The 53844-nt window shown below is 50.5% G+C and overlaps 1 protein-coding gene across 1 annotated transcript; it reads right to left on the bottom strand.

Annotated features, from left to right (window-relative positions):
- Positions 1 to 504: 504 nt before the first annotated feature.
- FRMPD3 (FERM and PDZ domain containing 3) lies at positions 505 to 28510 on the bottom strand. The gene is made up of 14 exons (XM_008501710.2): positions 28357 to 28510; positions 28012 to 28114; positions 27602 to 27647; positions 26380 to 26484; positions 25206 to 25313; positions 24529 to 24660; positions 23941 to 24060; positions 23659 to 23795; positions 22721 to 22844; positions 21977 to 22066; positions 20184 to 20363; positions 11198 to 11342; positions 4137 to 4958; positions 505 to 3362 (listed from the first exon to the last, which is right to left on the bottom strand). The coding sequence occupies exons 1-14, from the start codon at positions 28505 to 28507 to the stop codon at positions 505 to 507; spliced, it is 5121 nt and encodes a 1706-aa protein (XP_008499932.2). The 5' UTR covers positions 28508 to 28510.
- Between the last annotated feature and the right edge of the window lie 25334 nt (positions 28511 to 53844).

Genomic DNA, 53844 nt, shown 5'->3' with positions numbered 1-53844 from the left:
GAAGACCCTGTTGCTGGGTCCTCAGGGTCCTCAGAAGCTGTTTATGTGGCAAGACACTGTCCAAGTGAAACCAGGAAAGCTCAGCTCAGTTCCTTCAGTTCCTGATAACGCACTGGCCTTCCTGCCAACTGACTCGCCTACCATACACCATGGTAAAGGTCTTGGCACAAGTGAGGCCCAGGGCCACATGAAACCAAACTAGTGTGGAGACAGGCTGACTGTGCCCCCTGGGTACCATCACCAACAAGCCAGCATGGAAGAGCAAGCAGCAGCTACTTAAGACCCCTGAAGAGCCAGCTGCACAGCTTGTGACAGGGCATGAATTTACCCTTCAAAAACACCACCCACACAACCATCCACTATGCAGATGATAGAGCATCTTGGTTACTGAAAACCCCAGTAGATGTGAGCCTGTAGACACACATCCTAACCAGACCTTATGTGATCTGAGAACTGCTAGCACGTGGCCTAGTACACACTGGTTTGTTGGTTTTTATAGCTGGCTTACTTATTAATCAGTGTCTTTAGGGAGCGTGTGAGTGTGCTCATGACATTGGCAACTGTGGCTGACTGGTGGGCAAGCTGCTCCACTGTCTGCTGATGGCTCTGCATTCTGGTTGTTGACTCCTCCGCAGCCTTCAGAAGGAAAGTGTAGTTTCTCACCACTTCCTCCACCTTTGTCAGCAGCTCTTGGCGCTGGGAATCTGAGCGTATGACGTACACCAGCCTCACAAAGGTCTCAATGAGGTTGCTTAGCACCTGGAAGCTGCTTGTGATGGCTGCGAGCATGTGTGTAGGACTCTTGTCAGCAGATGCCATGCGACGGCAGGATGCTCGAAACTCCTTGAACTTGAGAGTGAGTTCTTGCTTGTATTCAGCCAGCTGGGAGATGTAAAGTTTGCAGTCCTGGATGTCAGGGCTCACCACACACTGCCTCAGGATAGTCAGGAGTTCATTGGTGTCCAGCTGCACTTGAAGAAACCCATTGGGAAAGCTGTAGGCATGGCCTCGAAGGGTGTTGATCTTTGCCAGGCTCCCTTCCAAACTGGAGGTCCTTAAATCTATTTCCTGCATCTGACCATCATTGGGATTGCTGCAAGCTGTTGCATCTAGGACCTGAAGAGTCCTGCTCATGACTGGGACCATCTGATTGTCCAGCTTCATTCCTGGAACTATCTGCATGGGAATGGAATAGGACAGCTCATCCTTCTCACTCCCATCATCTGCAACATCGCATTTCCTGTAGTAGAAGCAGTACCGGATAGAGCAGCACTTCTCATCCTCCATGTCTTCATCCTGCAGATCAGCAGGACTTTCATATACCTCCTCCTGGACAGAGAACACTGCTGAACCCTTCTGGTTCTTTTTCTCCTGTGCTATCTGGACATAGGAGGGGTCAGCCACTCCAGAAGCTTCCTGGATGCTACTCTTCAGAACAGGACAAAGGATGCTGGGTTCAGGCTCTTTCTGGGGCTCGTTCTCCTTGGTTGTATATATATTCTGGTAGATGTCAGAGGACAGGGATGTCCTATCAGTCTTATCTATTTCACTGACACTGTAGCGCCGCAGGAGCTTCCTGTAGTGTGGGGCACCCATGCACTCACCCTGGGAAGTGCACGTTGCCAAACAGGACACGCTGTTCTCTGGATCTGACCGGTAATCTCTGAACTCTAAACTTGTGGATCGTAGCCTCTTGCCTTTGGAAGGGTTGCTCACACTTGTCAACCTAATGGCTTCTGCCTGCTTCTGATCATCTGTAACTTTATCTCTTTCTTGCCTTTCCAGATCTGACATCACCAACTGGTTAGGGGGTGGCCTTACCCCTCTGCAGAGCCGCTTGCAGTCACAGCTGCGCCTTTGCTCCCTGGACATCCCAGGGACTTTTTGCACAGGACTGCTCCTTAGCTGGCAGCTGCATCGCCCAGGGGCAGGAGGGTGCAGATACTCCTGTGGTGGGAGGTCGCCTTTGCTCTTTGGCTTGAGAAGCTCTTCGAGGAATTCTAGCTCATACTGCTTCACTTTCTGCAGCTGGGCCTGCCTCTCATCTGTCTCCTTCTTCAGCCGGGTTGGAAATGTTGCAGAGAACAGGTTCCTTAACCTGAAGGGAGCTTTTGGAGCTTTGGCTTTAGCTAGGACATCAGCGTCTTGTTGGGCCATCTCCAGGACATTTTCTACTTTTTTGGAAGGCACAGTGCTGATCTGCAGGCTCTCAGACCTGGGCACCAGCTGGATTGGCCCTTTGGGTTCCTCACTGGTACTCCGGAAAATGCTAACAGGTGATGGAGACTGCAGATTGCTACTTTCAGCCTTTAAGCTTTTGGCTGAACTTTCGTGTTGTATTTTCTGTCCTTGGTTTGTAGGAGCTTTGTGTTTCTGAAAGACAAGGCTCATGGCTTCCCCACCTGCCTTCTGGCCTGGCTCTCCACCTGTGGCTTTTCCTGAACCCTCTTTACTCACTTTTTGCTGGTATCTTTTAGAGGCAAAAGTCTTACTGGGCATAATTTCCTCACCTGCTAAGACAAGGTGGAAAGCTTCAGCCTTACTGCCATGAGCTTCTTTAGGACTTGGAGAAACTTCACAGTGCTTCTGCGGAGAGAGTTGCTGCTGCTGCTGCTGACAGGTGCATATGGTCTCTGCATTTTGTGGATTTCCTTTAAGTTTCAAAGGCTTGCTGCTGACTGATGAACAGCTGCTGGTTCCACTAATTTGTTTGTTTTCTTTCAAGGCTTCTACAACTTGGGGAGCTGAACCTTTTGCATTTGCCACTTGCTGCAGAGCATCTGAAATGATGGCTGGAGTTACACGACTTTTTTGATCCAGGAGGAGCTTGGAGCTTGGCTGGACCTCTTTGGGCATCTTCTCTTGTGCCTGCTCCCTGCTTGGGGCTGCTGTGGCATGCAGAGGTACCTCACAGGCAGCTTTTGTGTGACCTGAACCTTTGCACTCAGAGCCTGGCACTGGAACCCCCTTGATCTGCTTATTAAGCTGAGGGGTCAGCACTGGCTGGACAGCCAAGGTGTAGCTCTGCTCAGTATGCTGTTGCTCCTGTTTGCTTTTACAATTGCTGAGGTTGGGGCTTTGGTGTGACACAGCTGGCTTCAATGAAGGGCTCGGCTCCTGGTGGCTGACTGGGTAGGGTGAGGTGAGAACAGACTGGGCAGCACAGCTCTGGATTCGGAAAGGTAAATCCTTTCTAGCCAGGAGGTTTTCTTTGTTGATGTGTTGAGCAAGGAAGTAGGCTGCGTTCTGATGCTGCTTCATAGCAGAGACCATCTCTGAGACATCAGTTAGCTCTGAAGAGTTGGTTTCATGGCCAGAATCCAAGGATGACTCAGGAGTGATGGCAGCCAGGACAATAAGACCTGAGGAGGGACACAAAGAAAACCCCACAACAGCACTGAAACCACACTGCTATGTGGACAAGAGGGGAGCTACATGCAGCTGGAGGGTCCCAGGAATGCAGGACACAGCATCCCATCAGAGAAACTTTAGTGACTTCCTGCAATCAGAGGTTAATGGCTTTAAGAGAGATCACTTGTCAGCACTAAGCTGGTTTGCTAGGTCAATTCAGCAAGAGCTCTCTGCCCAGGAACAGGTCCAGGGCAGCAGAGATGTAGGGGCTTGTCTGGAACAAGAAGGAAAAGTGGGCAACAGCTGCTATGCTCTAGTGAGTAGGGCAGCCAAGATGATGAGAGTGACAAAGGACTGGGCTGCCAGCAAGCTGGACCCATCGGAGAGCAGGTTTGCCCTGCGAAGGGCTCACACACTGCAAATCTGTGTGGGAACAGGTGAAGGCTGAAGGTACCAGCTGTGTGGTGTCACAGGAGGGAGGAACTCATGCTTGCAATATTGGTTTGTTACTGCCTCACCACAGTACTGTGTCCTGTGGACTGTGCCAGATATGGGAACACCAAGAGACTCCTTCAGCTACTGTCAGAAAGAGGAGTCCCACATCAGTTTCTTAGAAATCTGAGCAGCAGTTTGGCTGCTCCTGTTAGAGCCTGTTGCCACAACTTAGTTTTTACTGAAGCTACTCAACAATCACATACAGAATGGGAGGAGGCTAAAGGAAATGATGTACCATAGGAAAGAAAGGCTATAGGGATAAATCAGAAAAATCACCCTCATTGAAATACCTGCTGTCTGCTGTGGTGGGGGATGCGGACAATCTTCTGAAGCAGCCAGGGCTTCCAGTGCCTGCAGGGTAGACACCAGGGCATCATCCAGCTCTTGGGCATGATCCTGGACTGTCCATGTTTGCACATTGTCTATCAGTGTGACAGGGATCTCATCGTAGAGGATGCCACAGAGGTGCCGGCTCTGCTCCTGGCTCTGGGCAGCTGCCCGGCGCTTGGGGTCATCCTCGTCTGAGCTGTTGTCTCGGAAGCCAGGAGGGGGGGCAGCAATGGCAGGGAGCAGGGATGTTGTTTCATCTTCTTCCTCGTCGCTCCCAGGAGGGGGAAGTGACATCAAGTCCACCATATTGTCCCGGGTGCTGCTGGGCTTGCCCCCCTTGCAGGATGCCAGCTGGCTCTTAATTTTGGCCTGGCAGGACTCGCAGTAGAAGTGCAAAGTGTCACTCCGCAGGTGGGTGTCTATGGTGTGTGCCCTGCCCCTGCTCACCTGCTTGTCCTGGTCAAGGCCATCTGGGTCATATTTGTTGGTAGTCCCATTATAACCTTGGCCAGAGCTTTTGGAAGTGGGGTCGGATTTGGTCCTAGGACGAGTTTCTTCAAAAAAAATCAGATTTTCATTGATATCTATGCTGCTCTCTCTTTCCTTCCTCTGTTCTCGCATGTGCAGGTAGCAAAAGCTGATGAGTTCTGAGTCTGAAGTCCTGTTGGCCGGAGCCTTGGCTGCTCCAGCACTGGTGGCAGAGCCACCCCCCAACCCGCTCTCGTTCTTTCCCATGTTACCTGCCATGGCAGGATGGTGGAGGTTGTGTGAGTTGATGTAATCTAAACCAAAACCATAATTGGCACATTAGTAGCAGCACTCAAAAGAAGGAAAACAACATAAGAAAGTGTATGCTCACCCTGGAGGAGCAGCCATGTGCTCTATGCCCTCCAGACAGCGTCCTGGACTGCAGTAGGACACATGTGTTCTCTGAAGCACAACCAGGCCACCTGGCTGGGCTTTTGAAAAAAAATCTTCTGCAATCCACTGGGCCTATCTGCCAGTAATGAATGCAGAAAGAGATACCCTGCACATGCAAATCATAGAATGGTTTGGGTTTGAAGGCACCTTTAAAAGCCATCTGGTCCAAACACCCTGCAGTAAGCAGGGAGATCTTCAACTAGATCATGTTGCTCAGAGGTCCATCCAATCTAACCTTGAATGTTCCCAGAGATGGGGTGCCTACAACGTAGAGAGGGGAACTGTTTCAGTGTTCCACCACCCTCATTGTAAATATTTTCTTGTACCTAGTTCGAATCTACCTTCTCTGAGTCAAAATCATTACCCCTTGTCCTCTTGTTACAGATCCTACTAAAAATTCTGTCCCAATCTTTCTCATAAGCCCTCTTTAAGTGGCTGCAATAAGGTGTGCCTGGAGCCTTCTCTTTTTTAAGCTAAACAACACCAACTCTCTCAGCCTGTCTTCATAGGAGAGGTGTTCCACCCCCCTGATCATTTTTGTCCATGTCTTTCCTGTGCTGAGGACTACAGAGCTGGACACAGCACTTCAGGTGAGGTTTCACCAGAGCAGAGTAGAGGGGCAGAATCACCTCCCTCAATCTGCTGGTCATGCTTCTCTTTATGGAGCCCAGGATGTGGTTGGCTTTCTGGACTGTGAGTGCCCATCGCTGGCTCATGTCCAGGTTTTCATCCACCAGTATCCCCCAGTTCTTCTCCACAGGACTGCTTTCAGTCCCTTCATACCCCAACCTGTACTGATGCTGAGGGCTGCCCTGACCCAGGTGCAGGACCTTGTGCTTGGCTTTGTTGAACCTCATGAGGTTCACATTGGTCCACTTCTCAAGCTTGAGCAGGTCCCTCAGAATGGGATCCTTTCCCTCAGGCATGTCAACCACACCACTCAACTTGGTGTCATCTTCAAACCTGCTGAGTGTGCACTCAATCCTACTATCTACGTATTGATGAAGATATTAAACAACACTGGTCCCAATATGGTCCCCTGAGGGACACCATTTGTCACCCACCTCCATCTGGACAGCACACAGTTGGCCTCTACCCTCTAGATGCAACCATCCAACCAATTCCTCATCCACTGAACAGTCCATCCAGCAAAACCATTTCTTCAGTTTAGACAGAAGAATGTTATGGAGGACAGTGTCAAGGGCCTTACAGAAGTAAGACATATGGATGACATCAGTAGAGCTTTCCTTGTCCACTGATGAAGCTACTCCTTCCAAAGAAGGCCACCAGGTTGGCTAGGCAGGACTTACCCATGGTGAAACCATGCTGGCTGTCTCAAATCAGCTCCCTGTCCACCATGTGCCTTAGCATACCTTCCAGGAGGATCTGTTCCATGATCTTCCTAGGCAAAGAGGTGAGGCTGACAGGTCAGTAGTTCCCAGGGTCCTCCTTTCTACCCTTTTTAAATATGGGTGCAATGTTATCCTTTTTTCCAATCACTGGGAACTTCACCTGACTGCCAAGACTTTTCAAATATCATGGAGAGTGGCTTGGCAACTACATCAGCCAATTCCCTCAGGACTTCAGGATGCATTTGATCAGGTCCCATAGATTTATGTATGTTCAGGTTCTTCAGGTCATCACAAATCTTTATTTCTCTTATAGTGGGAGGGACTTTGCTCCCCCAGTCCCTGTCTTCTGGTGCATCCACTTGAGAGGTGTGGGAAGAGCAGCTGCCAGTAAAGACTGAGGCAAAAAAGCTGCTGAGTACCTCAGCCTTCTCCTCACCTGCTGTTACCAGTTGGCCAGTTGTGTTCATCAGGGTGAGAACCTTTCTCTTCTGTCTGACATATCTATAGAATCCTTTCTTATTCTTTGTGTCCCTTGCCAAATTCAGCCTCAGCCATGCCATGGCCTTCCTGAACCCATCTTTACACAACTGAGCAGTACTCCTATATTCTTCCCAGGATACCTGTCCCTGATTCCACAGCCAGTGCATTTCCTTCTTCCTGCTCTTCAGTTTCACCAGCAGATCTTGACTCCTGCATGTCAGTCTCTTGCCTCACTTTTCTGGTTTCTAACGCATGGAAATCAGGAGCTCTTACACTTTATGGAAAGTGTCCTTAAAGATTTGCCAGCTCTGTTCTGCTCCCTTGTCCCTGAGGGCAGTTTTCTGGGGGTCCAGCTGACTAACTCCTCAAACAGATCCTGGGCTGGAGGGGATTTCAGGTGATCAGCTTGTCTGTACTCCTCTAAGGCAGAAAAATGGTAACCAAAGCAACATTCATAAATGTGTGTGTTATGAGAGCACATTCCCATGGACAGCTCTGTATGTGCCACACTTGCCCTGGCCTCCTGACATGAATATGTGAGCTCTCTAGAGGAATGGGTTAGTTCTGAGGGATACCTGCTGACACTGAAGACAAGGGACCTTCTGGCTCTGAGACATCAACCCCTCTCTCCTCTAAGGAGAAAAGGAAAGACCTGGAGGAGGCAGAAGGGAGAGGCACATAGATGACATTTACATGACAGACATGGAAGATGGCCAGCTTGTGCAGTATCAAAGAAGCTGATGTGCCGTTTTCTCCTAAATCAATAAAATCTGGATTCCCAATAACAAGGAGCTGTTTGAGCTCACTAAACTAAACTGTGGGGCTCTTAGGTGTGGATGAGATATGGAATGATGGAGGCCAAAAGGGTCTAGAGGGTGGCTGGACAGGACTTAAAAGCACTTGAGCTCCAGTCAGCAAAAACCCAGTAGCAGACTGATGGAACAGGACACCTCCTTGTGTGGTTTGCTCCATTGTATGGATAATTATGTGGTAGAGAATTTAATCACATAAATTTCATAAATTTATATATCATGACATTTATGATAAGAAAGTATTGACCCTGAGGCTGTTTTTTTTTTGCAAGGAATTACATCAATGACACCATGAACCAGCAGCACAACTGAGCCAAACAAATCTCCATCTCCCCACCTGTCTCTTTTCTAGACAATATGCAATAAATCACAGAATTATAGACTCATAGAATGTTAGGTGTTGAAAGGGACCTCCAGAGATCCTCTAGTCCAATCCCCCTGCCAAAGCAGGATCACCTAGGGCAGGCCTCACAGGAACACATGCAGGGTTTTGAAGGAGACTCTACAACCTCTCTGGGCAGCCTGTGCCAGTGCTCAGTCACCCTCACAGGAAAGAAGTTTCTCCTCATGTTGAGGTAGAACTTGCTATGTTCTAGCTTATGCTCATTATTCCTTGTCCCATTACTGGGCACCACTGAAAAGAGACTGACCCCTTCCTCTTGACACACACCTCTCAGACAAGGGTGAGCACAATTCTATCCACCTTGGCTACTTGGGAAAATGTGTTGTTTCTGTGCTGTGTGACAGCAGCAGTGAGAGAAGCAAGATTCCAGGAGTTTGCTGGGAGGCAGAGCTGGGCAGAACCAGAGGAGGGCTGATAGCACAGTGGTCACTGAGACACGGGGATGTTGATGCTGTATCACTGAGCTACCACGCACGTTTGAAGGCAGCAGGAGCAGCCTGCATGCATGCACAAACAAGGACCTACAGCCTTAGTCAGCCAGTTTCTGTGAGGAAAGGACTGTCAAGAAGGACTTGTCATCTTTTTTTCATAACATTGGCCAGACCAAGCAGTTTTTCCACAGAAGATAGCTAAACACTGTGCAATATTGCCTCTTGGGGAGATGTCCAATGTAGCTTGGCTGATTTTTTGTGACAGACACCCCTCCCTTAGTCCCTTGCCCCTTGAGTCTGTGATCCATCCATTTTTTCTGTCTGGTTGACAGCTATTGGATCAGGCTGGATCCAAGAGAGCCCTCTGCTCCTGCTGTTAAGCATGTTCCTGCAATAGCCTCCCCTTGCTCCCTTGCATGAGGCAAGCTGCTGAAATATTCCTTGATCTTCTGGCCGCTGGTCCAGCCCTCAAGAGGGGAATCTATCTGCATTATAAGCTGAATTGTGCAGCTGTGCTGAGAATGGCTGCCAGGGGATGAAGGCTCTGTCTTACCAAGTATAAATTAAATAAAATAAATCCTAATTAAATCAATTAGCTCAAGAAATTAATTTGTCTCCCCAAACAAACATTTGTATTATACTGTTCATCATCTGCAATGATAAAATCCCAGACAAAACAATATCTCTCTTTTATGGACATACTGCTGCTCATAACTGAGAGTTGTGTTCTGCCACAGCTGGGGCTACGTGTCCAGCACTGGGCTGTGGTGGGGTGGCAGTGGCTGAAGCAGAGGATTTCCCAAAGCTGGACACCTCTGACAGGCCATACTAGCCTTGCAAGCCTTGCAAACTGCTCATGCTGAATGGGGTCAAACCCCTAGAATCTATAATCCAGCTGCTGGATGCTCCAGCAGAGAAAGTCCTGATGAATTGCTGAGAGAGCAATCAAGGACAAGAGCTGCTTGACTGGCAGTGGTTGCTGGTGAGAGCAGAGAGGAAATGGCAGGGGAGTGAATTGCCTGCACCACTCCAGCATGGCACAACCTTTTCTGTGGAGGGCAAGGATCTGGCATAAGGCTCAGCAGGAAAATGTGGAAAGATGGCTCTAACTGACAGCATTTAGACAGAGCATGCATTTCTAAAAATGTCTGCAGTTCAGCAGGAGGTTTTACTGTGCCTCAGGGAAGATGGATGTGCTCCTCTTCTAGACAAAAAGCAAAGGCAGGGCTTGATTTTACATTTAAGATTCTGCCTGCATCCTGGAAAGTCAAAGCCTGGGCTAACTTGATTCTTCTCTGTGAGGCTTTCTTATTGTTCCTGCAGAGATGTGCTGATGATCAGCAGCCCCTGCAGCTGTAGTGAGACCAGAACTGTGCACAGACTTTGTTTTCTCAATAAACACTAAATTCAGCTCTTCTGAAGGATGCTTAAACTGGGTCTGCAGTGTACTGGGTCTGCAGAGAAACCGTTCCACTCCTGTGAAAGTAGACCAGGCCATCCAGAGAGGGACTGGTTCTTTGTTATGAAGACTATGGATCCATTCCTCCATCGCTGTCCTACTCACACCATGACTTTCCCTCATACTCACTCCAGCCCCCTGCAGTGTGATACTGGTTTCTTGACACTGTCAAGAACAGGGCAATTTACTACTCCTTTAGGCACAAGTCTGGACTATGCCCGCAAAGCAAAATCTCCCTGAGGAAAAATCCTGTTATTGTCACTGATGCCACATTGAGGAAAAGCACCACTCACATGTGCTGTGACAATCCCTGAGTCATCAGTAACTCTGGGTGCCATCAGCCTCCCTCCAAGCCCTTGGGGATGTTTTGGGATGCTCTCCTCTTCCTACTGCATTCCTCTGACTCACCATGGTCACGTGTCTCTGTAACCCATTTGAGTGTGACATGACCCAGGGAAGGACTACCCTTGCCTGAAATCACTCTTAAGAATCCTCACTTTGAGGCTGACTCACACTTGCAATCCATTTTCAAAGAACAGAGCATTGATGCCTGTCTTTAGCTGTTCTGGTCTCCTTCTTTGCTCAGACTATCCTTCTGCTCCCTGCATCCGTCTGGATATTTGAAAAGCTGGGATGCCAAAGTTTCCTTCCTAATTTAAGAACTTAGCATAGCAGCCGTGCTTTCAGAGCTGATCAGAGCTGGTATCTCACCAGATACCCACTTGTGAGAACAGTAGTGTCCAGAGGCAGCAGGAGAGCAGCCCCTGGCTGAGTGTGTACATTCACCAAGCCTCTGGAGCTGTGCTGGTGGTCTCAGGGATACATGTGCTGCATCCCTGCAGCAATGCACAGCAATGTGAGGACCCAGCATTATTGGTCCTTTTGGATTGCACCTCCTAGATCTGCTGTAGGAGCTGCCAGAACATTTGCAATGAGTGTTTAGGGCCCAAGATGACACCAGAAGTCAGAGGTGACCCAAAATGAGGACTTCTCTCCCTGCTCCTTGTTGTCTGGTTAAAAGGGGGAAATGGTAGCTGGGGGGAATGGTAGCAGAGGGGATGTGCCAGCGAAATCCTTCTTTCTAATGCTGCAGAGCCTTGGGTGGAAGGAGGAGAAGGAGGCTGGGGAAGGTACTCACACAGAAAGCAGAGGCTGAAACATACCTGCCTTGATAATCTGAGGTGGGAGAGGGTGGCTTGGGGTCCTGGAGAATATCATCTTCTTGGAGTCCACCAGGAGACGGCAGTAGCCAGCGATCAGGCAAGCAAAGTTGATGGCTTCAGGCCACTCCATCAGCAACACCAGTGGCTGGAAGGCAAGAGAGGAAAAGAGCATGAGGGCCACGCAGCTCAGCTGACACAGGACCAGTGCTCCAAAGTGGTTTTGCCGCAGCCCTGCACTGGTATAACTGGTGAGGTGGCTGGCACCTTTAGCAGCCACACAGGAAAAAACAGCCAGGTGTTCCAGATCACCCAGCAAATGGCTGTGCACAGGAAAGCACCTCTGCTGTTGTAATTCCTGCTTGCTGACTCTCCTAAGGATGATGAAAGAGCTGGACCCCCCCCACAGGACACAGACAGTGCATGGCAGGGCCCCCATACAACTGGTCTCTGACTGACTGCATGTCAGTGCTCTAGGCCTACCAGCAATGACCAGTTTAACCATCAAGCCCTGGGGAGATCAGGGAATTTGTAGGGTCTCCAGCTGCCAGAACCCCTGTTTCACTATAGGCACCATGTTACCCTCCCAAAAATGAAGACATTTGCTTACAGCAAGATACAGAAGGGGAAAAAAACCATGATAGGCTCCCCTAACCACAGCTTTGAGCTTGTGGATAGTACTTAAATCTAACTCTTTGGGAAATTAAATTTGGGCTTAAGAGCAGATGGTGTCTTCTCATTTAGGAGAGCATTTATTTTCATGCTACAAAAAGTCTTTGCTTTGAAGAGAAGAAAAAAATCAGACATGATCTGTGTGCCACATATGATGTTACTGTACCATCTAGCAGCAGACACCACTACCTGACTCCTATCTTGTCCCAAGGAGGTTACTTAGCCTGGGGAAGCTGTCAGGGTGGAATCCACTCTTAGCCCATGCACTGTTGGGATCTGACTGTGCAGAGCATCCTGTGCCAGCACACATCATGAGATGGGAAAAAAACTGACAGTGCCTTCAATAAAATTATTGCATAGTAGCTAAAGCCATCATCTGCCCTTGCCCAAAGCACCCCTACATAAAGGGCCTTTGTACCCAGGTACAGGGCTTATCTGAGCCAACTGTGTAATGTTTAGCTACTGCTGTAGTTTGGACTGTCCATCCTGCCCTGGTCTCTTGCACACTGACAGCCCTTCAGGAGTCAGAAGTACTCATTTACCACATCCAGGGCAAACCAAACCCATTTTAGAAATCCCTTAAATCTATGCAGCGTGAAAACTGTTAAAGATATTTTAGATTTCTTGTTTCATAACCATAGGAGGTTGCTGGTACCCACTGGCCAGTTCTGTGTTCTTCTCAACACTCGTTGTTTTCTGAAGCCACTAAGCTAACTCTGCAAAGGAAGACTCAGCCTTACAGCTCATCATGCTCTGGACCACAGAACACAATAAACCTGGTTGTGAAGCCATGAGCCCTAGGCAGAGCCATACATGATCCCCAAGCCAAGGCAGTCCCTGGCCTGGTTCCTCTTAGGGACAGGGTAAAGAAGTTCCCTCCTTGGCTGCTGTGCAGAAAGAGAAAGGAAAAGATATAACCCAATGTGGAAGAGAAATAATCTGACAAGCAAACATGCTCTGCTGAGAGGCTCTGCCCCTTCCTGCCTGAAGAGGCTCTTTCTGCATCATGGAAAATAAATCTGAGGTGACACAGAAAAAAAGGAAATTGTAGATAGAGATAGAGAGAAAGGAGAGAAGAGATCCTCCACATAGCTTGAAGGAGGCAGGTGGGGTGATACCTCTTAGCCCAGCTCCTGTCTTGACATAAGTGATGAAAGGAAACCATATGTTCCAGATCTGCCATAAGAAGCATCCTTAAAACAAGTGCCTTCTACACAAGACTAAGCCTTCTTGGGTTTTTCAAGCCATCTGTTGAATAATGAGACATCTGCACATTTTTCCCCCTCTGTTATGCAGCAACGAGAGTTTGAGTGCTAGCAACAAGAAAGGAAGCAAATGCCAAGAGGAGGAAGGCAATGGCTGATGAGTTTCCACTACTGGGAGATTAAACGAAGAAGCCAAGGTGGGTTGAGAATTGCCTTTCAAAATTAAAACTAGGGGGTAGTTTCCACCACATATGAGTCACACACTAGAGATTTACAACTACCTCTTGGGGACACAAAAGCTGAATGGCACAAAGTCATGGACCTTCACTACCTCCCAGTCTTTACATGATATTCAGCCAGTGGTGCAGCACTGGTACACCAGCTGGCAACCAGTACTGGTTCAGAGTCCCAGCCCTATTTCCATATTTACTCAGGTACCTCTAATTCAAGATGTTCTCAGCCATCCAGAAATGGGACTGTAGGTTTTTGGTGAAGCAGCATCGTGGATCAGTCCTCATGAAGGGATACAGGACTGAGACACAACCACACTGGTGTGTCTTGTCTACAAATAAAACACATGCAATGTACCAAGATGCTGCAAGCTCCCTGCCAGGTCCCTAAGCAAGCCCAGCTTCAAGACTGGCTTCCAGGAACCAGTGCATGGCATGCTGGCACTGCTTGTACCACTCTGCTCTGAAAAAGAGGTATCTTCATAGTGATTAGCATTACTACTTAGCAAGGGGCCTTAGAAATTATTACTCTCACATCCTGGCAAGCAAGTGGAATGAGAGTTTTTCCATAATTGTCAAGCACTCAAATATTTTTATTAGGGACTAACCCACTTCAGGGGCAGCTCAAAGCCATTCATCCATGCTGCTGGCAGCACTCTGCTGAGCTCATCATGGCCTGGGAGCACGTGCTGCAGGGGCTGTGTCCTGGTGAGAGATTATTTGGCTGTTAAAAGAGATAGAAAATATGAACAAAGCTGCTGCTGTTGGGCTGTGCTTCTCCCCTGGCCTAGAAGGCTTTTCTACTGCTCACTATCTGAGGTCTGACTCTTTCCTACACTGGGTTACAAGACTGAATCCCTTCTTTTTCACCCACCTGGGCAATTCTGCTGAGACTGTAGCAGCTCAGCTGCTTTCAAGACTTCCAACCTGCTGACACATCTCCCTGAAAGTGGCCAACAGACATGAAAGTGATTTCTGGGGTCAAGAGGCAAAAAAGCAACACAACTACTGTAGCTTTGTTTCCTTGGGAAATCAGACTACAGAGAGGAACTGCCAGTGATGGCAGTTAATGGATATGTTAGACATTTGCAATCATGGTCACCCTGTTCCATGCAGGCAAGGCAAATGAGATCTCATGGTGACAGCCAGGCACTGGTGAACTTAGCAAACATTGACTTTCTGAACAGCTTCATGAAAAAACTCCAAGTAATGCTGCTGAGCGTTTTAAATGGTAAATCCAGGGCAGCTTTGCAGGGAGCTGCTTTAAATAATAACAACACAGGACTGTATTCTGTGCTTTGGGCTTCCATGTGATACCCATGTCTTGTGGTGAATGGGATTGACCTCCTTAGTTTTGAAACATACTGTAAGGAGCACTGAGAGCTTGTGCCTGTGGTCACCAAGGTCTGGTCTTCAAGGGGCTGGGACTCATGCAACAACCTTGCCTCCAGAGGTAATTTTTTTAACTCAGTGATTAATTTCAACCAGACCTGACAAAAAAGCAGCAATCTGGAAGGCAGTGAATCTTCTTAAGTTTTCTAAACTCATTTGTGCTTTAGAGCAGAGAGACTTCTGTGAGAAGCCAGAAGGCAGGGAGGATTCAGCAGCAGCAAAACAAGTGCCAATCCTGCAAGATCTGCTCCCTGCCTAATTGGCACTGATTTTTTTTGGAAGTAGTCACAAAATGCAGTACTTTTGTCCAAGCTCTTCATCGGGAGATTGTATTAATCACAGGTGGGAAACAAATCACTAACCAGGAAAATCCTCCAATTATCCCCCTGCCTTGCACTGATGGTGTGTCTAATGCCTACCAGCCCTTCCTCTTCCTCCTCCTCCTCACTGGCATGGTCTTGCTGCAAACAGTGCTGAGGGCCCATACCCCCATGGACCCAAGGGCTCTGTTTTCCTGGGATGACAGAGCAGAAATACCTGCCTGATTTTTGTCAGGGCAGCAGCACCTGTAGGATGGAAGCTGGTTTTACACAGAAACAAACTCATTGAGATGATACCACTGCTATAAAACAGCAAAACACCAGATTCCCAGCAGGATGCAGAGGTGAAGGTTAATTTCTGATATGTAACAAGCCAACATGAGAAGAAGCAAATTTTATAGATAATGCTCCTTCTACATCTAAATGCAAAAAATCATCCAGAAATTATTGATGTTTTGATCTTTTACTCATACTGGTTTCCTAGATTTTCTAGTTCTAATAAGAAAAGGAATCTTTTTCACTTCAAGTTTCCTGCTTGGCAACCAGTTTCCCTGGCAAGTAAGAAAATAGATTTATACTGGATATGAGATGAGTTTCCCATTAGCTTACTATGGATATAGTGCTTTTTCTATTAGGCCTTACCTTTGAATCAAACCTCAGTGTCTTTCTGGAGGATATTTTCTTGTTGAGGCAAAGGTGAACGAAGAACATTTGGTGGAATCTTTATGGGCAGGGTTATGCTATAGGATCTTAACAGTCCTCATCTTTAAATTAACTTACGAGCTGACCTATGTATGCTGTAACCCTTAAGTTCATGTGTATTTCCTTTTAATCACCTCACTTTTACTTTGGATCTTATCCAGCTTCCTTTGCTGTAATGAGGTAGAAAAGTGAAAGCTGAAATTAAGTAATTTATGTTCTCTGGTTGACTTGAGGTGCACTGCCAAGTTTATGTTTAATAATATAGGCAGCCAGGCCTAATGAGACAGCAGTCAATTTTTCACTTGTACATCGAATTTTACTTCCCTCCCTCGAAGTATTATTAACTCAGTTTTACCAATACCACGCTGCTTGTGATTAGTACCATTAATTACCATTTGTTGATCAATAAACCTGTCTCTAAATCTGTCCAACAGGTCTTTGTTGGCAGCAGTCTTTCAGGTTTCTGCAGCAGCGTTTCCTCCTGAAGGGCTTAAGCAGACACCTCCTGTCTGAGTGAATGCCCTCCTTGTTATCTGCACTGCCCCATGGGATGGACAGGTATCTCTACAGACTGAAAACATGGAGGTGTCTCTTCTCCATTTCACTGCTGGTGCTGTGTCCCCTTGTGCTGCTGTGTCCTGAGGAAGGTCCAAGTCTTGCCTACATCTTTGCATCAGGCTGTAACTGACACCCTGGTGAGTGTCCATCCCCTCTGCGAATACTTCATAGAATCACAGAACAGTTTGGGTTGGAAGGGATCCAGTTCCAAACCCCCAGTGCTACCATCCAGCCAATTCCTGAGCCAGCAAATAGTCCATCCATCGAATATCTTTCCAATTTAGAGACCAGGATATCATGTTGGACACTTGAACCTCTCTTGACCTACACACCTTCCTTCTAATGCACCCCAGGATGCCATTGGCCTTCCTGGCCACAAGGACACATTGCTGGCTCATGGTCATACTTCCATCCACCAGCACCCCCAGGGCCCTTTCCCCTTCACTATTCTTCAAGAACTCAGTCCCCAGCCTGTACTGGTCTCTGGGCTTGTTCCTACCCAGATATGACTCTACACTTGCCCTTGTTGTAATTCATTAGATTTCTCCCTGCCCAACTCTCCAGCCTGTCCAGGTCCCTCTGAATGGCAGCACAGCCATCTGGGGTGTCAGCCACTCCTCTCAGCTTTGTGTCATCAGCAAACTTGCTGAGCAGACACTCTGTTCCCTCATCCAGGTCACCAATAAATATATTGAGCAGTACTTGTCTCAGTACTGACCCTTGGGGGACTCCACTAGAAACAGACTTCCAGCTAGACTCCATCCCATTGATTACAACTCTCTGGCTTCTGTCCTTCAACCAGTTTCCAGTTTGTATATAGAGGACTGGAATAGGAATGGAATTACTAAATTAATTTGGGCAACCATGATCTTCACATGTGTATAAATGCAGGGCAGTCCTGCACTTTTCTTCTAATCTGCTTAAGAAATCCAATACTGAATCAGCATATTGCCTAGGTATGACAAACAACAACCTTTTTTTCCAAGGAACAGCCTTATTATATCTTCTTGGCAACCACAGGCAGTACAAACTGAGTCAGGAGGAATCATCCCAGGCTTTTCACACATTTATATTGTTCCCCTCCTCCACCACAGCTTTGTAGAGTAGGAATAACAGACATTCAGATACAATTTATGGAAACTTAAGAAACAGAGACTGGAGTAGCTGCTTAGTGTTGTCAGCATATCTGATAGCTTGTGATGTATGATAACTGAGAAACCAGCTTTCCAGTGCATTAACACTCAAGCAGAGGCTGGGTAGTGTTATTCTGACCCAAGCAATTGGTTTACTTTCAAGGGAAGTGGTTGAAATGTAGGTGTTCTGCTGGCCTGTCATCCATCTTCTGGACCAGAGCATCTGTTACTGGCACGGGTCTGAAAGTGGTGGCAGTGGGATGGATTGAGGATCCCTTCCCATCCCTTCCCCTGGCAATTCTAGTTTAAAGTCCTCTTTACTAAATTTGCAAGCCTATGGCCAAAGATGCTCTCCCCTTTCTCTGAGAGATGAAGCCAAACCAGGCCCCAGAAGTCCCACGGTCTAAGTAGACAAGACCCGAGGCTGTGACACCACTCTTGTAACCATTTAATATTCTCCCAATTCATCTGGCTGTTTAAAGCCTCACTTAAAGGGTATGTGCTTTTCTCTGTGGTATTTCTAAGAACCAGAGCCTTCTGGTGCTTTTGACATCCTTCACATTAGCAATTTGTTGGAGCAAATTTTCAGGATTCCCAACTCATGCCCACTGCACTGGACAACTGATGTCTGCTTTTTAGTTTGTTAAAATAAGCATTTTATATATTTCTCTTTGCTGGTTTGGATTCTGACTTTTGTGTTTCCAACTGGCTGCTGTCCTGGGTGCACACAGGCAATGCCTTGGTGGCATGAAGGCTGGCACCACACACTGGCAACATCCCAGATACTGAGCCAAAGGAAATCTCAATTCCTCCTTTTCTTCCAGGAGATGAGTGTTTCAGCATGGCTTAATTCAACTAAAGATGAATTCAGGTTAGGGAACCAGAGCCATTAGGTCCAGCATCACTCCAGGGCCTTGGTCTTCATGTGGGAGAAATCCAACGGTCTTCAGTCACTGCTTGCACGAGTGGGAGTAAAGCTGGTTGTGCCTGCTCTTGTCAGTTTCAGGGGGGATCCCCACCATTTCCAGACTACGGTTTGGCAAACACATGCATGACACTGGCCTCAGCACCACCAGCACATCCCTGCCATGCTTAGCTGGGGGAAGGGCTGGGACCCACTGCTGGTACACACTGCAGCGGTGAAGGCTCCGAGGGAGCGGGGTCAGCATCCCACACCAGAGAGGGGGGGAGTAGCTTGAAGGCAGGACTTTGGTTCCTTCCAGGGGCAGAGGAGAAGGCTGCACCTGGTCTGTGCATGGTGACTTTTTATTTCCATGGAAAGCTGGAAGCTTGCCAGGGCCTTGGAACACCGACATCCATAGTCAGATTCCATGGCAGGCTGGAAGCACGCCCGGGGCCTGCAAACACCAACATCAATGGCCAGATTTCAGGCACAGCAGCAGCTGGGGGCCTTTCTGATTTAATTTTTAATTTGTTTTCCTCTGTTGAGTCTTGATCTCAGTGAAAGAACTGGCTGGATGCAGGCCCTGTTGGGAGACATGAAGTCAATTACCCTGATGACTTTGGTCGACTTGTGCTTGGTGAGCAAGCAGCTGCTGTCAGCTCCTGAAGCCTGATGCAGGGACAAGGTGCAGTCTGGGACAGCTCCTCCATTTAATTGCAAATGCTTCTCCTGGCTCTGGCAATCCAGCTGCCCCTAGAGGATTCCTCTTTCATTCCCATTCAGAGGGCTTTGGCAGCTTCTGTTTGCCAATGTCAAGACTGTTAATAATAAAAAGTCCAGCAGTGTGTAGCTGTGTAAATCAGAAAGGACAAATGCTCAATTTGAAAAGCCATTTCAGTGGCTTTGCTTCTGCTGGACCTGCAAAGCCTTACAGCCAGTAGTGCAACCTGGTGTAGCCACCCAGCTCGATGTCCAGAGATGGCTGAATGTGCCCATGGAGCTGAGCAGCTCTCCCCACGCCTCCTGCCCTGGGGAGTTTGGGTCAGTGCAGTGAGGAGCAGCCTCTCTTCTTCCTTTGCACACTGTAAGTACTGCCAGACTTGCTCTGATGCCAGACTGGAGATGCTGACCATCTTTCCATGGATGCTGGGAAGTAGAAGAGGACTTTGCAGTCCTGTGCTGGGTAGGAGGTAAGATACATGCCTGGAGGCCTACATCTGAGCTGGCTATGAAGCATTAGCCACTCTCAAATGCTGGTCTCAGCACTGCCAGGCAGATGGAGGGGGAAGCCACTGGGAGATGCAGGTCTGTGGGGGCCCCAGACCACCAAAAGAAGCTGAATTTAATGCATAAAGATCACAGGAAACACCATGTGTCACCACCCTGTCCCCAGTGAATCTATGAGCTCCAGAATCAATGCTCAGACATGGGCAAGTCTAGAGTAAAGGAGGATCCAGCCCAGGCATGTCCATGGAATGCTCCTTTGCAGCCCTGAGCAGATGTGAGGCACTATCCTGCCTCCAAAGAGTCTGCCTGGCCTGTGTCGTCCCTGTCTGCCCCAAGGACCCTGCTAGAACCATTGGGTAGGTGCTTGGGTCATGGCCAGAATACCACCATGCCTGTACTGCATGCCTTCTGCCATCAGGACCTGCTTCTATAGCACAAGGAGCCAGACGAGTAGGGGAGATGCTGCAGCCTATGTGTCCTGTGACTGCAGTGTGAAAGAGGCTTTTGAATCCTGTGAGATCTCCAAGCAGATGCTCCAACACACACTTGTGTCCTGAGCCACCTCAAAGGTGAGCACTGAAACCCCAACACAGACTCCACACTGGCCCCTCTCCCCACTGTGTCTCTCTCTGGCACCCATGCTTACCTTGGCATCCAGGATGCTTGTCTCCACCCGGGCCACACCCTGGTTCTCCCTGAACAGTTGGATCTTGCTGACCTTGCTGAATTCTGACAGCACCGTGGTGAGATTTGTCTTCAGGTCGATGACGTGACTGATGCCATGCCGAGGTCCCACCAGAAGCATGGTGGCTGGCTGCTTGTCATCCTGGCAGCATGAACACATGGAGAAAGAGAGATGGACAGAGGTGAATAGCTGCAGCATGGGGCTGTGCCTGGCTCTCTCCATGCAGCCAAGCCTTGGTGTTGGCAGCCTGGCATGGTCCTGATGGCATTTGCAGAGCAACAGGTGAAGCTGGCGCCACGAACCACTTTCCTTGAGCTCTCTGCAGAGCTGCAAAAGGTGTGCAGGATGCCTGCTGGTGTCACTACAGAAAACAAAGAGTATGTTACGTATTTTCCTGATCTGACATTGCCTATGAGAGAAGGAAGCAGAGGAGTGCATGTATTTTAAAGAAGGAAGACAAAAGCTTTGACCGCAAACAGATTTTTCTTACTTTGGTCTGCCCAGGAAGGATGCCTCAGTTCAGACCTGGAAGCAAAGAGGAACTGGGCAGACCAGTGCAGAAAAGAATAAGGGAGTACTTTTTACCACGTGTGGTTTAACTCCTAGGCAGGTTCAGCATCATTGCTTTGTTGTCAGAGATGAAAAAAAATGCAGGACACCCACACCAGAGCTGAGCTGCCCAACTGCACACAGAGGCAGTATGGCAGGCAGGCTCCCACTGCTCAGCCATGGCACCAACCAGACACCATGTGGTTCTGCCTTCACCTACATCCCACAAGCAGCCATTTGTGCTGCAAGGTGAGGAGCTCCAAGGTGTGGTGGAAGAAGAGCAGAGCAAAGGATGCAAGAGATGGAGGCAGGGGGCAAAGCAAAGGAAGCCAAGGAAGTGCTCAGACCTGGGGTGGTAAGGGAAGTATGATAGAGAGGTGACACTGACTGGAGACCCCTGGATGGGAAGTGGAGCAAGAGGGATGCAGAGGTGAGGCAGGCAGTGGGGAGTCTTAGTGGGTCCACCATTGCCCTGTTTGGGTTGGTGGCTTTCCTCCTGCCATGGAGAAAATGAGGTGGATTGGGTGAAGGGTGGAGATACCTCTGATGTTGATGAGGGAGGAGTTGGCTGTAGAGGTGCCAGCTTCCTGAGTGCTGAAAAAGCAGTGGTCAGGCTGGATCTCTGCTGATGGAGACAGTGAGACCAACCAGGCTATTCCCTGTGTGTATAAGCAGGCAATGCAGTCACCTTTCTCAAGGGTGACTGTAATGAAATGAGGCAACCAGGTGCCACTAATTCCCCTTTTACTGGCCCCCTAATCCTGCTCATACGCAGTGGGGGCCCACCCTAATTAGGCACAGGTGGGTTTAACAAAAGCTCATGCCACTCCCTGGGAATTAGTGGCACCTGGTTGCCTCATTTCACTACAGGTGACCCTCCTCCAAGACTGCTGGCATGATGATGCCAGGGTAGGACCAAGCTATAAGCATGTGTCTGGAACTACTCAGGCTTTATTGAGTGGGTCACCTCATTGCACAAAAGGCTGGCAAGAATACAGCCAACCCTGACCTTCAGAGCTGAATATATGATCTACTGTCAGCAGAGGCTCTGAAGGCTTTTATGGGTGGGCTTGGACCCTGGCAGGGCAGAGCAAGAGGCTGAGGGAAGTAATTTACAGGGAAGCCACTTCTCCCCTGGCTCTGCCCTCCAGCACACATTCAGGACCAGTGCCAAGCACCTCCCAGCCCATCCTGAATTACCGTACCAGTCCCACTGTGTTGAACAGGACCCCAGCAAAGGTGGGCAGCTCATTCAGGATCCTCAGGTACCGCAGCTTTGCCTGGGCCGTGGAAACCTGACAAAAGACATCACATGGGTGATCACCACCAGCACAAGAGGGAAAAAAATGCAAAAGGCTGGCAGAAACTTAGGAGATCCCAAGCAAAGGTATGCAGTGTGTCTGTGGGCATCTCAGGGCATGGGCTGTGCTGGCAGCAAGCCTAGGGGCTTAACATAGGGTGGAGGGGATCTCTGCTCCCCTACTATCCTGGTCAGATGCTGGGAGGTAACTCAGACCAGAGGCAGAGCCAGGGAGGAGCCCAGACACTTGACATATAACCCTCCCGGGGGATGTATAAGCCCCCTGAGATGTATAACCCTCCTGGGGGATATATAAATATAAGCAGCCTCTTCCAGAGCTTTCCAAGCCCAAAAGATAACAATAAACATAGGCTTAGCTGATGTGTGCTGCTTCAACCAAGCTAAGATCCTGCTCTTGGCTGATCTCACCCTGCTTTTCCTCACTGCAGTCCCCAAACTCCACATCAGTTCTTGGAAGTGGATTTAGGACAGAGAGTGGAAGTCTGGCTGTCACCCCGAGGTTTATCTCCTATCCAAAGGGACTTACACAGCAACTACAGGAGTCCCCGAGCAGCCAGGGACAACAGGATGGCTGGGGTGGAGGGCACACTGCCACCCCACCATCCCTGATGATGTGTGTTGGGCTCACCTTGGTGCCACCAGGCTGGTTCTGGTGGGCTTTGAGCTGCTGCGAGAGGGATTTCCGAAGGCTCTTCTCTTTGATCAGCTGCAGGACCGAGGGGGGCAGGAAGGGCTCCAGGCCCCACTCCTTCCTGTAGGGAGAGAAGTTTGCTTGAGCTGCCAAGCCTAAGACCCCCCTGATGTATCAGAGGGACAGAAAACAGGTTTGCTGCCTGAGAGCATCCTCTTGCCATCGGTGGAAGCTGAAGCCACACCAGTGCTTCCTTGGTGTCATGGCTGGAGCAGTGACATACTGCAGCCTGTGTCCCCAGGGGAATGGGACCCCTGGCTGGTGTCAAAGTACCAAGACTGGACTGAGAATGCAGGCTCTGAAGCCAAGGCCAGCTCGCTTTCACCTTCATGTAAGTTTAAGGGATACAGGGAAAATCCCCAAACCTCTTTTGGAAGCCTCCCAGGATGCCATCTCCCCTCTTCCTCCCTGCACATATGGGGCAAGGCCAGCTTGCACAGATGGACTCTCTATGCATTTACAACCACCAGAAGACTCAGAAGGACTGAGCCAGGGCTACACAGCTTGGTGACAGGCTGAGATTATGGAGCCACAATGCCTTCTCCTTGCCTTGGATATCAGGTGGAAAATCAGCCTGGGTTCCCATGGAAATGACCCTGGGTTCACAGCAAACATCCTTGCCAGCCCTGGAAAGGCTGCAGTGGATGGCTGGATGTCAGCATGCAGGGATCTTACATGGAATCAGGTGCTGTGTGTCACTGGTGCCAAGCCCATGAGCCACTGGCCAGCTGAAGAGGGGCTCCCAGAGCTTCTCACACTCAGCATCCCATAACATGGTGAGCACCCCAGCCATGCAGGGGCTGTGAGCAGGAGCACGGGGAGGGGGCCACAGAGGAGGGCTCTGCAGCGGCATGTGGAGAGGGAAGAGGACTCACTCCACATTCTTGAGGGAGACCTTCTGGCTGGGGCGGGTGGCTGAGACGGTGATGTAGATGTGGAGGGCAGCCAGGCCCAGCAGCATCTCTGGCTTGGAGTCTGTGCCCAGGCGCTCTCTGATCACATCATTGCGGCTCTGCGGGAGGAAGGAGAGGTGTCCTTAGACAGCCATGGGGACAGGGCACCAGCCACCCCAGGGATGCCTTCACAGGTCCCAGCCTGAGCAGACGTATGGACCATGAGCACCATCAGCTCCCAGTTCCTAGGGGTGAGTCCCCTACCTGGATGTACAGGTACTCAAATGCTGCAGGGTCTTGGTGCAGCAGCTCCACCGGGTCTTTGGGGAAGAAGCTCACACGGAAGAGGCATCTCATGCCTTGGTAGTGTGTCCTCTGTACAACCTGTGTCAGGAACAGAGGGGAGAGATGAGCCCAGGAGCCATGTATATTGGCAGGGCAGGAGCCCCCATATCCTTTTCCCTGGGAGTGGGATCTGCTCTATGCATCACCTGATCCTTTCATCCCGGGAACATCCCAGCCTGCCTTGGTATTACAGCTTTGGTGTTGCTGGGAGGAAGCTAATGCTTCCTCTATGCTTCCCATTTTATCTCTGGTCCTGTGCAGTGCTAGCTTCCTGGCTCTTACGGGCAGTCCAAAGATGTTCATGAATGCTGTCTGCATCTGCCCAGCCTGGAGCACAGAGCGTCTCCATGATGCCATCAGGGTGGGATGCCCTGACCATCTCCTTCTTTGGCCACCCTTCTTTGCATCCCTGAGCCCACAGGACCATGCCAGTGGCAAGGAAGGGCTACACCATGGCACAAACCTGGCCATGCCTGACTCAATCCCCTCCCACACCCAGAGGCTTACGTGGGCCAGTGGCTGCTTGTCCTGGAGCAGCAGAAACCTCTGGCTCTGCTGTGGCCTGGAACACTCCAGGACCAGGGCAAAGTGCTCGATGTGCCTCAAGGACAGGCGGTCCTGCAATGTCACCATCACATCCTGAAAATTACAAGAACAGGTTTGAGTGCAAGGCACTGGCTCCCTCACAGGACTGGAGCTGGCCCCACACTGAGATCTCCCTCCTCCCTGGAACCTGGAGACATCCCAGTGCAGGATGAGGCCCCGCACTGCTGAAAGGGGTTGTGGCATTTTACACAGTTATTGCTTCGTGAAGTGACCTCACAGCAGGAGGTGACCTTACAGCAGAAGGTGACAAGCAGTGAGACTGCCAGCACCTCAGGTAGCACTGCAGTGTTACAGGAGAGGGCTGCAGGGAGCTGGCCCCTGGCATTCATCCTAGCTGGAGGGCAGGCTCACAGCAAGGAGAAAAGTTATGGCAAAAAGACAGCAAAACCCCATTCCTGCCAGGTGCAAAGTGTGTTGCCTGGGAAGGTGGAGGGGTGCTCTATCATGCAGTGGCGGTTTGCAGCCAGCCAAGTGCTGCTGCAGTGTTTGTACAAGGAAATAGGAGACAAGAAAAAATAGATTGGGCAGACAGGAAGAGAGAAGCATCATGTTGGTGTGGAGGGAGTGGAAGGACCCACCTTGACGGTGGTTCGGCCATCGAATGTGAAGGATTTGATCTGCCCATTCTCCAGGTAAACCTTCAGCACGTTGGGAATGAGGAGGAGAGCTTCTTTCTTCAACATGTCCTGGCATGCGGGCCAGCAACAGGGGAGGCAAGGGGCACAGACAGAGAGAGGGAGGGTGGGGAGAAATACTGAGTGTCAGTGATGGCATAATAATGGCATCCACAGCTTCTCTACACTTATGTGCAAAGAGGCACATTTCCCTTGAATATCCAGTGGCTGATAAGCCATGGAGAAGTGCAGAGCTGGAGCAGTTCAGAGCTGCCTGATGACTCTCCTCCCCAGTTCACAGTGGCCATGATGCATCCCACTCTGTCCAGCACATCTCAGAGCCATGCCTCATGCCTGTCCCACTCCCCAGCTGCTGTCCCAGAGTGGAACCAATGGCCAGGGTGGCTCGGAGCCAATCTCCCTTTCCTCACCTGTAACCCAAGCCTAGCCCACCTCAACTTTGCACATACCCTATGCAAGAAGCTGGGTAAAGGCTTATTTTATTTAGTAAGGAGTGTTTCCATCAGATAACTACTTAACTGATTTTGCTTAAAAACAGAATTCCCTAAAAAGCACTTCACAGGGAATTTTTCTGGGTTTATCTTACTTTTTTTTTTTTTTTTTTTTTTTTGTGTGTGTGTGTGCTGCTTAATAAAACTTTTCTGCAATTAAGAGACAGTGGCACTGGGCTGGAACAACATTGCTGCAGCATAACAGCTTCCACTGCCATGCAACAGTGCCCTGGTTACCCTGCCCCCCCCAGCCAGGGATTCCTGCAAAGCTTTTGGTACTGGGTTTGAGGTTACAGACCTTCCTTGTGGCAGGCATTGGCCATTGGCACTGACCATATGTCACTCTTGAGTGCCCAGGCGGATTCAGGTTTCCAAGGACAGTTTCTGGGGCTCCATCCATGTGGAAGGACAGGGTAGGACCATGGCACATCACCCCAGCACTGACACAATTCCTTGAGTGTGCCCAAAGGCATCTGCCCTGCAGGGCTCCTATGGGCCAGAGGTCTGCTCTTACCCATGGGACCCAAATCAAGGGAGAGAAGCTCAGTGGACCCCTGCCACCTCATGCCCCACGATCCTGGTGATGCCTCCAGGGGATAAATCACAGAAGGTAGGGCAGGACTTACTGGGTCTGTCTCGCCGACTGTCACCTGCTCTGAGAATCGGACCTTCACCGGGTTGGACCTTAGCTTGGCCTTCTTGGCTGCGCTGATGAAAGCAGATTTGGGAGACTGGAAAGAGAGTACTGGGTAAATCACCTGTCTGCCCTCAGAGCCATAGCATGGGGAAAGCCAGACACAGGGCCCAGAGAAAGCCTCTCTGAAGCCAATACAATGATGTGGAACGGGCAGCAAACCATGAAATGGGGGCTGGAAAGCAAGTAGCCACTGCTGTGGTTATTCAGTGCTGCAGGCAGGGCCAGAATTATGAGCAGCAGCCTCTCAAGTCACACCAGGACCCTCAGTGTGATGTGGGAGGCTGCACCCCAGCAGGCACATGTGCCCAGCACCCTCTGTGCAGCTTTAGCTCCAGGAGATGTGAGCCAGGGCTTCTTTGGAAGCATCAGGACTTGTTTGGATGGGAGAGGTGAGCCCCTCGGATGTGGGTCTGCAGCTGGGTGGCTCGGAGATGGGAGATGGCAGGACCCTGGGCAGTCCTGTGGGATGTTCCAGTGGTTGCACCAGGCACCAAGGACCCTCTGCCTCCACATGCTCCAGCATGAAGGCAGTCATGCTGCAGAGCTGTGTGGGTTTGAGGGTGCCAGTGTCAGGTGGCATGGTGGTCATCCAGGCCAGGAGAAAAAAAAGCTGTTTTGGAGTCTGGTCCATAGCCCACACCTGAGAGAGCAGAGGTGGGCAGTGGCATCTCCTTCCCAGAGAAGAGGGGACCACAGAGGGAGATCTCACACTGATCTCCTTAAACTGGAAAGGGCTCGGTAAAACAGACTGATGCCAGCATGATGTTCAATCTGCTCCAGCATCACAGGTGCTGAGCCCCAGTACACCGCCACCAACCAGTGCCAGTGCCACCACCATCTGCACTATTCAGCCCACAGCCTGGCATTCCCACTCCCCAGGATGCCCACGATGAGCCTGCTGGGAATGGCAATGGCATGTCCTGTGAAAACCATATTGCTTTGGGGATATTTTTGCTCCCTTGCTTCTGCAAGGTGGCAGTGATGAGGACAGGAAGGTGGCTGTGTGCCCAGCCTTGGGGTGCCAGGACACCAGTCCAACGTTTGAGTTGAGCTGCCTGAGTGGTCCCCTGGGGCCTCCAGGAGCCTGACCTTGGTGTCCCAAAGGGCTCTTAACCCTTGTCCTGATTTCCCTGGGGCTCAGCTGGTCTCACCTGGTGGGTATGCAGGACAGTGAGGATGATGAAGTCCTTGGCCTTCCTGTGACAGAAAGGAGAAATGAAAGTGAAAGGGACCTCATGGTGGTGGGTATTAACATGTGCATTTGGCTATTGAGAGACAACATCCCACCCTCACTGAGGGATGGATGGACTCCTTGGGGTGCTTGGTAACATGGCTGTGGATGCTTTCCCAGTGCTGCCCATCCCTTTGCTAGCCAGGAACTGGTATGCTTTGTTCCAAGGCATTGCCCCTGCACAGGTTGAGGCTTTTTCACACAAGCAGTGAACACCAGAGGCAGCAGAGCCTGGGGATGTGCACCGACACCCCATGGCTCCAGCTGGGGCACAGCTGCCTGGAATCAGACCAGCCCCTGGATGCAATGAGGGACAAATGCTGTCCTCACCTGACAAGCTCGATGAATCTCTCTCTGGGGGCTTCACTCACGTCCTCATCATTGATGGCCAAGATCTGGTCTCCTGGCAGGAGTTTATCCTCAGAGGGGCCGCCTGCCGGGAGAGAGGGTCAGGGCCAGCCAAACATCCTGAGCCTGCGGAAAGCAGGAGGGTCCCAATCTCCCCAAAAGTGTTTGCCCATGTATGTGGCTGCAGAGGGCACCCTGCAGGGCCACCGGAGGGGATCAGAGAGGACCAGAGACCAGGGATGGTTCCCGCCAGTGGGGAGGTGGGAAGCCGCTGTGCTTCCTGGCACCCTGTGGCTGTGTCCAGGGACCCCACCACCCACACCCTACCTGGTGCCACCGAGCGCACCACCACCGGCCTCTCGCTGCCGGCCACGAAGCCAAATCCGTAGCTGGGGTGGCGCTGGACCGTCACCTGTCGGAGTGTGTCCGAAGGCAGCTGCCCACATTCCATATCATTGCCACCCAGCTCCTCCGGCATCACATGGCTGCGCTGTTTGGGAGGGAAGAGGGGAACAGGCTGTAATGCACCTCATCATGGCAGCCCTCCCCACTCACCCCAAGCCCTCTGCAACCTGGAGTGCCACTCCACCTGCCTCCTACATCGCTGCCAGCTGCAGGCCCCAGCAGCTTGCCAGGACCAGAGCTCCCCTGCCCCTGTCCTGTGTTGCACAGCAGTGCTGCTCAGTGCCCGTCCTTGCCACAGTGTCAGCAGCTCAGGCAGAAGGACATTTGGCAAGAGACCCAACCAAGGGTAAACCATCCCATCTACGCTCAGCATCTCACTTCATTAGATGGGAAATCTGTGCAGGATGGCAGGGACCTGGTGGCCATCACCTGAGGCATGCCACTGCTTGGAGGATCAGAGGACACATCAGCCCTGGCACAGTCAGAGTTCCGTCTCTCTGCCCACTCCGTAGAGATTTAATATCTGTCAGATTCAAGGGCTGGCATGCCATCTAGTACAGCTGTACAGTATCAGAGAGAAGTGGAAACAACTTCAACCCCTCTAAAAACTGGGATTAAGGCAGGCTCAGCTGTGGCTGCTGGCACTATGACTGAATCTCCAGTCCCAGGACTCCTCCAAGCACTGACAGCCAGAAATCAGAGACCCAGCCATGGCAAGGTCATGGCAAACCTGCCCTTGGCATCTCATCACAATGCCAGCCATGGCTCCAGCCTGCTCAGCAGGGCTGCAAGCCTGCTACTGGAGAGTCATCCCAGCACCACTGGGACCATAGCAGAGTGAAGCACAGACAGATGCCAATGTACATGGCTGCGACCAGAAAGACAAAGTGTTGAACATACCGCTGCTTCTGTGCTTCTCATTACTTGTTCCTAACCAGAGTATTTAGCCTGCTTAAAAAAAATAATAAAAATCTTTCATGGCCTTTTGGCATTAGTTGTTTCCTCCGCTGGTATTTGACACATTATTCATCTAATGCAATATGTCTGCACTTCTGCCACCAGCCAACAACTTTTCTGCAAGTGTTGGCACCTGCTGCAGAGTGAAGAAAGATGGTATGAGGGGCTGGAAGAGGACAGGAGCTTCTTGCAGCACCACAGCAGCACATGTGAAGCTTTGGGCTTGAGAGTATCACTACCAATAAAGACAGCCCTGTGCCAGCCCTGATGCCCAGGTGACTTGTCCCCACGAGCTTTAGGGGGCAGGGTCTGTCCCTGTCCCTCCTGCCTTATCTCCCATAGCAGGCAGGAGGGCTCTGAGCACCAGGTGTCTCCATGCAGTGTCAGGGATACAGTGATGATTGTGGATAAGCTGTGCCCTGTGGTGTTGGGATATCATCACTGCAAGGTCTCCAGTGCCCAGCTGATCTGGTACCTGTGGCTTTCCCCTGCCTCATTCTGTGGCACATGGTTTGTGAAACAAAACAGCAAGACCTGGGGAAGGGAGCTGCAGAGAAGCAGAAGGGTGCAGGCATCTTCTGGGGTATGGGGGAGTTCTGAACCCACCAGTGGTCCCAGTAGGGCTGTAGCACCTGCAGGTACAGGATGCAGGGCCAGCTCCATCACCAGGAGAGCACAGCTGGGGGGAAGTCCACGTGAGACTCTCTCCCCTGAAACTGTCTACACACTGCCTCATTAGTTTCTCTGCTACTTCCATTGGCATTTTAAAGAACAACAACAACAAAATTACATGATTCAACCAATTTTCTCCAACTAGCATTATCAAAAGCCATTGTCTGAAAAGGGCTGAATGTAACACTGTCTCTGCACACCTGGCATGGCTGGGGAGAACGCCTGCTTTTTCCAAAGAGGGAGTCATCTGCCAAGAGGCAGCAGAGCCACGGAGCTGATGGCTTCCCAGAGGAAATCCTCCCATTTCATACCCCCTATATCTGCCCACAGCAATTCCAGCCCTATCCAACAAGATTCCCACAGCACATGAACATGAGGATTACCTGTGGGGCTCAAAGCACTGGGCTGCCCCAGAGATGTGGCTGAGGTTGTTGAAATTGCTCTGGGGAAATGGAGGCTCACCAAGTCACAGCCAAGTGTGTGCCAAGTCCCAGACTACAGCTGCCCAATTAAAGCTGCTACATCCCCAGATGTACCTTTTTGTGTGCAATTTGGGAGTAGGTCTCACCCTCAATGCTCCCCACAGAGCCATGACCCTCCAGTGACCACCCAGGAACAACAGCATCTCACACAAGTTAATCACTGTTGGAAAATGTTAGCAGGGAAATCTTTGCAGCTTAAATGGATAAAAAGAAAAGAAAGCACACTTAATATCAGCTCAACCAGTCTGCTGTCCAGTGTTAAAGGAAAGAGGGCAATAAGGAGCTGGACACTGACAATAAAACTCCTTTACCAGGCTCCTAACCTGCTCCTCTCTTTGATGCAGGCTTTGATGCTGCAGAAGCATTACCAGAAAATTAAATAAAAGAGGACCAGTGTCCTCTTAAGCAGGGCTTATCCACTCCTGGAGAAGTAATGCGCTCAGCAACAGGTATAACATGCCTTCACAAGGCTGTGGCTCTGAATGTCCTTCCCACAGCAGCTCTCCCCCACTGCGCTTGGGGCATGATACATGCTCACCAGGGATGAGAGCAAGAGGTTGGAGAAAACCATCACCAGAAGCAGCAGGCAACAGTCTCCCTAACTCTTAATTACAGCTTGGCTGCACCCCAGGACTACAGGAGATACTGCTTCCCTAAAGCCTGATTTTCTCCCTTTGCTTTTAGTGCTGAAGGAGCACCTCTGCTAGTGGGAAAAGCCACCAGAATAAACCAGTACTAACTACCTGGGAGAAGCAATGGTCTCCATCTACCCAGGACACTCACACCATTTCCAAACACCTTTATACAGGATGGCACCAGGGGGAAACACTTTCTGCAGCTGAGGAAGGCTAAGGCCCAGGATGGGAAGTGGGTACAGAGGGACACTTTGCACAGACAGCATTATAGGGGTAGATGCCAGCTCTCCGCCCCCTTACTCTGTTGCAGTGAACACCCTGAGAACAAACAGAGCCTGTGGATTCCTCTCTCTCCTGCTGCAAAACCAGGCTCCTCCATCTGCCAGGCTGCAGTTGGTGAACGGGTTGTGAGGCATGTGGGATCCTGAGCACGTGTGGCAGTGACAGGAAACACTGGGGAATGGGCCAAGTACTTTTATGGGGAGTATATGGCAGCTCCAGTCTCACATCCTGGTCTCCATCTCAGCTGCAGCCCACAGGGCTGTCAGGGCACACAGCAACTGATGGCAGGGACAAGAGAAGAGTGGGCAGGGCTGGCTGGCTGGCATGGGATCCACTATGATGTGCAACTCTGCTTCATCAGCCCTGCCCATCTGTTCCCAGCAAGAATCTTGTCACCTTGGAAGCCGCCACTTGGACCACATTAACATGTCAGATGTCCCCAGCAAGGGTAAACAGATGCTGTACTTCCAGACCATTGTGAAGCTGCTCAGATGGGCAACTCTCATAGAGGCAGCATCTGATGACACAGTAATGGCTGCCTCTTTTCTGTTTGGCTCCACGGTCCTGCTATGGTTCTCCTGGCTGATCTACAGGCTTTAGCTCACCATCCATGGGACTGGATTAAATGTCTTGGCCCCAGCCGTGAGCAGTTCTCAGTGGTTGTGCTCTCAAGTGCTCCCAGGACCCCAAGACCAGGCTTGTGCAGGGAAGGAAGATACCTGGAAGGATGTCTCAGCCCTGCATGGAAGGGGGCAGGGGAGGGTGCTGGGCAGCAGGGCAAGCAGCTGCCTCTGGAAAGGGGGAAGAGGTGTGTGCTTGAAGCAGCCTGGCGAGGCTACAACTAGCACAGCTCTGCTCTCCCCACCAACTGCACTGCTCCCTTGTGCTCCCTTGTGCTTTTTTTTATTTTTATTTTTATTATTTTTTTTCTTATCTCTAATTCATCTTTTTGACACGTTCAGTGATGCTCCTCCAGACTGAAAACACTAGAGACGGAATTTCAGCCAAGGCAATTTTGGAGCTGAATCAAAGCTAAAATAACCTGTGCAGGGAGCAGCTGAGCTAAGACAACTTGGCAAGGGAGGTGCAGAGCAGCAGGGTGCCCTACCCCCCTCTGCAGCATTGACTGCCTGGCAGGACAGCATAAGGGACAGTGAGTTCCACCCATGAGCTCAGTATGTCTCCATCTCCTCTGCTCACCTGCCATCCCATTTTGGCTCTGGTAACACCACTTACCCTCTCCCATGGATGCAAAACCCCACCTCAGTGCAAAGCTGGCCCTCACAGCTGCAGCTGAGTAGGTACCTGCCTGCCTGCCATGCTAGCTCTGTGCTCTGCATAACAAACATCAGCTTTTACTTTCCTGACCTTACAGCCCTGCAGAACAACAAAAATCTTCCAGGCAGATTTTTTTTTCCCCCTAAAGACACTACTCTGCTGGTATGTGAAGGAGCTGGGAGGGATGGATGGACCAGCAGACAGACAGGTAGAGAGAGATGGATGATGATCCTATTTCTGCCATGCAAATATGGTATCTGGGCTCTTAACAAGGAACAAGACAATCCTCAGTGTGATTCAGCCTGGAAACACATGCTGCTTCCCAGCCCCACTGCAAGACCTGTGTGTCCCCATCACTCAGCCACCACCCAATGAAGAAGCAGCCCACAGCTGCTGGGCTGGTGCCCACCCCAAATACACGTCATGGACAGGACAGTTAGAGCAAGGCAGCTTCTGATACGCAGACAGGCTGTGCATGCCAAAAGGGGGCTGATGCTCTGCAGAATGAGCTGTACGTGGCTGAGATGTTGCTTGGTCTCTGGCAGACCTCCTCAAAGCAGCTGTCAGAATCTGTCTTGTTCCAGCTCCCTGACTCTCCAGACACACTGGTAATTCTGCTTTGCTGTGTATTTCCAGCTTGTCTGAAAGAGTTTGCAAACTGGGAGTCTCACTGCTCTTGGAGAACATCAAGAGCATCCAGTGGAGCAGAGAAATGGAAGGCATGGGACCGCAAGCATCCTTTGCCCCAGGCTTGTCCATGATGGCATCTTGTGCCTGAGACCTCCTGACAGGGGCACAGTGGTCTGTTCAGGATGCTGCTCACATCCTGAATCAAATTCAGTGGGCTGGGGAAGGAAGGCAGCAATATATCCTCCTGCATTTGATGTGTGAAACTTCACATCCAGCTCCAGGGTGGGGCTGGGCAGGAGCTGTCTCAAGTGCCACCTCTGTGTGAACCCTACATGAGCATCTCTAGTCCCTTCCTTCCTAAAACAGCTCCTTAGGCCTGGCAGGCATCAGTCGCTACACCAGCCCCAAGGAGCTGATACCAGTCAGCAGCTGTAAGCTGCAGCAGCCATGGCTCTCCCAAATGGGTACAAAACCCCTTACTGGGGCTGGGCAGGGCCGAGACCTGAAGCAGGGAAAGGCAATGCTTGTCTCCTACCAGAGCCCTGAATCTTCTAAAGGAGGTGCTTGGCAACAACTCCTCAGACCAGGGGGATGTTAGACCCCCCCTCCTCTCTGCTCTCTCCCCAGCCAACTTCAGCTGTCTGGAGGACACAGCCCTGTACCAATTCATGTGGGGCTGAGCACCTTCCTGGGGATGTGTGAATAAAACCACAGCTCTTCTCACTCCTTAAACACTGTTGGAGTTACCAGTGCTTCTTTGTTTACAATAAATGCCATAGTGTGGAAGTCAAAGAGTGGCAGTTCTGAAGAAGGTCTGTCAGCTTCAGCTGTCCCAGGAGGAGCTGCCAAAGTGTCACACAGCAATAGCTGACACTTGTTACTGCAGGGTGCCCTGTGACCTGCACTGCCATGGGGCTCCTGCACCCCTGCTCTGCCATGGCACCCAGAGACCCTGGTGTGTGGGACTGCTGCTTCCCCTCCACTACCCCTCTGGGCAGACCCCACTGGCCACCACTTTTGTCACCTGTCCCCTTGCATCTCTTCTGCAGCAAGATATCCATGGAGTGCTGCTCACAGGCTTTGCAGACCACGGCAGAGATGGGATCAGGTTCAACCAACCAACAGTTGGCTGCCACTTGGGAACCTGGAGCTGAGGCTGGCAAGGGGCAGAGGGCTGGGGTTGTGGGTCGGTGGCAGGGGGAGTGAAGGGGGCCTCATATGACAGCCCTGGGCCATGTCTCACCCACACTGTAACAGCCCTCCAGAAACAAATCCCCACTGAGGAAGCTGATGGTGTCACAGAGAGCTTGGAATGAGGCAAGACACTTCCCCAACCAAACACTGGAGGCACTTGGCTGAGTTCTCTGGGATGTAGCCCTGCTTCTCATCCCTTCTCTTCCCACATGCTATCTGCTCCCATCTGTGCTCCTGAGCTGCTGTAGTGTGAAGTAAACAGATCTACCTAACAGCACTGCTGCTCTACTTTCACTGAGGGGTACTGAAACAAACCCATTTTGTGGCACACAGAACCTGCTGCTGGGCAGTGGCTGAGCCTTGAAGGAGATGCAGCCCAGCCCAGCATGACAGCAGCAGCTTCCCTAAACCACCATACCCATCCACATCAGCCTCACGAGCATCTGGAGAGTATTGCAGAGTGAGGATCTACACTGCTCCTCATCTACAAACGAAACTACTGCCTGTGGTCTCCACAGCTGTCACCTTGGCACTTTTGGTGAATGACAATTCGTAGCCATTGGCGAGAACACATCAGATGATTTTGTCTGTCCTGACTCACAAGAACTGGGAGAAAGAGCTGAAGGTTGGCCTTGGGAGCTTGCTGTCCCTTCCTCTGCCTGTTCAGATGGATGCTTAAAGGCAGCAATCAGCTCCAGGAAGCTGTGAAGCTGGAATCAAGCATCACTGCTTGGACACCAGCTGGACCATGGATAACACAAAGGGCAGCTGCAGTCCTGCAAGGCCAGGCCAGGAACACCTCTCCCTGACATTCCTAGTTTGGCCAAGAACATCAAAATCACCTCCCAGAGATGCAGATGAGGCAGCAAGAGCCCCTACTACCTCCTGAGTGTGCTCTGGGATCAGCTTCTTCCATTTCCTACTTCAATGTCCAGATTAAAATCCTTAACCTAGCCTAGGCAAAGGTAACAAAAACGCCAACAATACTCAAAAGCTCTCAGCAGATGAGCCAGTTTGTCTTTAATACATCTGGCTGCCAGCAGCTCATTGTCATGGGGAGAATAGGAGCTACAAGCTCTGTCCTGAGGCTAGGATGGACATCCAACTGGGAAAGCTGGGGGTTTCCCAGGGCAAGGGCTGTGAGCAGACAGGCCAGGGGTTCAGCTTCAGCTCTAGGATTCAGTGATGTTTGCAGCAGTGGCCAAGAGGGGCCACAAGAGGGGTATGTTTTCCATAGCAGCCCTATGCAGAAGAATGAAGGATGGAAAGCTACCAACCCAAAGGGCACCCTGGGAGAAGAACAGTCAAAGAAACTCAACTCTGCCCTTTCAGAAAGCCATCTGCCAGGCAGAGGTGTCCTGGGAGGGAAGTGCATGCAAGACCTCAGGAAAGAGGAGCTGGGCTCCAGGCCCCATATCTCAGTGCTAAATCCATACAAACCAGCCTGTCCTCCTACTTGCTAACTAGAGACAGTACCATGCTCTCTGTAAGCATGGGAAGGGGTTGCAGTGAGGTTGGAGGGCAGCAGGCAGCTTTCCTAGCACCAGGAGAAGGTGGCTGTCACAGACCTCTCTCCTTCCTGAACAGCTTGGATGCTCTGGCACCATCTTGTCCCTCAGCTAGCCAGTTCCTCTGAGCAGCAGGGGGAAAGAAGCCTCCAGCCACACCTGACTGATGGCAGAGCTGCATGGGTGCTGGGGAGAAAGCTCACAAGCTTTCCATGCTTGTGATCAATGACAAAACCAGTTGTCTTCGTTGCAACTAAAAAGGGGGAGAGACAATCCCCTCCAATCCAGAGCATCTGCAAACCCTGGAGCCAGCACCCATGGCAGAGGGAGGAGGAGCAGATCTGCTGGAGGCATTGCTCCCTGCCAGCCCATCACACACTGGGGTTGGGTTATGCAGCAGCACTTTAACAAGAGGTGGTACCACAAAACCGTGGGACAGAGATGAGATGCTCCTGAGTCCTTAGCCACTTTCTTACCACACTTCAGCAGGGAAGACCAGGAGAGGGCCAGGAGGGGTTATTAACCAGGCATCCCACTAATGGGAAAGAGAATTAATGGCATCATTCTTTGGGGACTGCAAAAACAATGTAAACTCCCAATGTAAACAATGTAAAGCAGCAGGTAAGCTTCCGTAAAGGAAATGAATGGCAGGGCACAGACCAAGGCTGGATATGCACACAGGGAAATGCACACACCTGATCCACCCAGGGGTCTTCTCTTGACTGCTCCAAGATGAGCAGAGCACTCACTGCAGGCTATGCCACAGCTGGGCACCCCAGGGAACAGATTAGCTCCAAAAAGCTGAATGGAGGCCTGAGACATAAGTTCTTTGAGGCAGGGACCACATATTTTGCATCCTCTGCATCTTGTTCCAGTGCCCAGATGAAGAGCAAGCAGGGCAGATGTGCCCTGAACCCAGCTCACCCCCAGCATCTGTAGGAGCAGGCTGGGAACCAGAGATGCCTTCAGTCCTGCCAGGCTTTATAGGCATTTCAGCTGAAACAATCCTCCAGATTTGTTAAAACACTTACAATACAAGTGATGGCAGAAGGGTATCAGCTCCACCACGTCAGCTGCCCTTCCTACATTCTTTTAGCAGTGCTCCTTTTCATTCCTCCAGTTAATATTACATGACTCTACCAAGAGCCCTTTTAGACTAGCAGCCTCCAAGTTGCTTGGAGACTGCTGCAGGGACCGAAAGTCACTGTTGGAAAGGCTCAATGCCAGGATGCTTCTTGGGGCTGCCAGCACTGGCAACCTGGCAGCACAGTCACGCTTTCCTCATATGTGCTGGGAGCCAGAGGAGGCAGAGATGAGATGAGATGAGATATGAGATGAGATAGGAGCAGCTCTAACATGCAATGGAGGTGAGAGCCAGGAAAGGCTCAGGGATCGTGGGGCTTGCCAGAAGAGTCAGAAATGCCATGACTACCTTTCAAATGTCCCCAGCCAGAGGGCAAGGATGAGTTTCCAGACCAGTGTTCATGGGAAATGGGCTTGATCTCACAATATTTACTTGGCCAAATCTAGACATCAGATTCAATCATTAAGAAGTGAGAGAGAAGGCTTTACTTTACAGGCAAGTCTTGGGGAAGTCATTCATCGACACCCCTGTAATAATTGTATGAGTGATTAGGTATCTCTTCCAATTTATGGCTTACCATAAAATGCTGCTACTGTTTTGGAGACAGTACTTTTTAAAAATACTTTTCAATGACAAAAAGCATCCTTGCTTGCAGAAATGGCAGCGCAAGGATATTTATCCTTTGGCCAGGATTATGTGGTATACTTCCCTCTCTAATGGCTGTACAAACATATATGCATCCCAGATTTATAGAAGATTTTCCATTGTTTGTTTTTTTAAATTTACATTAGTTGTGAAATTTTCTATATAAAATGGAGATGGGCACCAAACCTTTCCTGCCAACCCATCTATCTGAATTCAGCACTCCCTCTACTCACACTGCTCTTGGTTCCCTGCAGTGTCAGTGCTCCTGGGATGCCACAACGGCCTTTGGGATCCCATCTTTTAGCTCAGCGCTGCCAGGAAGGGCAAGGACCCCAGGGCAAGCTTGTCAGCGTTTTGAGGACCTAAAGAATGAGGACTTTTGGACTCAGAGGGGTGGAACACAAATGGAGGGGTCTGTTCCCTCCCATTCCTGCCCATCCTCTCTAAAGGTCATGCAGACCCCAGCCCCTCCTCTCTTTTTCTCTCACTCCTGGCTGTGCTGCTGTTCCCCTGCGCTCCTTTACCCCCAGCTCCCCACCTGCTCTTCAGAGTCCAGATCTATTGGGTGCTGGGAAGAGCCGTGGACCCCATCTCCTGAGTCAGCCCTGCTGCAAGGGGCCCTCAGGCACCCATCCCTGCTGTTGAGATTGGGCTGTGCATATATTTGTATATATTTGTATTTTTGTTACTTTATCCCTTACCTTATTGCCTTTCCCCTCTGCTAGTAAGTCTGACTTTAATTGTTTTCAATTTCCAACTTCGAGCCTCCAGTCTTTATTCCCCTTTATTTTCCCTTTGTGGGAGGGTGGGGAATAGAGGGTAATTCTGTCCTTTGGTTTGTGGTCTGCCCAAACTGCTAAGCTGTGATACAGCTCAGTGTATGAATCCCCAAGAGAAGAAGGGAAGCAGATTTTGCTAACACTGGTGGAATATATCTCCAACACCATCTTGCCTGACTCCTTCCTCCACTGTTCTGGTGAAGGACTGCCTTTTTTCTTCTTAAAAAAATAAAATACTGTGGAATTAGAAGTCTGATATGAATATGTAACAATACTGCTTTATTAATAGCAGCTGCATTATCAGTTCACTCCCTGCTATTGGCAGGAGATCAGGGATAATATGTGGTTTGAAAACTAAACAGAAATGCAACCCTCAAAGGTGGCAGCAGCAGTGAGATAATTTCATTTCTTTTCGCAGTGATCAGGCCAGATGGACAGAAACATGATGGTCACCAGTGTACCACCATCCTCCTCCAGTTTGGTTGTGGGAGGTGGCATTGGTATGGCTCCATGGCATGGATGGCTCTAAGACATCACAAAGCCATCTGCAAAAGAATTTGCAGCCAAGGCTCCCAGTACAAGCAGGAGGTGCCCCTTCGAGCTGGGGAGCACAATAGCCAGCTTTAACCTCTGCAAACTGTGAGCATTTCATATAGAGCATCACACAAATCTCCCTGTTATGGGTAATAAACTCCATTTGTAGCCTGCTTTCCTTACTTCTCCCATCACCACCCTGGAGGCTTAAATGAAAACAAGATTACAAAGGAGATTGGATTGGACATATTTCTGGTGTGCTATTTTAGCTGTAAATTATGCCAGCTACATAAAACCCCAACTGTTCTTTCCTGAGATCCTTGCATAGATTGGCTTGCTAAGATCAGGCGACTGGGGATGTGCTGTGGGCAGGCATTGTCTCGAAAAACATTTACAGGGTCCAAACAGTAGTAAGATGCTATAGTGCTACATATATATTTATACACACACACATACATATTTATACGAATCATAGAATTGCTCAGGCTAGAAAAGACCTTCAAGATTGAGTCCAGCCTCATCCTAACCCTTTTACTCTATTCCTGATGACCCACCATTAAACCATGTCCCCAAGCACCACATCCAGGGATGGAGACTCAAGCACCTCCCTGGGGAGCCTGTTTCAGAAATGTATGAATTCTGTTCCAGAATATGTGTGTACACATAGGCATGACAGCATCCAACAACTTCCTATGCCTGTTGATCAGCTAAAAAGTGATACAGACAGGTCATCCAAGACCCTATCATCCAGGCTTTAGACATTTGACTCTGTGGATCAGCTGTGCCATTTCAGCTGCCTATGTGAATCCAGCTGACACTTTCCTCAGCCTTAACTAATCCCAGCAGAGAGCAGAGCATCAGGCAGAGTGGTCCGAAACAAGGCTGGATGCAATGTATGGGACATGAGGCCACGCTCTGTCACAGAGTGAACATGCACGTGTTAGCACACAGGGACAGGCAAGCAAGGTTGCTGCTGGGGCAGCCACAGTGCTCCCAGCCCAAGGAAGGGCTCTGCTGCACCAACCCAAAATGACCACAAAAAACCTGGCAAGAGGTTTAGCAATTCCTCGCACAAGCATCCCTGCACCTTGGCTGTGCTCCACAGCCCTGGAGGACAGAGCAGCCAGGCTCCCAGCACACTATGCTGCTGCAGGGAGAGCCCAGCTTGGCTGGCACTGAGCTTGAGCCCTCAGCCCCTCTCCTACAGTGCTACCAACACACATCCCCCCCTGCATTAGGGGCTGCCTCCACATCGTGCTGCCTGTGCTGCAAAGGCACACAGTGTGCAGGCAGCAAAGCAACCTTCAGCAGAGTGCTCTGGCTGCTGCAAGCACTGTGCCACTGCTGAGGGACAGGAACGACTCAGCCCCAAGGAGACAAAGCTGGTGAAGTCCCTGAAGCCCACAGGACTCCTCTTCCATGCACTCCCTATTACCTGGAGGTAGACAGCTTGAGAGCAGCAGCACACTTTGCCTTTCCATGAGCAGACATGGCAGTAAGCTGCACCCCCTGTCACACTCACACAGTTCCAGCTTCTCAGAGCTGAGCCAGGTCGCACCATGCTTCCTATATGCATCTGCTCATAGCTCACACTGCCAGTTCTGGCAGGATGGGTCCATCCCATCCCATCCATCCTCCTCTCCAACCAGCTCCAGGCAATGCTACAACAGACTTTGCTTTGTACATCTAACCTAAGTCTCTCACATGAAGGGTTAGCAACCCTTGAGGAGACCACACAATTTGTCAGCAGACATCAACATCTCTTTTCCTAAGGAAGGATACAGCATCCTACCTGCAAAAGAAGAGATGATGCAAGGTGGCAGAGGTGTTTGCATTGCTATGTCACATATTAGGAAGAAAGGGCCAGAAGCTCAAGAGTGGTCAAGGCTGCACAGTAATGTTGGACAGATGCAGAAAGGTCAGATGGTCAAAGACCCGAGGGTGCCTCACCTTGGTCTCCAGTGGGACCTGCATCTCACTCACGTGGACACACACACATCTCCACCTGTGACAAGCCAGCTCCGTGTGTTACACTGTGCCTTTCACCCCTTCTATCTGGCAGGGGCCTTGTGTGCATGTGTATCTATCAGTACAAAATACAGGCTTCCTAGGCAATCAATAATGCTATTTAAGATACAAATCTCACTATTGACTCACTGCTGAGGCCAGCTGCTGATTAATTTAAAGAAGAGAGAGAACATCAAGGGAGCTCAGAAGTGTTCCCTGTGCCACTGGGCATCAGTCCTGCATGTTCATGCTGTGCAGGATGGACTGGGCCAGGGGTGGATCTGTTTCCACACTACAACAAGACAGGGGTGTGCAGGGACCCATCTTCTAAGGTGGATGCAACTCCATTGCCATACCCCCCTGAGATCTGAGAATGGTCTTAAACCCAGGAGGGACCACAAGGTACAGCTAGGCAGAGACATGCTGATTTTTACACAGCTGAGAATATGTGCATCCCTGAGGAAGAAAAGATCCATCTGTGAACACGTATGAGCTCTCACTGTCCCATACACAAATTGAAACTGGACACTGTTCCCTGAGTCCAGCTGTGGCTGTGCCAGATTTGAGGGTCCTCTACAGTCCCACCCCCAACCTCGGTATTTTGATGATCACCTCAAACGGGTCAAAGGGACTTGTTGGCTGCCTAACCCTCGGGGCTTGTTCCTGGCTTCCATGTCACTCTCCTGTCTGCAGAAATCTCTGCTGTGGTCCATGTATGGATTCCCCAAACCACCTCTAGCCCTCCAGATCGAAAGGACAGTTGTCCTTTCAAGTCATGTCCCGGAGCTCTGCTTCCCTCTCTCTCTCAGCATGCAGGTCAGCTCCCGTGGTTTCAGGCAGTGAAGCAACACATGAAGGTGGCTGGTGCTAACAGCACCTTATCACAGAAGCACAGAATCAACACAGTCGGAAAAGACCTGTAAGATCACCATGTCCAGCTGTCAACGTTCCCCCCGAGTAAAATATATATATCAATATCTCTATAACCCACTAGAACATGTCCTTCATCTACAAATGAAGTGCTTCATCTACTAAAATGCATCTACTGCATTTTAAATACCTCCAGGAATGGTGGCTCCACCACCTCCCTGAGCAGCCTGTTCTAGTACCTAAATATCTCTCAGTAAAGAATTTCTTCCTCAGATCGAGTCTAAATCCCCCCTGGTGCAACTTCAGGCCAATTCCTTTAGTCCTATCATTATTCACTTGAGAGAGAGGCCGGGACCCACCTCCTTACAACCTCATTTCAGGTACTTGTAGAATGCAGCAAGGTCTCCTCTCAGCCTCCTCTTCTTGAAAGTAAATTCCCAGCTCCCTCAACCTCTCCTCAGGACTTGTTCTCCAGACCCTTCACCACCAAGCCAGGGAGGATGCACTGAGACACCCCAAAGGAATCAAGGGGGATTCACCTAAGAGGGTGACATGGCCAGCTCAGCTGAAGAGCCTCTGTGTGAATGGACAGAGCTTGGGCAACAAACAGGATGAATCAAGGGCCTCTGTGCTGCTGGAAAGCTGTGACTTAGTGGATGCTACTGAAACTTGGTGGAATGATTCCCATGACTGGAATGTAGGGATAGATGGTTTCAAGCTCTTTAGGAAGGACAGGCAGGGTAGGAGGGGAGGAGGTGTTGCCCCCTGCATCAGTGACCAACTGGAATTGATGGAGCTCCATCTGGAGAAGGATGATGAACTGATTGAGTGAATATGGGTTAAGATTAAAGGGAAGAAGGGAGAAGGTGATGTTACAGTAGGGGTCTGCTACAGGCCACCTAGCCAGCAGAACCAAGCAGATGTGGCCCTCCATAGGCAGATAGAAGAGGCTTTGCATTCACAGGCCCTGGTCCTTGTGGGTGATTTCAACCACCCTGTCATCTGCTGGAGGGACAACACAGCAAGGCATCAGCAATCCAGGCTGTTCCTGGAATGTATAGATGATAAATTCCTTCTCCAAATGGTAGAGGAACCAATAAGAAAAGGTGCTATGGTGGACCTTGTTCTCTCCAACAGGGAAGGGTTGGTGACCAATGTGATGCTCAGGGACAACCTTGACTGCAGTGATCATGAATTTAAGATCCTCAGGGCATCTAGGAAGATGTATGCCAAGCTTACAGCCCTGGACTTTGAGCATGCAGACTTTGATCACTTCAGGGATCTGCTGGCCAAAGTACTGTGGGACAAAGCCCTAGAGGGAAGGGGGGCCCAGGACAAGCTGTTTAATATTCAAGGATCACTCTTGGACACACTGTCACACAAAAAGAAACCCTACAAGGAATGGAAGGACATCTAGAATGAGGGGCATATAAGGAAGCTGTCTGAGAAGCAAGAGACATGGTTAGAAAAGCTGAAGCTCAGTTAGAATTAATTCTAGCCAGGGAGATTAAGCAAAAATTTCTGTAGGTATATTAATGGCAAAAGGAGCACTAGGGAAGGTGTGGGCCCCCTCAGAAAGGAACAAATAACAGGTGAGCTGGTGACATGTAGAAGGCTGAGGTTCTCAATGACTTCTTTACCGTAGTCTTCACTGGCAAGGGCTCCAGCTCTACTCCCAAAGTCACAGACAACAATGGCAAGGGTTGGAAGGAAGAACTGGCAATTGTAAGTGAAGATCAGGTTTGTGATCATCTGATGAACCTGAAAGTGTACAAGGACCCAACAGGATACACTCACAGGGTGGATAAACTACTGTTAATTATATTCCAAAAGTCATGTCAGTCCAGTGAAGTCCCCACTGACTGGAAAAGGGGAAACATAAGCCCCATTTTCAAAAAGGGAAAGAAGGAGGATCCAGGGAACTATGGGCCGCTCAGTCTCACCTCTGTGCCCGGTAAGATCATGGAGCAGATCCTCCTGGAGGCACTGCTGAAGCAGAAGAATAATGTAGAGGTGATTTGGTATAATCAACCCAGCTTCACCAAGGGCAAATCATGCCTAATAAACCTTGTGGTCTTCTATGAAAAGGTCACAACATCAATAGACAAGGGAAGAGCAACCAACATCATTTACCTGGACCTGAGTAAAGCCTTGGACACAGTCACGACATCCTGGTCTCCAAGCTGTTAGAACATGGGTTTGATGGATGGACCACTCTGTGGATTAAGAACTGGCTTGATGGACACACCCAAAGAGTGTCTGTCAATGTATCCATGTCCAAGTGTAGGCCAGTGACAAGTGGAGTCCCTCAAGGACCAGCATTGGGACTGGTCCTGTTTAACATCTTTGTTGGTGACATGGATGGTGGCATTGAATGCACCCTCAGCCAGTTTGCTGATGACACCAAACTGTGTGGTGTGGCTGACACACTGGAGGGAAAGGAAGCCATCGAGAGGGACCAGTGACTGGCTAGAGAGCAGCCCTGAAGAAAAGGACTTGGGAGTGCTGATGGACAAGAAGTTCAACATAAGCTGTCAGTGTACACTTGCAACCAGAAAGCCAACCAGATCCTTGGCTGCATCAAGAGAAGTGTGGCCAGCAGGTCAAGGGAAGTGATTTTTCCCCTCTACTCTGCTCTCGTGAGACCCCACCTGGAGTCCTGCATCCCGTTCTGGAGCCTCTGTCACAAGAAAGACATGGATGTGCTGGAATGTGTGATGGGATAAGGAACTTCACACTGGTACAAGCTGCAATAGCCAGGGCTGCTGCAGGGACAACCCCCAGTGCCAGTGGTGCCAAAACCCTGGGAAGAGGCAGAATGCTCTGCCCATGGGGCATCAGTGCTCAGTGCTACCCCATGCTAGAGCACCCAGGCAGCAGCACCCCATGCCCCCTTCATGGGTGGGTCCCACAGGGACTGCCTGCAATGATGCTGAAGTCGGGGCTTCAAAGCACTGCTGCAGTGCAAGGGTGACAATTGCCATGCCAATCAAGCAGGCAGTCAGCACACTGAGCTGACCCACACCAGGCTGCCCCGGGGGGCTGCTTCCCCTCCTGGGCTCCTGCAGCAGCACTGCCCAGCCCGAGGACCTCAGTGGCTCTTGGTCAATCACCTCAACCATGCAACAGGCACCCCTGGGTGCACGCAACCCTGGAGCCTGCAGCCCCACACTGTCACACCCCAGCTCCAGCCGATAGCTGTTGACAGATGTGAGCGCCGGCTCATTCATCCCCTGGGTAGGGACAGCGGCGCTGGGAGGCGAAGCGGCGTGACTGCATGGCAGGGATTCTGCGAGCAGGCAGAGCAGGAGGATGTAGGCTCAGCCTTGCATCCCTGCTCAGGTGCACAGGGAGAGGGCACTATCAGAACAAGCAGTGACAGGCTGGGGGGGAGGAGGGGACAGAGTGGGAGAAGAAAGAGAAGTACCTTATTAAAAAAAAAAATAAAAAAAAAAAAAAAAAGGAAGTTTTTTGCTGCTGCTCAGGTGTGCCTTGAACTCCTTGCTACAGTATGACATAGATGCCAGTAGCTCATGCCTGGGATGAGTACTGACTGCTGCCAGGCAGAGAGAAGCAGTCTTCCTGGGTGTCTGCTCAGAACCGAGCCAGTGCCAGCATTCAAGGGTTGGACTTGATGATCCCTTCCAATCCAGCCGATTCTATGATTCTATGATTCCCCAACCCTTTAGCACCTGACTCCACCCAGAGACCAGCCACACGCTGTCTCCCTCATGCCTGGCCCAGAACCTCTCTTGCCTTCGAGGCCGTCTTGTGGCCAGCGAGGCACTCCCAAACGAGAGCACACACCCCAGCCTGCTCTGGTGCAAACGAGCTTTTCTCTCCACCCTTCTCTTGCAGATATGGAAGACTAAGGAAAGGTGGAAGATGGTACACAGCTCACTGGTTGTCTTTAAGGAAGAGAAACATACAAGTCCTTTCACATTTCTTCTGCCCAAAAGCAAGTCCTGCTGCTAACAAAGATGAAAACTCACCCCATCCAAACGGCTCTAGAACAGCAAAATTAAAAAAAAACACCAACAAAACAGAACAAAAAAGACTCAAGTGACAAGCCAAGTGCATTTGTCTCTGTGATTTCTAGTCAGTCACATTCTGTGATAATTGCCACGATATTGGACTAACAGCAAGAACTGCATCTCCCAGGAGCATGCCAAGGTGACCTGGGGGGCAGCGGTGGGGCTCCTTGCCCTGCACCTCGCCTTCTTTGTGCAGCCTGGCCCTGCCTGCGGGCTCTGGAATGGGGAAAGACATCTCAGGTAAGCTTGGCAGCACTGATCCGATTCAGTACAAACCCCTCAAACCAGATTCCTCCTCCTGTGCATGATGTTCCTCCTGCAGATACTCTGTCCAGGGGCCTCCGAGGCTCCAAAAGCAGGATGACTGGGAAGGGGGATACTCCATCATCACTCTAGTGCCTACAGAAGGCCACACACGTCTCCAGCTGACACAGTGGCATGGGCTCTCACAGGTGGACGGGACAGAGCTCTGCTCCAGCATCTCCATGCTACCGGCAACAGGGAGCTGAGCATCCCTCTCGACACACCGTGGGAAACACGGAGCTGCCTGGCATTAGGCTGCTGGAAAGTGCAGGAAAGCAATGGCAGGCCTCCTGCCTCCTCCCAATCACCTCTCTCCAGCCAGCGCATCCCCCGGAGAAGCCACCTAACTCCCGCGAACTGGCAGCTCCCCAGACGGAGAGCATGACAGACGGGTCTCCCCGGCGCCGTGCCCCGCAGGATCCCAGCAGGCACCCCTCGCCCCCCCCGGGACAAGGGCTCACCTGGGTCCCACCGCCGCCGCTCCCTCCGTGCCCTGCGGTGCCTCAGACGGGCGGCGCGGCGGGCGGCGCGGCGCGGCGGGAGGGCAGGGCAGGGCAAGGCACCCGCAGCCCCCCGCCGCCCCCATGGTTCGCCGCCGTCGCCTTCAGCGGTCGGCCGGGTCCCGCCGCACCCGCACCGCAGCGCCTACCCCCTCCATGCCGGCCCGGCCCGGCGCTGCCCGCTCCCCCAGGCCGGACACCGGCGGCCAACGCTGTGCGCGGCTCGGCGGGGCGGGGCGGGGCACGGGGCGGGGTCCGCCGCTTCCTCCCGCCCCGCCGGGGGGCTGCGGGTATTGCTCCCCGTTGCTTTCCACGCTCGCCTGGGCCGTCACCCTCGGTGGGTACCGGAGGACCATCGGCGGTCACCGGACGAGCCTCTGGCGCACCTCCTCTCGCCCCCTGCAGCGTGCGCAGCTCCTTGCCGTCAGCTCCATCCCCAGACGAAGAACCTCTCCGGCCCCTCCTGCTGCTTTCCCTCCGCCAACCCCGCACCTCTGCAGACAGCCCAGGCATGCCCGCAGGGAGAGCGGCAGGCAGTCGCTCCAAAACCTCTGCTCTCCTCCCTTTCCCCTTCTAAGCTGCCTGGGTATCTTTCCCACTGCTGTTGTATGCTCAGCCAGGTTCGCTACTCTCCCCCCAAGGACCCTCCAGCACCCGGCTGCAGCGGCACCTGAGCCTTCCCCCAGCACCGGGTTCTTTCAGGGTGCCTTCTACCCCTGAAAGTCCCTCTGGCACTTTTCCTTTAAAGCCACTTGCCGTTTTGTCATCAGCTCAGTCATTATGATGGTATCATTAGAGGCTTCTGCAGTGCTCCATCATTTTTTGGGTCTGCCGTTTTTTCCTTTGTTTTTTATATTTTTTCCCTTTTCTTTTTTCTTTTTGTTTTGTTTTCTTCTGTTTTTCCTTTGTGGGTTTTGTTTGGTTGTTTGTTTTTGTCTGGTTTGGGATTTTTGATGGGCTTTTTTGTTTTGTTTTGTTTTGATAGGGAAATGAGGGCTGGGAGGAAGGTTACCATGGATTTCAAGTACACTGTTAGCTGGCTTACATCCTCAGGAAAAATGTTAATAGATTTGCAAGCCACGAATACCTCCTTTGAAAATCTGACTGCCTTTGATTACATCATTTTCCAGATCTCCTGTTCTGTTCTTTATCAGACCTAGTGGGCAACTCATTTGCTCTATACAGAAGCTGGACCTACCCATAGTTTGCTGGCTCTAAGCTTTTACAAAAAATTGGAGTTACACTTGCTGCTTTCCATTTATACGAGATCACTGCTCATGTTAACAGCAGGATACTTGGCCCATTGGCAGCTGGGTAGCTCCATGCTGGTCTTCCTCCAGAGCCCTTGGGGAAATCTTGCCTGATCTTGGCAATCCCGTGCTCTCCAATTCATTATTTTCCAAAAATCTCTTTTGACATACCAGTTTGAGAGAGTTTTTCAGATTTACCAGCTATAGGAAAGGGCACAATATGTGATTTTTCAACATCCTCTGTTAAGATATTGATGTAAAGAAATTAATTTTGGTTTTATGTGATACTCTTATCTCAGATCTTTTTGCAGCCACTGAAGCACATCAAGCCAGAACAGCACTGATTGCTTTCCTGCTTGTGACGTTGGCAGTCTTCATTACATGTTTTTATACTTTCAGCATATCCCACTTCAAAACTTGTCTCATCCTAGAGGTTTACATTTACCTCTCCCAAATGTATGCCCTTTCCTATTTTCCTTGTTTGAACACAACATACACCTTCTGAAGGCTGTCTATGACATCCAGTTCCTTCCTCCCTCCCTCCCTCTCTTTCTTCCTCTCTTCCTTTCTTTCTCTCTTTCTCTCCATTTCTCCCTTTATCTCTTTCTCTCTATTTCTCCCTTTTCTCTTTCTCTTTCTCTCTCTTTCTTATTGGATACTGGTACAAAGCCTGCTTAAAAGCCAGATTTAGGTGCCTCAGAGCAACAATATAATCTGTGAGACTTTTATTCATTCACCTCTTCAACTCTTCTGAGGGTACCTGTGTAGCTGTTTCAGGGGTGTTCTCTTCCTTCTTCAAATGTTTTAAGGCTCATTACCAGGTTAATTCAGAGATCATCTCCTAGGTTATCTCCCAGTCTCACCATGTGACCACCACATACATTATCTATTTCTTAGCTCATAGATGCTGTGGGTTCACTGGCAGTGCCAGTATAGCACCCATCCTGCATGTCCCCAGCTCCTTGCTGCAGGGTGAGACAAAGAACTCTGGATTCACACCACAACACTTGCTTCTTTTCCACAGTTCTGCTTAGTGCTGAATTAGCCTCTTGTTAATTAGATGCATTATTGCCATCCCCCAAGGGACTCTTAACTGGTCATGATGACAAGATGAGGGGTTTCACTGCTGAGTGCAATACTTGAGGTACTTCAGAAAAGACTCTGCTGGGCTTTTTTATCAGAAAGAACAGCATAATGATGGTTAAACCAAGGTGACAAATGTACACCACAGACCTCATGGAAAGAAAAACTTCAAGGGGTCTCTTGTTTTCCAAAGGAACTGCATCCTGGTAGGCATGGCTTCCTCAGCAGTGAGGGCTCAAGTAAAGGAAGATGACACAGAGTCAATATGCACAGCCACTGATCAGAGTAGTGATGATGATGGGACTTACTGTGGTTGTAAGAACACCTGCCCTGGTACTATACTCACTGCCCCCAGAGCAGCAGAGAGGGAATCAGATGAGGATGGGAAGTGGGGAGCAGAGCAAGTGCCACAGTCATGTAAGGGGGACAGATGAAAAGGTATCTGTGCATATCTGGCTCTTCTTTCTTCTACAAAAAAAGCAGAGCAGCCCCGTCCTACTCCGTCCCTCACTCCAAGCCAGAGAGAGTAGGATAAATCACGACTACCTGATGGCAGTTTGGCAGCTATTATGAAACAAGCCTGACAGTTGTCAAGCCAGATCCTTGTCACCTGGTTATACCTGCACTGTCGTGGCATGGTATGACTCTGGAACATGTCCCAGTCTCAGTGCTACCTGCTCAAAGCTGAAGAGTCTGTTCCTAAGACTCCAGACCAAAAAAGAAGCTTCTTCCCAGGGCAGAAATAAACCTAGCTGGATACAAGCCCTCTTGGTAGGATCTGGGGACCAGCATTCAATGCCAGCAGCACCAGGAGCTGCCGCAGGGAGGGAGAGATTTTCTGCTCCTTGCTCGGTGGGAAAGTCAGGGTGATAGTTCAGAGTCCCTCCTGCTAGGTGTGGAGGGAAGGCTGTTGTGGAGTAAACACTCCATTAAACCAAGAAAATATGAAATGAGCTTGCAGAGCCCAGTGGAGTGTGAAGCAAACAGCTCCATCCGTGCTTGAGAGTGAGCAGTTTATGTAAGCAGCAGGCTCCCCAGCTGAAAGGAGAGTAACAGCACAAGGGAGCAGAGCTGGGAGCAGAGAGATCATTTCCTTTTCCAAAAGATTTCTCACCAGCTGGCAGGGCACACTAATGCCTGCAATTATCTCAGAGGACTATGGAGATGCTCCTTTGCATGGTATGCCAAGAACAGAAAGGCCTAGGCAGCCCAGAACTCACAATTTCAAAGCTGAAGCTGTGAAGAGGCTTCTCCTTCCCTCTGGTGATGGACAAGCAGTGAGGGTGTGAAGCTTTCAAGCCACCCACTCCACAGCTTTCACTGCTAGGGTACCCTGAGGAATTCAGAGACAGGATGAAGGGACCTGGAAGATGGACACAGGCATCCTGCAAAAGCTGGAGAATGGTAGTTCCCAGGGTGACATAGTGACTCCTGAATAGTCACAAGGATATTTTGTAAGCGTGAGCATCTGCTTCACTCACAGGAATGAGATGCCCACTCCAGGCGTGGGGAGAAAATTCCAACAGCAGCCATAGCACAGGGATTGCCAGCCTCCAGGTCATCGTTTTCCTGCCTCTCCCAGATTTGTCTCTCTGCTTGGCCAAAGCCCAGCCTCTTCATCTTCAGTCCCCAAAGGCCTCAATTAAACATGCAATTAGGAATTCATTCCAATTACAGAAAAACACCCTTCAAACTGGAAAAGAGCATTTTTCACACAGCAGTTTAACGAGATGAGTGCAAGTTTGCATGCCCATGGGTGCTCACTGGAGCAAAAGTCCAATGTTTTCAGCAGAGGATGGGTGATTTGGTCTGTAAAGAGTTATTTTGCTGTTTGGCAGGACTGCAGCCCAGCAGGGACTGATTCCTGGCCCAGGAGTTGTAACTGGACTCATGATGTTCCTCGTGGGGAAGCATCGAGAGCAGCCCAGGCACTGCCACACAGGAGCCCTGAGGCTGTACTTCCATGTGACTGCAGCACAGCTTTGGGTGCAAGGCAATGGACTCTTGCTTCTAGCCATCAGAACAAGGTTTTTGGAGGTTTTTGGCTGGATCTATAGAGTAGTTATCAGCCCAGTGCTGTTGCTGTAGGTGTAGGGAGCATTTCTGGTTCAGACAGACTGGGACAGACCTGGATTCACATCTCATGCTGCTCCCAGGACAGGGATTCTCTGTACCAGTGATGCTGCAGTTGCTTACATATGGGGCAAATGAACACAGTAGAAAGACAAAGGCTTGAAAAGTATAAAGGAATCCCCTGTGGATTTGTCTCTGAGACCTGAAATCAGCCTCCCTTAAAGATGTCACCATGAAGTAAAGGTTCTTTTCGATGGGACTCTCAAAGCCTTCCATGTGGTGTTACTAAGGAGTCATTACTCTTACACAGCACATTTTTTTCCCACCACAGAGGGCAGGAAAAGGGATTTCTGTTTTCCACTCAATTGCTGATTTTCTATAAACCTGTCAGATAGTATCTCTGGGATCACACATTCAACCTGGTATCTGCTTCCACCCCAAAGCTGAAGGCAGACTAGGGGCCAAGCATGGACAAGCAGCAGCAGCCACACAAGGAAGCCAGGCTGAGAGAGCATGAACCACCAAAGCCAGGAGCACTCACAGTCCAAAGCCCCAGGGCAGAGCAAGATGCTCTGCTGAGGCTCCAAGCCCAGTCCTTATAGGGATGCAGCACCCAGGGAACAGCATCTCCATGGTGCTGTCATGGATGTTGTCCCACCAGGAGCTTCCCTCATGATCAGACTTGGTGCAGGAGAGGTGATGGTTATCAGCTGCTTTCTCTCACCTGCAGCAGCAATTGAAGAGCCAGCAGAGAAATGCCATAGCTGGCCAGAGATGGCAGCTCTCCAGCTCCTTACTTGACTAAACTGGTTCATCTGCACAAAGCTGCTGGGGCTGCCAGTCATCTTGCTCAGCCCCTTCTAAAAGCTCAGATGAGAGCAGTGCAGTGAAGCTGAGTGCCTTTGCTACTTGGACCTGTTGCCATGGTTTTGTTGCTGTTGTTTTGCTTCCATGTTATGGTAGGAGCCTGTTGGGGTTATAAGGGACCTGAGAGGTGCTCTAACCCATTATAGGAGGCAAGATCTGGAGGACACGGCATTAAAGAGCAAATTCCTTTGTTCATGCCTTTGCCCATGCCAGTGATGGGGAATGAAGATCATTCCCCCCCAGCAAAGCTTGCTGTGGGATGGGTGCTTCCTTGGCAGGGAAGGTCAGTGGCCTTTGTCCCCTCTCTGTCACATGGGGCTTAAACCTCACCATGCTACTGATCTTGCTACAAGGAATTACAGGAGCTTCTCCCCTCTTCACTCCTGCTCTTTGCTGTTCTTGCTAGAACAAGATCCCAAGATAATAAATGGCTTTGATTTGGCCATGGCTAGGAGACAGAGGCATTTGCTAGAGAGCATCTGACAGCCTGGGGAGAGCAGGCAGAGCTGGCTCTGGAGGATCTGTGGTAATTAGATTCTGTGTTTGCACTCACTCTTGCATTTAGCACCAGAGGTTTTCATACTTGGAAGCAGCCCTGTCACTGCTACATTACAGGATCCTACAACACCCTATCTCACCAAGACACACATCTACCCCAATATCTCAATGTTGTTGCCTTCTGGGAAGCATCCTGGCAGCACGCAGCCTCCCGTGGCCAGGCAGCTCTGCCTCTTCCCCACTGTACCCCAGCACAGCCCCAGGGCAGGTGGCTGCAGATCCCTTCCAGCACCCCACAGCCTTAGAGGAGCAATGCAGCACGGAGCTGAATTACCCCAGCATGCACCCTGCTCATTCAGCAGCGATTTCCCTCTGTCTGATGGCAGCCTTGACTCATTACCCTTCTCCCCATGCCCTGTTACTGGAGGAGCCAGCAGTGAAATGACACCTTCTGCTCCATACCTCCTCATTCCCTTACCATCTCCTGGACAAACTCCACTGCCTGGTATTATTTTTAGCTCCCGGGAAGTCTGACCTTTTTCTACGTGGGTACACGTGCAAGGGAAGAGTGCAGGGTACACGTGCAGAGGCAGATGGTTTCAGAGAGCTGCAGCCTCATATGGGGAGCTGCAGGGTGGCCACCTGCCCCTCCAGGCATGGAGAGGGAGCAGTAGGTCCTGCTTCAGTCAGCATCCTGAGCAGGGACCTGGGTGGCATCATTTTTCCCCCACGGTTCCCTTTACATGGGGCTACAGCCCCAGACAGGTCTCCACACTGCTGACTGTGCCCAACATGTTCCTGCTGCATCTGTCACCTGTCATGAGATGGAGAAAAGTCAAACTGCTTCAGTCCCTCCTGTAGGCTGGGGTAGCAGCCTGCAGCAGGGAGGTGCTACAGGGGCACCCCTGGGGAGTAATCAAGCTGAAGTAAATCCCTCCACCCACCCTGGGGATGCTGATTATTTATAATGCTAATTAAGAGCTGCTGAAACAGCCACTTGCCAGGCACTAGGCTTCTGCAACACCAGGAGGGTTGTGGCCTCCTGGGATGGGAGTAGTGTTGCAGCTCCTCCTTTTCCAGGCCCTGACTTCTACCCAAGGTAGATTAGGGATACAGGAGGATTTGGTCTTCTTACACCCAGTGCTGCTGGGTTTCTCCAACATGCCCAAGAACAGAACACCTCCCAGGAAGCCTCTGGGTGCTAAGCAGTGCCAGGGAGGAAAAAACAAGAGGCAAAAGAATCTA

The sequence above is a fragment of the Calypte anna genome, chromosome 4, assembly GCF_003957555.1.
Source record: "Calypte anna isolate BGI_N300 chromosome 4, bCalAnn1_v1.p, whole genome shotgun sequence".
Taxonomy (NCBI): domain Eukaryota; kingdom Metazoa; phylum Chordata; class Aves; order Apodiformes; family Trochilidae; genus Calypte; species Calypte anna.
Note: the sequence above shows the minus strand (reverse complement) of the source record. Positions and strands in the feature narration are given on the sequence as shown.

Coding starts and splice junctions, on each gene's coding strand:
- FRMPD3 (XM_008501710.2), bottom strand. CDS start 28,507: ATGCCGGAGGAGCTGGGTGGCAATGATATGGAATGTGGGCAGCTGCCT. Junction 28,115..28,356: donor GGTGCGCTCGGTGGCACCAG/GTAGGGTGTGGG, acceptor CTCTCCCGGCAG/GCGGCCCCTCTGAGGATAAA. Junction 4,959..11,197: donor ACCTCAGATTATCAAGGCAG/GTATGTTTCAGC, acceptor GTTTTGGTTTAG/ATTACATCAACTCACACAAC.